Source organism: Pongo abelii, chromosome 18 (assembly GCF_028885655.2).
Source record: "Pongo abelii isolate AG06213 chromosome 18, NHGRI_mPonAbe1-v2.0_pri, whole genome shotgun sequence".
Taxonomy (NCBI): domain Eukaryota; kingdom Metazoa; phylum Chordata; class Mammalia; order Primates; family Hominidae; genus Pongo; species Pongo abelii.
This window is the reverse complement of record NC_072003.2, coordinates 81943639-82015727: the sequence shown is the minus strand read 5'-3', so window position 1 is coordinate 82015727 and position 72089 is coordinate 81943639. Positions and strand designations below refer to the sequence as shown.

Sequence of the window (72089 nt, the reverse complement as noted above, 5' to 3'; positions counted from 1 at the left end):
GCTTCCATGCCTTGGAGACAGGGGGGCTTTCTTCTGAAGCTGCGGTTGGTGCTGTGTATCTCCCCATCACCAAGGAATAAATCCCTACCTCCTTGCTGTGGTCTGACCTCGTCTCCTACCTCTCTGCCTCTCACACTCTGCTTCACACCAGCCTCTGCGCTGAGCCCATATCACTCCTGGCTTGTTCTTGTCGCCATCAGCCCTCCGTCTGCACCTCCCCATGTTTGCTTTAGGTCTTGGCTCACGGGCCACGTCCTCAGAGAAATGTTCCAGGAACATCCTTCTTTAAAATATCCCTCTCTGACTCCCTAACCAACAGTCACATCTCTCATTCCTCCATATCACTTTCTTTATATCACGTATCGTAATATGATGCTTGGTCTTGCCTGTGTCTGTTTGTTTATTGTCTGTGTCCTAACTGGGATTGGAATTCTATGAAGAGACTTTCCCTGCTCATCAGTGCATTCCCAGTGTCCAGAAGAGAGCCCGCAATGGTGTAAATACTCAACGAATATTAGTCAATGAGTGGTTGCAGGCCCAATTATACTTGAACAGAGGGTAGATTCAACACTGCAACTGTTCCACATGCCACACAATGGGATGTGTGCTTTCTGAGTACAAGGAAAAGCACTGAGAATTGGCAGCTTGAACGCTGGAGGCGCCCAGCCCCAGGATTACATCCTGGTTCTGCTGTTTAGAAGCTTTGTGTCCCTGGACTACTCTTTTACCAACCTAAGCCCCAGTTTCATCAACAGTAAATTAGAGAAGGATATAGTAGCTCTCTCACTTGATTGTTGCCAGAATTCAATGAGACAGTGCTTGAACAGCACATTATCCCATAGCTGGCATATACATGATCATAGCTACTCAATAACAATAATAGATACTGGTGTTTCCGTTTGTATGATGAGTAGGGAAGGAGAAGGAACACATGTATTAGTTGAGAACCTGTTGCATCGCTGGTATCCCCCTAGGTATTCTTCCTCACAACAATATTTAAATAATTTTTTAATTGTATATCTTTAAGTTACATAACTTGATGATTTGATGTATGCATTTATTGTGAAATAATCATCATGATTACAACAATTAACACACCCATCAGCTCTCATGGTTACATTGTGTGTGTATGTGTGTGCTGAGAACAATACATTTGAGCTCTCTGCTCTTAGCAGATTTCAAGTGTGAAACACTATTGTTAGCTACAGTCACCATGCTGTACATTAGATCTCCAAAACTTATTTATCTGGCATAGCTGAAACTCTGTGCTCCTTGAGCAACATTTCCCTGTATCCCTCTCCCTCTATCATCCCCTGGCAACCACCCTTCTACTCTCTGCTTCTATGAGTTTGACTATTGTACATTCCACATAGAAGGAAGATCATACAGTATTTGCCTTTCTCTGTCTCGCTTATTTCACTGAGCACTTCTGGATATTTATCCAAAGAAATTAAATTCAGTATCTCAAAGACTTATCTGTGTTATTATGTTCATTGCACCATTTTTCAGAATAGCCAAAGAATGGAAACAATCTAAGTGCTTCATTAATGAATGAAATGATAAAGAAGATGTATATACATCCATGTATGTACAGTATGTATGTATGTATGCATAAGTGTGTATATGTATATATGCACATGTGTATATATGTATATGTGTGTGTATATACATATGTGTGTGTGTGTGTGTGTATATATATATATATATATATATATATATATATGGGATGGAATACTATTCAGCCTGAAGAACAAAGGAAGTGTTGCCATTTGGAACAACAGGGATGGAGCTCACAGCACCCTTCTGAAATGGGGATGGCGATGCCTGGTTTCTAGACGAGGAGACAGGTACCTCATTGGCTTGCTCAGCATCACGCAGTCCATAAGTGGCAGATTCAGACCTCAGCGTCGGGGTCTCTGTTTTCTCATCAAACCAGGTTGCTTCTCCTGAAAATGAAAACAGATCACAGAAAACAAACAGGACAAGAACACAAGCAGCCCTTGGGCATGAAAAACTTAGTTTGAGACTCAGAGTTTAAATTTTCCCAATTCTTTTTCCACGACAGCTCCAACGAAGAAGGATAACCCTCACCCTTGGGTCAAGTTGCCAGACATAGTACAAGATGCGCAGTTAAATTTGAATTTCAGATAAACAACAAACAATTTCCTGGTATTAAATATGTCACAACTATTAAATACTTATAATAACTTTCTTTTTTGCTAAATCAGACAACCTTAAAGCTTTGGATTTCTTATAGCCCACCAATGTGTGCGTGGTTATAAGCTGGCCAGTGCTCCCCACCCGCATGGAGATTTGTAGTAGACATTTTGGAGTGTCTGCCCAGTTCATGAACCTCCCATCTAATAATGACCCTTCCAACCCAGAGGGGAAGGCCCTGCCACCAGTCTTTCCTAGCGTGCCTGCCTTGGAAGGATCCTGAACTGCTCTTGGCCAATCCAATTCTCTCTCTTGAGAATCTGAACCAAGAAATATGAAGAGTGGAAGATGGCAGCTAAGCCAAAAGTCCATAGCAAAATCCAATAAATTTCTTTTTTTTCTTTCCTTTTTCTTTCTTTCTTTCATCCCTTTCTTTCTTCCTTCTTTTGTTTTTTGGGGGGTTGTATTTGTTTTGCTTTTTCTTGCAGGTTTCTTTCAAGTGGGATTTTGGTTCTTGCAACCATATCAGTCTTGTTTAGGCCATACCCTTCATGTATGTATTTGATGTGCCCATGAGAACCATGAGAATCATAAGTGTCCCATATTTTTGAGTGCCTGGATGAAGACATTATTGCCTTTTCACAATTCTCTAATGTTATTTATTTTTTCAATTGGTTGCATTTTATTTTCAATCAGAAAAAGGAAAACACTATTAAGAGGCCCAGGTTACTGGAAAAGTAAGCTGACTTAATGTCTTGAAAATAATAGTACTTCTAACTGTCATCAGCTTAGATGGGCACCTTTCTTTTCTTTTTTTTTTTTTTTTTTTTTTGAGATGGAGTATCTCTTTATCACCCAGGCTGAAGTGCAATATCTCGGATCACTGCAACCTCTGCGCCCTACCCCTGAGTTCAAGCGATTCTCCCATCTCAGCCTCCCAAGTAGCTGGGATTACAGGCATGCGCCATCATGCCTGGCTAATTTTTTTTGTTTTGTTTGTTTTTTGTAGAGACGGGGTTTCACCATGTTGGCCAGGCTGGTCTTGAACTCCTGACCTCAAGTGATCTGCCTGCCTCAGCCTCCCAAAGTGCTGGGATTACAGGAGTGAGCCACCGTGCCCGGCCTAGCTGGACACCTTTCATCCAGTCATCCTGTATCGTTTGGATGACTCAGGCACATGTACTAGGACAGGGAAAAAAAAACAAACCAGAAAAACCTGCCTTCTCCCAGGAAAACTGGAAATCCCACACTAGACTGCCTGCGTACAGAGGGTATGGAGCCTTCACGGCGAGAACCAGAATCCGTTGCAGCCTGATATCTGTGGCCTCATCTTGACTCAGTCAATAGATTTTTTATATATCCCAGGAGTAGGCAAGCACTACTCGTTACTGCCCGAGTTTCTGAGAATAGGACCAGAGAATCCCAGACTGGAGCAGAGAGTTGCTTATCCCAGTCATAGAGGCTTAACAGTCCCTCTAAAAATATCTGAGCAGCCGTGTTTGCAGCAACTGTCAAGCGTCCTCACTTGGCTCTGAGCCCTGGCCCTGGCCACCCCAGCTCTGCCCTGTTTCTGATCCTTATGGTCTGGCTTTCATTTCTGGCCTCCTGCTGATGATAATCCACAGTCAGTTGAACTTCATCTCATGTATCCCAAAACTCAACAATCTCAATTAATGAGAGAGTCAGAGTATTTTACTCTGCTGAAACTACACCATGACTGCTTTATACATCTTCAGTACTTTACTTTCTTGGACAAAGACTACAACCCATTTGGGGATCCTGTACATTTTACTGAACAAATATTGCAACTTCTTTCAAAGATATGTTTTCTGTATGCTTTTCTAAAAGCCTGAATGAAGTTTGCTAATTTATGGCAAGGACCACCTTCCTCTCCCCCACTGCACATCACATCTTTCTCTTCTGAATGTCACAAGACCCCTTCATCCCCTGACAACCACAGGCCATGTTCACTGGGACTTTCTGTTGTATTCACGGATTCTTAAGCCTGTGACGTGATGTGTTAAGGGGTACAGTAGCTCCAGACCCCTGAGTGGTCAACACTTCCCTCCTTCCTGAGAAGCAGTTCTCATAAACTACAATGTTTTCTTAGAAAAATAAAATAAAAAGGATTTTTTTTTCCTGCAAAAACTTTTACTCCATGGATTAAAAGCAAAAACTGACTTCTCTAACTTGACCCTCAGCTTTCCCCGGCATACCCACTATGTTAGTTATCTATCACTACCCCAAAACTTGGTAGCTTAAAACAACAATAAACATTTACTATCATTTAGAGTTTCAATGCGTCAGGAATTCAGGAGTAGCTTAGCTGGACATTCCTGACTGGGGGGTGTCTATCAGCGGCAAGGACTTGGCCAGGATGGCAGCCACTTGAACGTTTGTCTTTGGAGGATCTTTCAGAGTAGCTGCCCACATGGCTGGCAAATTGGTGCTGGCTTTCTACAGGAGACCCCAGTTCTCCTTCACCTGGGCCTCTCCAGAAAGCTGCTTGAGGTTCCCCAGGTCATGGTCACCAGATGCCCTCAAAGTAGGAGACCCAAGAGGCCAAGGTGGAAGCTGTCATGCCTTTTATGAAAGCCTGAGAGATTAACAAACTGTAATCATGGCCGTACTTGATAGGCTCTCTGAGTTGCTTCATGAGCAGACTACACAAGCGCATGAACAGTAGGAGGCCAGGGTCACTGGGGGCCGTCAGGGAGGCTCGTCCTCCCACACTAGCCCTCTGGCCCTTCACTCCCCTCTCTGCTTCTGGTCACCACTTCACCAATCCCTGCTTAAGTTCCTGGAAACCCATATAGGATTGTCCACCTGGCTGGAGCCTCATCATGCCTGTTTAAGCCGCTGAAATTTTACATTATTAAAAAATATTAATTACAGAAAATTTCTTCCCTTATCTTAAATATAAAATGGAAAAATAGTGAGAGCCAAATTGGTACCAGCTCATAAGAGAAAAGATGCATGAATTGACTGCAAGCTCCGCCAGCCCAACGTAAAACACAGCTGGCGAAAAGAAATGGCCAGTGCAACTCGAGACGATATCAACAGTTATAAAGTGTGTTTTTCAAAGAAGGTGATCATCTTAGTGATGACTGAAATAGTTCAGGAGACTGGAACCTTGAGCTTAAATCTTTTATCATATCAAGAGGGACTTGGACAACCCTAAGTTCAGAGGTAAGGAAGAAGGGGTGAAATCCAAACTTAAAACATATGAAGGTCTGGGCGCAGTGGCTCACACCTGTAATCCCAGCACTTTGGGAGGCCGAGGTGAGTGGATCACTTAAGCCCAGGAGTTCGAGACCAGCCTGGCCAACATGGCAAAACCTCATCTCTACTAAAAATACAAAAAAATTAGCTGGGTGTGGTGGCATGCTCCTGTAATCCCAGCTACTCAGGAGGCTGAGGCAGGATAATCTCTTGAACCCGGGAGGTGGAGGTGGAAGTGAGCCAAGATCATGCCACTGCACTCCAGCCTGGGCAACAACAGAGCAAGACACTGTCTCTAAAATAAAATAAAATAAAATAAAATAAAACAAAACATATGAAGGATGCCAATTATTTTACAGTTATCATGTCCAGTGCACTGACCCTTTTTTTAAATCATTGCATCCTCCCTTCCCTTCTTACCCAGCTTTTATCACAGCTGAAATTCCCTTTCCCATAGTCTCTTCCCTGGCCTATGGAAGCTTCCTAGTTTCCCCCTCTTTTTTTTCTCAGTACCCCACAGTGGACCAGCAGACTAATGGGTCACAGCAATGACAATGCTGCACACAGGCACAGCACTTTACAGTTTACCAAGTGCTTGCACATCTATTATCTCATCATCATTGGTGTAAGGCAGCTTAGCTTTGTCCTCTGGAGCCCCACAGGACAGAATCACAACCAATGACAGGCACCCTCAGGAAGACAGCGGGAACTATGTATTTCTTTCTTTATCCAAGGAAGGATATCTTAACACATGGACTCATGCAACCTTGTGAAGCAGGAAGAACAAGCTTCTCTACCCAGAAGGAAACTGAGGCCCAGAAAGCTTCAGTCACATGACCACTGCCTCACAGTATGTTGGTGGCAAAGGCCAAACCAGGAACCCAGGTCCTGGGACTGGAGTCTGCTGCTCTTCCCCCCAAAGAAACTCCTTCATGGGGAGGCGGAGGAGACAGGAGGACCAGGGAGAAAGTGCTTTGCCTGTCGCAGTGCAGAAGCTCAGGTGGTGGCACCCCTCGCCTGCTCCCTAGAGCTGAGGGAGATAATGGTTTGCTCTTATCAGTCCTCATTCATCTCTCCGTCCCCCTGTGACATTCATTATTGAAAACACAGGCACCAGGGAAGGGCAGGAGCTGGAATCGGAAGAATGCAGGGGCGCCCTTTATAGCCGCTAGCGGCTTTCTTTTCCATTTATAATAAACTCTGTTAAAAGCCTGTGCCGGGGAGTGTAAAAAAGTGGAGTGGAAGGAACAAAGGCAAACATGTATTTTATTTGTGTAAGAAAGGCTCATGGGAGAAGCTGGCTTTAGCATAACAACGCGCCTCTTGTCCGATATGTTACAGGAGCGAGAAAATTCAAAAGAGCTTATGGAAAGACATGGGATAAGTTGGAGCCTTGGTAGATTTAGGGAGCAGAATATGACAGACTCAACCCAGGTGAGGGGACTAAAAGGGTAGAAAGGGTTTCAGAACTGGGCAGACAGAAGTAGAGCCGCCTCACCCCCAGAGGCCCGGTCCAGGGGGAAGAGGGCTAAGGAGAGGTTGCCAGAGGAAGCAACCACCTGAATATGGCCCTGAATTCATAATCCCCCAGTAAGGTGTGAAGTGGTTTTGTCCTTCCCGTTCCCATGACACAGAGTGGTAACTTCTCACATCTCAACACACAATCGCAGAGTACTCACCAGGTCCAGCAGTAAAAAGGACTCTTCTATCAACACAGAGAAAGCAGCAGTAGGAAGATGGAGGAGTCCTCAGTCCCCAGGGCACCCATAGAAGAGGACCTCTGATGCTAAGGTGCCTACTTCTGCTCATTCCACTCCCTCTCTTCATGTCTGCAAAGAAGACCCAGGTCTCAACAGAGTTTCAGTTAGGATGAGTAAGTCAGCGCTTCCCCAAGTGTAATGAACAGCCTGGAAATCGGGGTGAAATGCAGGTTTTACTTTAGCAGGTCCAGAGTGGGGCCTGAGATTCTGAATTCCTAACAAGCTCCTAGGTGAGGCTGATGTTTCTGGTCCATGGACCATACTTTGAGTAGTAAGGCAATCAACTTCTGTTCTCCCTGCTGTAAAACAGATTTGATTAATAATGACTAATGTTTAATAATGGTTAGTGATTAATATGGTTATAATACTGTTACCAGAAATGGGTCCCAATCTAGACCCCAAGAGAGGGTTCTTGAATCTCTTGCAAGAAATAATTCGAGGTGAATCCATAAAGTAAAGTGAAAGCAAGTTTATTAGGAAAGTTAAGGAATAAAAGAATGGCTACTCCATAGGCAGAGAAGCCCTGAGGGCTGCTGGTTGTCCATTTTTATGGTTCTTTCTTGATGGTATGCTAAACAAAGGGTGGATTATTTATGCCACCCCATTTTAGACCATATACAGTAACTTCCCGATATTGCCGTGGCATTCGTAAACTGTAATGGCGCTGGTGGGAGTGTAGCAGTGAGGACAACCAGAGGTCACACTCGTTGCCATCTTGGTTTTGGTGGGTTTTAGCCACTTTCTTTACTGCATCCTGTTTATCAGCAATGTCTCTATAACCTGTATCTTGTACCAACCTCCTATCTTATCCTGTGACTAAGAATGCCATAACTTACTGGGAATGCAGCCCAGCAGGTCTCAGCCTTATTTTACCTAGTCCCTATTCCAGATGGAGTTGCTCTGATTCAAACACATCTAACAATACCATCCTCACTCTCTCATCACCAGAAGTAACTAAAATACTGGTTCCAAAACTGAGGGGAACCTGTAAAGCACCCTACATAGATAGTTAATATTCCTGGGGTCCTCAGTGCACTGCCCAAACACACTTGAAATCCAGAGAAACGTGCTGTAGAGACACAATGGCACGGGGAAATGGTGGGCCACTGGGACACCCAGATGATGTTTCTGTCCATACACTGGAGGGGCAGATTAGGGAAAGAAATTCAGTTCTACAATCCTGCGTCCAAATTCCTTTCTCCTTTTGCTTTTTGCTATAACTGTAATAGAACCAAAATTAATCATCTATAGGGATTCACCAACTTTCTCCTTCCCCAACTCAGACAGAGCTTTCAGGTGCTAAAGATAATTGAACAGGGCTGCTATGGGTGAGACAGGGCTAGGAGGAGTGTGAGACCACAGGCCATGTGAGAGATCCAGACACCAGAAGAAAAGACCATCAAATTGATCACAGACCCTCAGAACAGATGCTACCCCTTAACACCAATTCAGAGCATGCTGGCAGCTTCTTACTGCAGAAAACTGCAATAGATATTCTGCCTGATGGCATTCTCATTCCTGGGGTGCATAGAGCAGGCCAGAGGAGCCAGAGACTTGATGCCCCCAAAAGTAGCCATCAAACATTAACTGAAACATACAGTGCAGGCAAACTCCAGTTTCCTTGCCCTGCAGGTGAGACCACCGGAGGTGCAGTACTTAGGTCTCCAGGAGCCCCTCAGTTGCCCACAGAAGTAGCTGGCTTATTAACACACCCTTGGTAACTTCCTTACCTTCCCTGTCGTATTAATTTCCTGTGGCTGCTGTAACAAATCCTCGTAAATGGGATGGCTTTAAGCAACAGAAACGTATTCCCTTGCAGTCCTGGTGGCCAGAAGTCTGAGATCAGGGTGTCAGCAGGGCTGTGCTCCCTCTGGAGGCTGGAGAGGAGAATCCTCCCAGCTCTGGCAGCTCTGGGGATTTCTTGATTTGCTTCTACACCACTGCAATCTCTGCCTCTCCCGTCACATGCCCTTTTTTCTCCTGTGTCTCATCTCCTTTTTCCTCCTTCTTAGAAGGGTAAATGTGATTGTATTTAGGGCTCACCCAGATAATCCAGATAATCTCCCCAACCTAACAGCCTAATGTTATTATATCTGCAAAGATTTCGCAATAAAATGTAACACTCACAGATTGCAGAGATTAGGACAGGGCCGTCTTTTGGTGCCATTTTTTAGCTACCACATCTGCATCACTCTCCTACTTCCCTACTGGAGCTTCCTGGGATTATTTCCCGAACAAATTCTTTGCACTCAAATCCTAGTCTCAGGGTTGGCTTCTGGGGAAACCAAATCGAGACAACCCCCCTCAGTTGCTTGAGAACATGAAGAGAGACTGGAATTGCCACCTGTACTAGACTTTGAATTAGACCACGCCATGGGATTAGACCACGTGGGCCAGAGCTTCCTCAGTGCCACACAATAAAAGAGAGACTCCTCACAGCAGAGGCAGGGTCTGCTGGCTCCCCTGCATGCTCTGGCCCTCCAACCTTCTCAGCATCCGAGTGGTCCTGAGGGTCTCCTCACTGTCTTGGTGTTCAGTCTCCTCTCTTTGACACCTCCTTCTCCAACAACCCACTCTCCAGCCTTTCCCATCTTAGAGAGGAGGTGCCACCTGCAGATGGGAAGCAAAGGCAAACCAGGATTGAGGTCCAAGGGGCCAGCTGACAGCCCACTTCACTGGGAAAAACACAGCAACCTTACTTTTTTGCCCTTCTCTTGCCCTTCTCTCACTGACAGAAATAAGGGGGAGAAGCTCAAAGGATCACTCCGGCCTCTCCCTTCTAAAGCCTTAAAGTATGGCCCCACAGGGGATATCAACAGGGTTCTCTATTATTTTCCTCCAGAGCCCTCACATTTTCTTGAAAAACATTGTGGACCAAACAAGGCTTGCTTAGGAGGTAAAGGCCTGGAAGGGCATCATAAAACCTGCTGTTCTGCAAAGCACCTTCTCTGCCTGTCACATCCCTGGGGAGTAGTTTTATTTCTAAAGGCCCCATTATACACATAAGGAAACTGAGTCATGTAGAAATTAGGAAATGAATTCATAGTCTTGCAATTAGGAAGTGAGGGAGCAAACATTCCAAGCAAGTGGTTGCGCTTCTGACCGCTGCTCCACACACTGCCCACATCTCAGGGTCAGCTCTAGGCTCAGGCTGTGGCTGCTCGAGACTGCCCAGGGCTCCAAGCTCAGCTCCACACCCACTACCAATCCCCACGTACTCACCCCAAGTCACCACGTACTCACCCCAAGTCACCTCCCAGTACCTCACTGGTTCTGAGCTGCCTCTGACTGTTTCCTGGAAAATGACATCAAGGTTGACTGATAGGGACAAGAGCTCAGCCTTTGCCAGCAGGAAAAAGAGGAGGCCTGACTGTAGCAAGGGAGTGTCTCTGACTCTCTTGGCGGGAGTCTGTCAGCAGGCACCTTATTATGCTGTGAGAGTACGCGCAGGCCCCCCTCTGGCCCATTCATCATTGTTCTGCAAAGTCCATTGCTTTGATGCAGTAGCCTTGATGGCGGTTTTTCCTGCTGCTCCTGGCTTCAGCAACCTAGAAAGCAGGGCAATGGGTAATCAGTCTCACCGTCACTAGGCCAAATGGGAGAAATGCTCCTGTGGACATGGCCTCCCAGTGTGGGTGAGCAAAAGGGCAGTCTGAGGTTTTTAAATGAAAAGGCTGGCTTGTGGAAGCCTGTCTCCAAACAGAGGCAGCGTGAAGATGAATGGTGTAGCTGCCTGGAGCCCAGACAGTGTCCTTCTGCTCAGACTTTGTCAGAATCAGGGATGGGCTAGGGATAGGCTGTGCATGGAGAGCTCAGTCACTCTGGATGGCAAGAGAGTAGGCACTGGTTTCCAGAGATGGCCATGAGAGGCTGCCTGGAGAAAGTTCTGCCACAGGTAGGACTAACCATCAACAGGAACCCAGCACAGCCGTTAGCACACAAACTCCAGAGTCCAGTAACCTGGGCTTCATTCCTGACTTCCCTATTTTTCTAGCTGTATGATCTTGGCCATATTACTTGTCTACTCTGAACCCAAATTTCCTAAACAGTGAAATAGACAAAATAAACATCACTGGATTTTTGAGGTTCACAAGGTATAATCCATGTGCATAAAGTGTGCAGGCCATAATAAGTTTTTGATAACTGTTAGCTGTCATCAGCCTTATCATGGACAGAATATAGGGCTCACTCATAATGATACTCTGGTCAGCCTTAAAGATGAGAAAGACATATTTGGGTCCTCAAATCATCACCATGTCCAAGCAAAGGCCTTGGAGGCATGGGAAGGTGAGAGAGTTTTATTATGAGACTAAAAAAAAATAAAGTGCTTTTAATCAGCATAGCACTAACTGCTCGAACAAATAAACCCCCAAATTCCAGTGGGTTAACAAAATATAAGTTATTTTTTACTCGTGTAACCCACCAGGTGTTCCCGGTTGGTAGGCAGCTTGGCACATTTTTAACCCATGGCCTCAGCCTCACCCTGCTCCTGAGGACAATGAGCTGGTAGAAAGGGAGAGAGTGTTGAGGAGAGAGCGTGGGAGGTATGCATCAGCCAGGCCTGGGAATGGAGCAAATCCCATCAGCCCTCATTCCATTGGTCAGAACTCAGTCACATGACCTCATTGAGCTGCAGGGGAGGTTGGGAAATATCTTAGGGAACATTTGGAGAAAAAGGAAGTGAGTTTGATGGACACATTTGACGAACAGAAATGAACAATTAGAGTATCACTTCTCAAGAGGCCAGGCCCACTGCTGGAGCCTTGTCATCCAGGTTGGTAGGGATTTGGTGTGGAGAGGCACTACTGAGCCTCCATATCTTAAAATTTATCACTCATGTGGCCCTTAGTTGATCCTTTCCTTTTTTGGCCTGCCTTTGGATTCTGAGCCCATGCACATGGCAGGACAAATGTGGGACATGTCCTCTCCTGAAAGAGTAGCAATTATAGACATGACATCAAAGAGAAGTGAGAGAAGCTGACCTCTGTTTTTCTTAAGGATGAAAAGAAAAAGAGGGACCCAGTGCCAAAAACCAAGCTTTAAGAAACTAGTTGATACAAGAGCCCATATTCTTCCATTTGAGTCCATGAGGTGACACATGCCCAATCTTAGTTGGTTTTCCATTGCTGTAAAAGAAGACCACAGACTGCATAATTTGTAAAGAATAGAAGTTTATTTGGCTCATGGTTCTGGGTGCTGGGAAGTTCAAGAGCATTGCACTGGCATCTGGTGAGGGTCATCTCATGGCAGAAGGGCCGAAGCAAGTATGCAAGACAAGATATGGGAGGAACTTATATCACTCCTGTGATAACCAAGCCACTCCAAGGTAAGAGCATTAATCCACTGATGAGGGCAGAACCCTCAAGAGCTAATCGCCTCTTAAAATCCCAACCTCTTAATACTGTTACAATGATAATTAAGTTTCAATAAGAATTTTGGAGGGGACATTCAAACCATCGCATGTCCACATTATTTTGGGCAAGCTGACCAAACCAGACTCACTGAGATTATACTGGCACTGGACTCCCAGTCATCTTGGTAGCTGGGAAAATGTGAGTCAATCCTTGAATGACAGATTATGTTTGCCACATTGTCACAGCTTGAAGCCAGAAGATGGTCATGGTATGGTCTCCTAAGAGCAAGGCTTGGGTTTTAATGAACAATTCACTGATTTTTGGAAAGAGAAAAGATTCAAAACTGTGTAATGTAATCCAGTCACAAGCTATCATCCAATTATCTGATGGTCATTTTAATCAACTTTCAACAGGTCACTATGTGGTCACTGACATCCAGGCATTCACTGGATGATAGGAGAGTCATTCTGGCTCTTTCATGAGAATAGCTATATTTGATGACCAAGTACATGGACATGCAACAGACAGCCTTGTGAATAACAATTTTATTGTTAATATAGTATGTTTTCTCTGAGTTTCAACTGTGAACTATTATACAGACATGGCATTGATCTCAATGTGTTTCCATTTTCACATCTAAAAAACAGAAATTTAATGTTACTCCCCATACAGATTAGCTTATTATTTAATAAATATTCACTCTTTTTCCCTAAACTTTATGGGAGCAGTGCACTTCCCTGTCACGCGATATTAGACTTGACCATGTAACTTGCTTTGGCCATTGGAATCTGGATATAAGTGACAGTACATCACTTCTGACCCTAGGTCCTAGGAAACATTGTGTAATTCTACTCACCCCTGTAAGGGATTCCAACCTCCACTATAAGAAGGCCTTTCCTCTGCCCTAGATAAATGCTGCCCCTTCACCATGGCCCCGATAATGAAAATGTGTAGAACACAACCACTGATCCAATACCAGCTACCTCACAGCTGTATAAGCAAAAAATACTTATTGTTATATTCTGCTGAGTTTGGGGATGGCTTGTTATACAGCATTATGGTGGAAAAGGCTAACTGATACATTCTCCATATGGTGAGAATATAGCAGCATGGTCATTTTGTAATAGAAGACAACTTACATAATCAAGGCAATGATCGTGAGTTTCTTAAAAGCCCTAAGGTTGGACTGTGTCTTTGAACATGAGCTCTTCTCTATTGTCAGATCAGTTCTGTGGGTCAGGTACCAAGGAACTTGTTTTCCTTCCAGCAGGCAGTTTTCCATATGGCTCTGTCTTCATTTGCCAGACAAGTGAAGTCAGAACTTAGAGCTAATTCTGTTCTTCATTTGGAAAGTTTATCATTTTATTTTATATCTCCACAGTCAGGTTGGCCACACAAATCCTGTTTTTGAGAGTGCAAATTTTCTCCTTTCCAAGGAAGGCAGAGATAACGACTCTAGCACAGATGGAGGAGATTTCTTCAGGGAAGGAAAGCAGCATTTAGGTTGGTTAATGCCTTCCCTGGTGAGCCATTGTATTCTTGTTTGGGGTTTCTGGGCCCTCAATTTGGATACAGCAAGGCTCTTCAATGGAGATTTATGGCATGGAAACAGTCAACAAGAGCACATGAATCAATCTGGGAAGCCATCTTGCCCTCCACATAGTACACTTCCTTCTGCTTCCCCCAAGTATTTACCCTTTTCTTGCAATCATTATTTATCTGATGAACCATATTAAAGCAGTTTCATGGGTATATTTAGCCAACAGTTATCATAGTACACGCGTTAATATGATTGCTGCCTTGCTCAAATATGTGGTTTTATTTATGATCTATTTTACAAAATATCATATATTTCTATTATGAATATGTGCTAGGGAATATCACCTTGGGTCCAGTCATATTCTACATTGCAGAGGGAAGTGGGTAACTCTGAAATCTCCTTAGTTGTTTATTCTTCACACCAATATTCTAGGACAACTCTTCTCTAGCCTGGGTTCCAGACAAGGAGTATTGTTAATGTTGGGAAGATCTACGTGGAATGCTGCCACTTCCCCTCTCCAGCTTGTGCTCTCCCCAGTCCACATACCTTTCCTAGGTGATTTCATCAATTTCCATGGCTCGCTTATAGTTAGACCTCCAGCCAGAACACACCCCTGAGCTCCAAATTCACAAAAAACAACAGGATACTTGACACCTCCATTTTGATCACTTATAGACATTTCAAACATACTATATCCAAATGGAATTCTTAATCCACTCTCTCCACCCACATACAAACACCACATCTCCAAATGTGATTTTCTTCCAAACTTCCCTACTTTCAGTAAATGACATTTTTATCCTTTCAGGCAATTAAGTCAAGCGTCTGGAGTCATCCATGCCCCTGTGTTTCTCTGAGCCCTGATAACTAATGTCTTACATACTGAGTCCTATGGAGTCTATTTTCAAAACACATGTAGAGTTCATTCACTTTTCTCCACCATCACCACTCTAGCCGAGCACCATTAACTCTTCTATGGGCTTTTACAAACTCTTCTACTTGGTCTTCCTCTTCTTGTTCTCCCCATAGTCACCCAGTTGTGTGTGTGTGTTTTAATGTGGGTCGGTCCCTATCACAGTTATCTTCAAAACCTTCCAGTGACTTCCTCTTGTAAAAAAAAAAATCACAGATTTAGTGGCTTAAATCAACAAAAGCTGATTATTTTACAGCTCTGGAGGTCAGAAGTTTGACATGCATCTTTTGAGCTAAAACCAAGGTATCAGGAGGTCTGGCTCCTTCTTGGGAGCTCCAGTTGGGGGATCAGTTCCTTTCCTTTCCCACCTTCTGGAGGCTGCCTGCATTCTTTGGCTCATGGCCCCATATCACTCCAACCTCTGCTTCTGTTGTCCTATCTTCTCCCTCACTCTGACTCTCCCACCTCTCCCTTATAAGGAAATTTCCCACGGCATAGGGATCACCCTATGCCTAAGGACGTTTCAAGATCCTTAACTCAATCACATCTTCAAAGTCCCTTTTGCCGCATAATATATTCACAGGTTTTGGGGATTAGGATATGGGGGCCTAATTGGGGACCATTATTTCATCTATCACATTTCCTATCTCACCTAGGACAAAATTAAGTTGTTTTCTTGGCCTATAAGACCCAACACAATCAGAGACCTTCTACCTCTCAAATTGCATGCCCTGGACTCTCTCCCTTATCCAGTCAAACTCCAACTGGTTTTCTCACCATGCCTCAAACATGTCAGTCCTGCTCTATCTGCTGTAGCTAGGAAGCTCTCCCAAAATACTCACACTTCCTCACGTAATCCAGGTCTCTGCTTAAATGCAATTTATGGAAAGGGCTTCCCTGACCAACTGTCTAATATAGAACCCCCAACCATACATGCACAAACACACACACACTCACATACATATACACACACATGTGCACACATACCCAACAAATACCCCATATATGAACATATACACACCACACACACACATACCCCATCATTGCCCTCACCCAATCTTATTTTTCTTCTTTGAAGCTCATATAGTATATATTTGTTTGATTCTTTATTTATTATTAAGTTCTTTCTTCTACGTGTAAGCTCTGTGAGAGCAGGGACTTTGCTTTTGTTCACTGCTCTTCATACAGCCCCTCAACAGTGCCTGGTGCACAGGAAACATTCAGTACATACGTAGTGAAAAAAAAATGAAAGAATAATAGAATTATATAGGTGCAGTGGGTTATATACAAGGGGTTTAGCTAACTATAATTGTTTAGAGTAAGATTTAATAGAGAAGGGAAAAGCTAGGCAAAATTTTGAGGGATAAATAGACATCCAGCAAGTGAACAAAACACTTATCAACCCTCCCAGGGTTGATACTCCCTTGGTGAAAGGAGAACATTGAATTTGTGGACCAAGAAGCCTGAAAACTCTTTTATCTCAAGGAAAGTAACCAAAGGACTTCTTCTCTTGGGCCACATCTCTTGCTCAGATGCTCATTGGTTAATAACTGTTTTTTTCAGTTCACCCAGGACTGCATGCCAGTGCCAACCAAGGCAGGCAAATGAACTCAAGTGTAATTGGGGAAAAATATCCATACTGAGTGAGGAGCCAGGGCCTTTCTGGTGGGAGATTTTGAGCAATGGTAAAATGGAGTTTAGCTAGGCTGCATCTTGGGAATGCAGAATCTGTCATTTTCCACTGAATCACGAACTGTTTAAGTCCCTATTATGTGCCACGTATCCAGAGCGCAATTTTGGCCATTCCCCTGAGGTGCCTATGGTCCAGTGACCCTCTTCATGCTAGTTCTCTGCCCAGGGTGAGGGTCACGGGAGTTAAGATCTCATTCCTCCTGGAAAGGGAGGGCAAGCTCAGCCAGCTGGACTTCAGTTCGAAGTTAGACAAGGTAACTGAATATGGTAATGGTACAGTCTACAGAATGGGGGATTGCGTCCATATTGATTACATTAAAGATCCTACTTTTCCATGCCTCCCTGATTTTTTGGTAGTGTCCTCACACTGATTCTTGTGGCGTGCTTTGGCCAACTGGATCAGAGGTTTCATAAAGTACCTGAGCAATCTGTTTCTCTCTTGGACCTGGTGCTACAGCTGTGAGACCATGCCCAGGTTTGCCTATAGGAGGAGGTAAGAAATACATGAGGAAAAGCTAATGTGTCCCAATAAAGACCATCCATCCCTTAAACAACTGCCCCAAGCAGTTCTGCTAACTGACCACAGATATATTAATGTACCCAGCCCAGATCATCTGAGCCTCAACCAGATCAATGGAACTATCTAGCTGTCAGTTACTCCTGAGAAATGGTAAACAGTTGTTGCTTAACCCATTAAATTTGGGTGTGGTTTGCCAGACAGCAATAGCCACCTGATACAGGGTAAAGACAGACAGATTGTCCTGTGAAGGGGCCAACACAGAGAAGTATGGTTTGGTTAATTATAACTGTTTAAAGTAAGACTTAATAGAGAAGGGAAAAGCTAGGCAAAATTGTGAGGGATAAATAGACATTGAGCAAGTGAACAAAACACTTATCAATCCTCCCCATGGTTGATACACCCTCCGTGAAAGAAGAACGTTGAATTTGCGAACCAACAAGGCTGAAAACCCTTTCACCTCAAGGAAAATAACCAAAGAGCTTCCGCTCTTGGCCCATGTCTCTTGCTCAGATATGCTTGTTGGTTAATCACTTTTTTTCAGTTCATCCAGGGCCGCTTGTCAGTGTCAACCAAGGCAGGCAAATGAACTCTGGTGCAACTGGGGAACATTACACCAGAGTTCATTTGCTGCTGTGTCCCACGGCTAGGTTGCTGACTGCTGGCCCACTGGACAGAGTTCCCTGGCCACAGGTTCACATCTAAGACCTTCAAAAGGCAGGATGTACTGCTTGCCTGAGGGTGGTTGGCTTAGTTGTTGTGGTAGTTCTGCCCCCAGTGTTTGGACTGGTCAGTCATATTATTTTAGGCATCTAGAAAAACAAGTCTGGGCTGATGCTCGTGGCCTGTGAGAGGCTCAGGAAAAGAGAAGAGAACAAAAAGAAGTTCTCTCTCTACCCATAAGGAAGGATGCTCCTTAGAAATCAATGGCAGGGTGTGATGCTTAAGTCACCCTCCCCTGCAGGCTCAGCTGCTACCCAGAAATGACCTTGAAGAAGCAACATCTACAGCAAAACAAGCACAATTTCAGCGATTCCCTCTACAGTTTTACCGATGTTTGATGGACACAGATAGATATTCCTCAGACAGCAGAGATTTCTCTCTCAGATTCGCCCTCTCCTTGGAAGAAAATCAGCTGGACAGAATTTTTTTTCCCAAATGTAAAACATTGCTTCCCAACAAAAGAAATGAGATGTTTTCTACAGCTGCTCCACATCCATTATGCGTTTGCAGAAGCATTGTTTGTGAGGTTTTTATGATGCAAAAAAATAATTAAGATGAGAGGCATTTCTTGTCTCTGAATCTTTTTTGTTTAAACATGTTTTGCAAATGGCCAATATCTCCTGTTACTTAGGTTAGCTTCCAGAAAATGTTAGCACTTGATTATAAAATCAGCAGCTAATGTGCTTAATGACTTTCCATTATACCCAACAATAGCTGCAGTGTGTTTTAAAAATTCATTTGCATTCATACTTCTTCGACCTATCCATCAGAACATTGAGACAACCATGCTCTAACCGTTTACTAATAATTGCCCTGGTTAACCTGGGGGCCTTCTGTGTGGTGTATCCAGAGAGGGAAGAAAGTGCTTTCTGGAGGGAAGAGCAGGACTTGGCTCACAACCCAGCTTTGTCTTTCAAGAGCCCAGAGCCTATGTGTTTAATATTTAATAGGATGCTGGGCTCCCCACGAGCTAGTGAATCTCATGTCTCAATGGGGAAGGTCATAGGGAAAAGGGCCAGGATTGGTGCTGAGGGGAGCGCAGTAAAGAGGAATGGAAGATCTGGATGTTGAGGGGTGCCTGGGGGCAGAAAACAGAGGAATGAATTGTGTTTCCCCAAAATTCACATGCTGATGTCCTCACCACCAGTACTTCAAAGTGTGGCTGCGTTTGGAAATAGGGGCAGGAGAGAGGTAATTAACAAAAAATTAAGTCATACCGGCAAGTCAAAATTTAGTATGACTGCTGTCTCTCCTTATAAGAAAAGGAAATTTGGACACAGACATCTACAGAGGGAAGACCACACAAAGACATGAGGAGCAGTGGCCAGCTATCTGCAGGCTAAAGACAGAGGCCTCAGAAGAAATCAACCCTACCAACACTTTGATCTTGGACTCCTGGCCTCCAGAACCGAGAGAAAATAAATTTCTATTGTTTAAGCCACCCAGTACTTTGTTATGGTAGCCCTAGCAAACAAACACAGGCAGACTCTAATAACATCCACATCACAGTCCAGACGCTGAGTGGTTTCTGATGGTTTTCAATATAGGTATTCACCAGTGTGGTTCCTTTATAAGCTTCGCTACCCATTTCCATAAAATAGGCTACATGCAATGGGGATTCAAGCTCTCCTTTGAACCACTAGCCCCATCCCATCCCTCACACCACAGTCCGTCCTGTCCTTTGTGCCTCTGGCTCCTCCCAGGACTGGCCACTTAAGTCCTCTCCTGCCTTGTCTTCCAGACCTGTTACTCTGTACTCAGCTACTTTGCTGCTGCACCTTTCCTCTCTTGCCATAATTCCATAATCACTTTTTAGGCTTTCCTTCCTCACACCATACATCCTGTTTGTTCCAAACTTGGCCTTTCCCATTCTGGGGCAGGCCGATCAGCAACGCCACAGACACTTAAGCACAAGCCAAGTAAGTTTTGTTCTAGCACAGTGCTTCTCAAACTTTAATGTGCATGAGACACCTGGGGATCGTGTTAATCTTGTTAAAATGTCAATTATGATTCAAGGAGGCCTGACTGCAGCCTGGGATTCTGCATTTCCAACAAGGTTGTAGGTGTCTCTGAGGCTGCAGGTATAAGGATCACCTTGGAATAGCTCTAGCTTATGGCTTCCCAACCTTAGCACTGTTGGCCTTTGGGGCCAGATAATTCTCTGTGGTAGGGGCTGTCCTGAGTATTGCAGGATGTTTAGCAGCATTCCTGCCCTCAACCCACTGGATGCCAGTAGCACCTCCAGTTGTGACAACCAAAAATGTCTCCAAGTATTGCCAAATATCTCCAAGGGGGAGGTAAGGGGGAAATGGCTTCTCAAACCTCTACACATAATTTCTAGTGTTACTTCCTGAAGTCTTCTGATCATAGTATCTATTGAAAAGGAAAACAAACAAAGAAAGCGTCCATGATGTACCGGGGTAACTGAGGAGGTAGCTTGCTGCAGAAAATGACCACTCCAGGGACTTCAGTGCCCCAGACCCATGATGGCTACGAGGAGCAACTACTTGATTTGTGGGCCCCAGTGCAAAATGAAACTGTGGGGCTTCTTATTCAGAAATTATTAAGAAATTCAGGATAGCAACGGCAGAGCATTAAACCAAACGCTGTGTGACTATATAGGTCACACATATATAGGGGGCACATTCATAAAACTGGTCCTGCTGGCCATCCTGAAGGCCAATGGAGGGATTCATACTCATCACCTCCACTGGGTGGGATGATCTCCCACTAAGCAATCTCTCTCCCAGTAGTGTTAAGATCACCAGTAGCCTGGTGCAAGTTTATGAGCTGAACATTAGAAGAACAGCTGTTTTAAACCTATTCTGTTTTGTTCAATTTGTGGTTCAATATATTTCCCACCAAGAAGGTGGAGTACTTGACTCCTTTGTAAAAGCCCCAATTGGTAGGAAAGGGCCAAAGAAGGCTATAAAGATGCTGAAGATGCTCACTCTTAGCAAAGCTGTTTGGTACAATGACAGAGAGGCCAGTGTGGGTGAACTGAGAATTGAATTCATTGACATATTGTGGTAAAAGTTTCCCAACTCAATTTCTCCTGAATAGGAGGAGACTTTCCATGTATTCTCATTGTTTAGCTTCCACTTATATGTGAGAACATGCAGTATCTGGTTTCTGCACATGTACCCACGAGCCTTAAATTAAAGAAAAAAAAAAGAGAAGGAGACTGTCGTGGAGAACTCAGGCTACCAGCATAAGTAGAAAGCCTTCATTATCTCTTCTCACTTTGCTTTAACCAAGATGTATGGAAATCAGAGCCAGGATTTAGACTAAGGGGCAGCCAATCAAGGACACAGAAAAGCCAGGTGCAAATATTTTCTCCCATTCTACAGGTTGTCTGTTTAGTCTGTTGATAGATTCTTTTGCTGTGCAGAAGCTCTTGGTTTAATTAGAGCCCATTGGTTGATTTTTGCATTTGTTGCAACAGCTTTTGGCATCTTTGTAATGAAATCTTTGCTAGTTCCTATGTCCAAAATGGTATTGCCAGATTGTCTTCCAGGGATTTTATAGTTTTGGGTTTTACATTTAAGTCTTTAATACATTTTGAGTTGGTTTTCATATACAGTGTAAGGAAGAAGTCTAGTTTCAATCTTTTGCATATGGCTAGCCAGTTATCCCAGCACCATTTATTGAATAGGGAGTTCTTTCCCCATTACTTGTTTTTGTCAACTTTGCCAAAGATTAGATGGTTGTAAGTGTGCAGACTTGTTTCTGGGCTCTCTATTCTGTTCTGCTGGTCTGTGTGTCTGTTTCTGTACCAGTATCATGCTGTTTTGAAAACTATGCCTCTGACAAAGGTCTAATATCCAGCATCTATAAGAAACTTAAACTAATTTATAAGAAAAAAAGGGCCGGGCTTGGTGGCTCACACCTGTAATCCCAGCATTTTGGGAGGCTGAGGCGGGTGGATCACAGGGTCAGGAGATCGAGGCCATCCTGACTAACACGGCAAAACCCCGTCTCTACTAAAAATACAAAAAATTAGCCGGGTGTGGTGGCGAGTGCCTGTAGTCCCAGCTACGCAAGAGGCTGAGGCAGAAGAATGCCGTGAACCCGGGAGGCAGAGCTTGCAGTGAGCTGAGATTGCACCGCTGCACTCCAGCCGGGGTGACAGAGCGAGACTGTCTCAACAAGAGAGAAAGAAAGAAAGAGAGAGAGAGAGAGGAAAGAAAGAAAGAAAGAAAGAAAGAAAGAAAGAAAGAAAGAAAGAAAGAAAGAAAGAAAGAAAGAAAGAAAGAAAGAAAGAAAGAAAGAAAGAAAGAAAGAAAGAAAGAAGAGAGAAAGAAAGAACCCCATTAAAAAGCAGACAAAGGACATAGATAGGTACTTTTCAAAAGAAGACATGCACGTGGCCGACAAGTATATGAAAAAAAGCTCAGTACCGCTGATCATTAGAGAAATGTAAATCCAATCCACAATGAGATACCATCTCACACTAGCTAGAATGGCTATTACTAAAAAGTGAAAAAATAACATGAGGCCAGGCATAGTGGCTCACACCTATAATCCCAGCACTTTGGGAGGCCAAGGCAGGTGGATCACTTGAGGTCAGGAGTTCAAGACCAGCCTGGCCAACATGGTGAAACCCTGTTTCTACTAAAAATGCAAAAATTAGCCAGGTGTGGTGGCATGTGCATGTAATCCCAGCTACTTGGGAGGCTGAGCCAGGAGAATCGCTTGAACCTGGGAGGCGGAGGTTGCAGTGAGCCGAGATCGCACCACTGCACTCCATCCTGGGTGACACAGCGAGACTCAGTCTCAAATAAATAAGTAAATAACAAATGCTAGAGAGGACATGGAGAAAAGGGAACACTTATTTACTGTTGGTGGGAGTGTAAATTTGTTCAGCCATTGTGGAAAACGGTGTGGCAGTTCCTCAAAGAGCTGAAAGCAGAACTACCATCTGACCTAGCAATCTCATTACTGGGTATATACCCAAAGGAATATAAATCATTCTGTCATAAAGACACATGTACACGTATGTTCACTGTAGCACCATTCACAATAGCAAAGACATGAAATCAACCTAAATGCCCATCAATGGCAGACTAGATAAAGAAAAGTGGTACATACACCATGGAATACACACAATGGAATATACACCATGGAACACTATGCAGCCGTAAAAAGAACGAGATCATGTCCTTTGCAGGATGGATCTGGAGACCATTATCCTTAGCAAACTAACACAGGAACAAAAATCCAAACACTGCATGTTCTCACTTACAAGTGGGAGCCAAATGATGAAAACACATGGACACAAAGAGGGGAACAACACACCAACACACACTAGGGCCTACCTGAGGTGGAAGGTGGAAGGAGAAAGAGAAACAGAAAATACAATGAATGAGTAGTAGGCTTAGTATCTGGGTGCAATCTGTGCAAGCAACCCTCCGTGACACAAGTTTCCTTATGTAACAAACCTGCACGTGCACCCCTGAACCTAAAAAAGACAGAAAGAAAAATCAGATGCCCTAGAAGAGCTGCTAAGCAGAAGAGAGCTGGGTAATCATCACTCACAAGGCGCCTGCTGCCTCCTGGCACAAGCCAGAGCAAACCATCAGCGGCGGGATTCGTAAATAAGCTCCAGTGAAGCCCCAGTGAAGCCTGGATGAAAGAAAATTACAAGTGGGTTATGAACAGGGGGAAAAATAACTACAGCTCTAAATAGGGATAGGAAACAGCTGAATTTAGAGCAAAGGTAAACAGCTTAATCTCGATAGTCTCGTCTTTCTAATTTGGACTAGAATGCCATTTTCTTCTTTCTTTCTTTTTTGTTTTTTGAGATGGAGTCTCACTCTGCTGCCCAGGCTGGAGTGCAGTGGTGCGGTCTCAGCTCACTGCAAGCTCCACCTCCTGGGTTCAAGCCATTGTCCTGCCTTAGCCTCCCAAGTAGCTAGGACTACAGGTGCCCACCACCACGCCCGGCTAATTTTTTGTATTTTTAGTAGAAATGGGATTTCACCGTGTTAGCCAGGATTGTCTCGATCTCCTGACCTTGTGATCCGCCCGCCTCAGCCTCCCAAAGTGCTGGGATTACAGGCATGAGCCACCATGCCCGGCCCCTTCTTTCATTCTTACAGTAAACGTGTAAGTTTCCTAGGGCTGCTATAGCAGTAACCCAAAACTGGGTAGCTTAAAACAATAGAGATTTATTCTCTTACAGTTTTGGAGCCCTGAAGTCTGAAATCAAGATGTCAGCAGGGCCCTGTTCCCTCTGGAGGCTCTAAGAGGGAATCCATTCTTGCCTCTTCCAGCTTCTGCTGGCTCTAAGCGTTCCTTAGCTCATGGCAGTGTCACTCCAAGCTCAGCCTCCATCCGCACATGCCATTGTATTCTGTATCTTCTGTCTTTTATAAGGACATTTGTCACTGGATTTAGGATCTACCTGAGTAATCTAGGGTAATCTCATTTTGAGATCTTTAATTGCATCTGCTAAAGCCTTGTTGTAAATAAGATACCATTCTCATGGTTCGGATACTGATATGCATCTATCTTTTGGGAGCCCACAATTTAACTCATTACAGTACACAAAAATTAATAGCCTGATTTTTTGGAAAAATCCTTAATTTTAAGGAAAATATCTAGAAAGCCACATTATGTGCTATGTTAAGGAAGATCCAATTCCCCTGCTTGCATGTTTCCATGAAGGGATTTCTATCCCATTCCCTAGAAGAAAGCAGGACTGGGTGCTTCTGGCCCTCCGCGTACCCCCTTACTCACTCATTCTGATGGGAGGGTCACAGGCTAATCTGTTTGTGAAGAGTAGGGAAGGTTCAACATCCCGTGGGCCACTGACCAAGAATGGGTGAGCATTCAGAGTAACAACATTCCTCCCCCAGATGATGGCTCCCTGGGTAGCTGGAGACCCTCTGCTGGCTGGGAACTTGCTTGGACTAAATCCTGAAAACCTAGTTGCTGAAGATAGGTTCAAGGTCTAGATTTAAGGGTTTCTTGTAAAAACACTCACTTTGACCTCAGGCCTAAGCTGTGTTCTCCAGCATGGCTAATAGGAGACCCTAAATATGAAAGGATTGGACACTGGCCTTGCTCATTAATATAATACATCTGATGTTTCACTTGACAGTCCCCTGGTTCTTCAAGTCTATGTTCAACTGGATAAGAGTTTAGAGGGGAGAAGAGGGAGGAGTAGAACCCCTAAATCTCCAAAATGCCACTTTTCTTTTCTTTTCTTTTGAGATGGAGTCTCACTGTGTGGCCCAGGCTGGTGCCATGGCACAATCACAGCTCATTGCAACCTCTGCCTCCCGGGTTCAAGTGATTCTTGGGCCTCAGCCTCCCAAGTAGCTGGGATTACAGGCATGTGCCACCATGCCCAGTTTTTTTTTTTTTTTTTTTTTTTGGTATTTTTAGTAGAGATGGTGTTTTGCCATATTGGCCAGGCTGGTCTCAAGCTCCTGACCTCAAGTGATCTGCCTGCCTTGGCCTCCCAGAGTGCTGGGATCACAGACATGAGCTACGGTGCCCGGCCCAAAATGTCATTTTCATATTTTCTCCGATTTATGCATCCTTAAGTATTGCTCTGATAGCCAAGGCAGGGCCACTACTGCTTACGGGCTCTTAGCCATAAAAACTGAAGTTGTGTTATCTAGAAAAGACAGTCAACATTTATAGGTGTGGCCTTGCAAACTAAGACGGAGAAAGCGATAACACATACTATCGTAAAATCCAAAAGGTGAATTGCATAATAAAAGTTCTGGACTTGACAGCAAAATGTCAACATAAAATCTTAAATATTTACTCAGCCATATGTTGACTGTAAAATATCAAGCATTCCCTAGAATGAAAGAATAAAGAATTACCCTCACAATACTGAAAAACAAGAAACCACCTAAATGTCTGTCAATAACAGATGGTTAAATGAATCTGGCACCTCCATCCTCTGGGCTAGCATATAGCCACCGAGAAAAATAAGCCATGTTATGTAAAAAGAGAAGTTGCAGAACAATATGTAGCATAAGACCCTATTTTTGATAGGAAAAAGAAAACATATATTTCTATATGTTCCTATAAATGAAATGGTAGGCAAAAAGCTACAGATATTCACACTGAGCTGACAGCAGTGAGTACTTCTAGGAAGAGCAGACATCTTGGTGAGAGCAGGGCACAAGTGAAAAGAGAGTTTCATATTTGGGGAATTATTTAGATGTTTGATGATTAGAATGTAGTCTCTTACTTCTTGAACAACTTAAGTAACCATATCAATTAATTATTTTATTTCTTAAAAAGGGCAAGAGGCAGCAATAGATCTTTCCAGAGGCTGTATGAGTCAGGGTTCTCTAGAGGGACAGAACTAACAGGATAAATGTATATATAAAGGGGAGTTTATTAAGGTGTATTGGCTCACACAATCTCAAGGTGAGGTCCTACGATACGCCGTCTGCAAACTGAGGAACAAGGAAGCCAGTCTGAATTCCAAAGCTGAAGAACTTGCAGTCCAACGTTTGAGGTTAGCAAGCATCCAGCACAGGAGAAAGATGTAGGTCAGAAGACTAAGCCAATCTAGTCTTTCCACGTTCTTTTGTCTGCTTTTATTCTGGCCTCACGGGCGGCTGATTAGATGGTGCCCAACCAGATTGAGAGTGGGTCTGCCTTTCCCAGTCCACTGACTCAAATGTTAATCTCCTTTGGCAATACCCTCACAGACACACCCAGGAACAAGACTTTGCATCCTTCAATCTAATCAAGTTGACACTCAATATTAACCAACACAGAAGCTGTGTACAGGGATAGTTAGGTTTTATCTAAATAACAGGCACTTTATATTTAATAATGGATTTATTATTAAATTAATACATTAAATTATTATATTATATATTAAATTATTGTATATATTATATATAATAAATTAAATTATTATTATATAAGTTAAATTATTAAATTATTATTAAATTAACCCAAACTATATATCTATAACTGTGTGTGTGTGTATATATACACACACGTGCACCTATATGCATAAGCAAATACATACATGCATATATATATGGAATTTTATATATATAGTAAGGATTTATTGACAACCATCTAATTTCAATTTACAGATTACATGGAGCAACTCATGATTCTTTTTCAGAACCTTTTATTTTTCTTTCTTTTTCTTTTCTGCTTCCAAATAAGCCCAAGTTGCATTTAACAAAAGAGCAATTTCCTGCTCCCCCTCCACCCTGGCTCTCCAAGGCACGCCCCTGGATGCCGGTTGAAGTGAATCAGCTCTGTACCCTGGGAGGTCCCAGCAGCCACACCTCCTTCATGTGATTGGTGGAGGTGGAGAAAGCTCTAGTCATGACTGTGGAATTGAAAGAGAAGGCCACATGACGTGGTAGAATCAGCAAGGATTTGGGAGTCAGATCAATGTAATTTAGGATTCTGGCTCTGCCAACTTGTAATTAAATGACCTGGCAGAATAATTCAATCTCACCTATACAATGAGGGATAAAATAAATACTTCAGAGGGTTAGCATGAAGATTCAAGGACATATAGCAAACATCCAGGTAGAGCCGGGCCTGGCAAGAAGTCAGACTGCAAACGTTGTCCCTTGCTATCCACCACCTTTGGAGGACGGGAAAGTCTGTCTTGGTCTTTCATGAGTGAAAGGCTCTGTGCTTTGGGTTAACAAAAGGTGGCATAGAGTAGTAGGGATGGTTTACTTACTAACTTCGTGCCCTTGTGTGTCTTGACCAGGGTCGGATATAAATTCTATTATTGGAAGTTTCCAAGACCCTGGTAGACACACACCACCTTCCTCACATCTTTCAAGGCTTTTGTGTGATGGAAAGTACCCCACAACCCACATGAGCTTCATTCTTTATTTAGTCTAATTAATGTATGCTTTCCTTCCTCTTATTTTTGGGGCAAGGCCAATTGCATGAAATCGATTTCTAGAATTCCTTAAAGAAAAATACCTTCCATTCCAATTGGCATTTAACTAGTTTAAAATTATGATCCTTATTAGTAAGGCGTTATTGTCGTTCTTCTTGTTTTCTTTCCCACTCCTCACTGATATCTTCAGCCGCTGGTCATACCTTCCTTAGTATCCGCAGTTTCTGGATGCTAGGGACACTGCTCAAAATTTCCTTGGGTGAATCAGAAGCTAAAATTAGGGCAGCCACTCTTCCCTTACAAAACCCAGGCTCTGTCTCACCCTCTCATCTCTGTAGTTTGCTCATTTGCTGCCAGTCCGTGCCAGCACCTCCCTTTGCCATCTGAAGCTTCCTACGCACCCAACAGACCACGATGAAGAGTCGTGAAGTGGAAGTAAATATTCACGTGTCAGGCGGACTTTGCTATGCTCATACCAGAAAAAATTAGAGGCAGAAAGGGCAGGTGAGTATTGGCTAGGCTTGCTGTGAGCATTAAATCACATAATGTACGTAAAGTGCCCAAGATAGCACCTGGCACATAGTGCTGGTGATGGCGATAACTTATCTCCTCTTTCTCCTCTTCCCTGCTTCTCCTCTTCTTCCTTCTCTTCCTCCCCTTATTTTTCTCCCTACTTCTTCTTCTCCATCTCCTCCACTTTCTCCTCCTTGTTATTATTATTTGTACATTAATAGCAGCTATACTTACTTATGGAGCTCTTATTAAGCTAAGTGTTCACCTACAACATTGCATTTAATCCTCAAAATCACTTGGCAAGGCATACATTATTGAGCATCTCCAATTATGGCAAAGGCAATAATCAGTAGTTAAGACATTGAACTGCTGAGTCCAAACACCCAAATTTGAATCATCACTTAGCACTTATTCATTGTTGGCCTCTGAGCAAACAGTTTCTTCTCCAGAAACTTTATCTGTAAAATGGTAAAATAAGTACAGTAGTTCCCAACTTGGGCTGCTAAGAGGCTCACAGGGCAGGGCCTAGTGTCTGGCAAATAGTAGGGTTCTCCTTGTCGTGACCTTTTCTCCTTATCCCCTTCTACTGCTCTTAATTCTATAGACCAGCACTGCCTAATGGAATAATAAACATCTTGCAATTATGTGTGAGTTGCACATGGAACTTAAATTTTCTAATGGTACATGAAAAGAAAGTAAAAACAAACAGAGGAGATCAACTTTAAAAATGAATTTTATCTAACCCAATATATCCAAAATATTATTATTTCAACATGTCAAGACGTAATCCATGCAGGAAATTATTAATGAAATATGTTACATTCATTTTTTTCATCCTAAGTGTTTGTAATCAAGTGGTGACTTTACATTTGCAGCACATCTCAGGACACACCAGCCACACTGGCCTCATTTCAGCAGCTCCGTCGCCACATGTGGATAGTGGCTGGTTTAAAATTATGATCCTTATTAGTAAAGCTCTATTGTCATTCTTTTTTTTTCTTTCCCACTCCTCACTGATATGTTCAACTAGTCATACTTTCCTTAGTATTCACGGCTTCTGAATCCTGAAGACACTGCACAAAATTTCCCCAGGTGAAACTGTCAGAAGCTGGACAGTGCTGGACAGGACAGTAAGAGACAAAGAGGATGGAGACAGGTCGTTATGTAATTAAGTGAACCCTCCCAGCCTACATGACTCACACGTGGTTCTATCAGGAGTCAGATCATGTCAGTCTCATTCCAAAGCCTGCCACAGTTTCTTGATAGTCACACAATCCATTAGACAGTGGCTCAAGGGCCTAGTTTTATTCCTTCCAGATCTCCAAGTGGAATGATAATTATATTCAAAGCGGGGTGGGAGAGCCACCCCTTTGAATCTGGCAGGCTGCACCCCATCTCTCCAGTCAGCTGCTGTCACGCTGATGTGCACAGGCCTTTCTGTATGGAAGCCACCTATCTCTCTCGCCCTCTAAAGAAACAGAAGGTTAGAGATGCAGCTGAGCCCCACCTCCCTCACCCTTCTCTGCCAGAGCTCACCTCTTCCCAGAGGCTGGTATGTCCTTTCCACTTAAGACCAGACTCATGTCAACCTTGGCAAGTCTGAGATATCCTCAGCACACCTCAGGGTGTGCAATGACTAATCAGTGCTGGTCTCCGGGGACAGCACGCCACTTGCTTACTCACCACAGTGAAGGACACATAAGCCTCGGGATTTCTCTTCAAATCACTTTGAATTGCTTGGCTCAAGTTCATGCATCTCTATCCCACCAAACATGCTCCCTGATCCTTGAGCACTCTGAAAAGCGTATTGTTCTGGGATGATCTTCAGAACAGGAGCCCTGAGGGATCTGTCTTCACCCTCCTATCCCATTCACTCAGAGGAGGTCGCTGGGAGCCTTGGATTGTTCTGAAAGGTGACAGTTTCCTACGGTCTATACCAACATTTCTCAAGATCTGGTTAGAGATCAAATTTTTGACCATCCTCAGCAAATGGACAACATTTCTAGTTCTGACATAGAGCTAAATTTATTCAGCATGCAGGCTGATCTTTTTTTTGGTGTTCCAGTAAGACACTCTCGCTATTATCATTGCGACCAATGTCAGTTAGGTAGGTGCCCGGATGGTACAGCCTCTGTCCCTTAAGTTAAAAAAATCTAATTATCTTCTTTCACATCAGAACTGAGGATCCCAGTATCCCACAAGCATGTATCTCAAACACCTGAGCTAACCACTCATGTTAAAAAGAAATGAAAAATCCACAACACTGTATGTAATTTTAGATTCTTCTATGAAATAGTGGTGAGAGTAGATGGTGGTGTGGTGTTTGTCTTTGAATGTCCTTAATTGGCATAAGTTGACAATTCTATTTAAGTTCTCCAGAGTTATATATGTTTAAGTGCCCACACACAATATTGTATTTAATCCTTAAAACTGATCTGCAATGTAGACATATATAGAGCTATAAAATCTCCCTGTCTGGGAAATACTGATCAGATACTTGCAAAATGACATGAGATCTGGAAATTCTTGAAGACTAACAAGTAATGTACAGGTGAACAACTTTTTGAGGGGCAGCAGTAGAGAAGAGTGACTCAGCTCTGCTCTCAGGACTAATTGCTTATTTCCTTTTCTGAAGTGGGTGAACCAGCTCCTTTCTACCAGGACAGCATCACAAATAGCAGCTAACGTTGTTTCTGCCAGGCATCGTGTAAAGGACCTGTGTGCATTACCTGTGCACAGTGCCTGTGTGCATTACCAACTTATATTATTATTATTATTGTTGAGACAGAGTCTCACTCTGTTAACCAGGTTGGAGTGCAGTGGCATGATCTTGGTTCAAACTGCACCCTCCACCTCCCGGGTTCAAGCGATTCTCCCATCTCAGCCTCCCGAGTAGCTGGGATGACTGGGACTACAGGCATGCACCACTATACCTGGCTAATGTTTGTATTTTTTTTAGCAGAGATGGGGTTTCACTAGTTCTAGGCTGGTCTCGAAATCCTGACTTCAAGTGATCCACTTGACTCAGCCTCCCAAAGTGCTGGAATTACAGGCATGAGCCACAGTGCCTGGCCACAACTTGAATTCTTGTAATAACTCTGTTGGATAGACAGAGTATTCCTGCTATGGCAATAAGAATATCAAGAGGAACCAAGGGAAGGCAACTGATTCAAAGCTGGGATTCAAATCCAGTTTGTCTGATTCCAGAGCTCATGTTCATACCTACTGTGTTATAATATATTGTGTAGCTATGTGGAAGTAAACGGAACATTATGGGAGCGAAAAGTATGTACAGTATCATGGATTTGGCATTTCTTTTGAACTTGGATGGTTAGCTCAGGTGTTTGGTATATATGACTTTGGGATGCCAAGATCTCCAGTTCCGATGTGGTAAAAATTAATTAGATTTTTGACTAAGGAGACTCAGATTATACCATCCTAGGCACCCGCCTAACTGACAGTGATCACAATGGAAGCAAAGAGAGTGTGACTGGCTCAGGGCAAATCCATCCCAACCACTTGCCAGGATGCACAAAGCACACACTCCATTGCAGAAGACAAAGAATTATCTCACCATCTCCCTGAGTCTAGCCTGAACTCTGCAGGCATGGTGTACAAGGATTTTCTGGGTACTTATCATTTCATCACCAACTTCTCCATGTTGCAGTCTTGCTAGAGGAGTTATTATAATCACACTAAAAGTATGAGGTCTAAATGAGGTGGTTTGAAGTGGAGCCTCAATCTGTCAGAAGTCTTTACTCCTGCTTTCACTACTGTTTCTCCACACCCCTCTCTTCAAACTGGAATAGTAACCTCCACAAAAATAGTGAGCAGATTTAGAGTACCATGCTATGGAAGTTATGACTGCACTTGGCTGCAAAAAGGGGACTCAAGTGAACTCAACTAATCAACATGGCGAGCCACATGGCACATTGCTCCAATTTAGTTAATCACTCAGCCAGCTCCAGGCAGGATTTGAGTCCTTCATTGTAACATAAGAAAATAGACTTGGCTCCCATTATCTTGGAAGCAATCTCAGCCTGCTGCTGATCAAAAGCAGAACAACCACACATTCTCATCTGCACAACCTTTATGAGTATCTATCTATGGTTTGGTTCAGATCCAGGCACAAACTTGAATTAAAGGTTGAGATCGATGACTCAGAGCTTAGCTAGAAATGCAGGCGAGAAAATGGAGCTGTGAACTGGGAGGAGAATATGTCTGAAGGTGACAGGCAGAGATGGAAGCACCAAAAGCTCAGACCCACATCCCAGCTCATCTGCCCCAGGAGATCCCATTAAGCTGCAGTGCTCTGGGCAGCAGAGGGCACTATTAATACACTGTGAAGTAATTGGCACACTTAAGGAAGAAAGACGGGTTTAGAATAAGCTTGCATGTGGCGTTTGGGTGGGGAAGGTCATAGGATTATCCTTTTCACCTTCAGTCTCTCTTGTTCTCAAATTCAAATATTAACAAGAATCTAAAAAAAGGCTACAGGGTGAAACTGACTCTCGTGTGGAACTTCCAGTTTTTAGGATCTAAAGAACACACACACACAAATCCATGTTAAATAGATCACTGTAGTCCAACTTCATGGTGCTAAATGCCTTGCATGCATTATCTTATTTATCTACAACTCTGTGTGAGTAGGGACTGTTATTATCTCCATTTTATATCCGAGAAAACTGATACCCAAAGAAGTCAAGTGACTTGCCCCAAGTTACCAACTCATAAGTGGCAGAACTGGAATCTAAGCCAACTTCAGATGCCAAAGCCCATGCTTGCAACCTCTGTGCTAATACCTCCTCACAGATATCTTTTCCATAACGTGAGAAGAAAACATCAACTCCTTAACCACTAGCAGGAATGGAAGGTGAAGTGAATTCAGTGTTGTTACATCTGTGCTTCAGAAGTTAGGAAAGGCAAGGATACTTAAACCCTGCTGTAATCTGTCTTCCTCCACTAGCCAGCTCCTCAACTTGTTTTGACAAAAGTTGTGGGTTAAGAAGTAGATGGCTATGTCAGAGGTTAAACAGCCTCCAGATTATGAAAATCTGACTGTGGCCCAAGAGTTTTAACCTTAACACCAACCTAAAGGTGTGGAACCAATCAGGGTTTGGAGGCTGCTAGTCACAGAAGCCAAGTCATGCCATGGTTAGAAAATCAAGGGGGTTTAGTTGGAGGAAACTGGTAACTCACTGAGCTAAGAGGGACTTGAGAGAAGTACAGAAACCAGGACCACACCATCACCATAATGGCCAATCCCTTTGGACACAGCCTTTGTCCTGTGACTGGCCTAGCTTGGACCCTGTGCCCACTCCTGTAGTGGGTGGTGGGTGGGAGGAAAGGGTGGACAGTGTGTGCATTCTGCTGTCTACAAGAGCTTCATAAAATGGTAGAAATTTCCTGAAATAAACATAGGGGCTTGTTTTCCAGAAAAGAAAAAGAAGAAGGCTAAATGTTAGACAAGCGAAATCAATTAAGGTCCAAGGCAGATACCTTCAAGTGGCCCAATTTCTCTGGAAGCCATAAAGTTAGGAGTTGTTCATCACTTGATCCATCTCTATCTTAAAAATCTAGCACAGAACATGGCAAATAGTAAATGCTCAATAAATGATGAAAATACACATTAATCAACCAACAAACCAACAAACTCAATGACAAGCAAGTGGCACCAATGAAAGAAACAGACTTCCTAGGTGGTCGACTTTCTAGAGATATCACCAATATGAACTTACAATCCTCCCACCTCTAAAATAGTCTATTTTGGAACTCCTACTACACCTAATTTCTGGACCTTCCTGAGGCACTGCTCTGGCTAATATCGCTAATCACGTTCCCAAGTAGTATTTAGATGAAGATACAGAGGCCACTCATCTTGGTACTCTCAGTGTTCAAAGTGCATTGCAATTCTCTAGTTCAGTTCCTTTCCTAGGGATGACAAATACATGGTGTGTGTGCCCCTAACCTCCCCACTCTCCATATCCAGGACAGACCTTGTTAATGGATCATGACATTCATCCTATTGAGCCCAAACAGCCAGGAACAATCCATCAGGCTGGGCACACAAGGTAAAACCCACTTATTATGCCTGACTCAAGACATTTGGAATCACTACTTCAGCACACAGCCAAATGATGACCCAGCTCATGCCTGACCACCTTCATAGATGGGAAATACGATCTCATGGAGACAGCATATTCCATCTTAAGAACTCTGTTAGAGTTTTTTCCTTTAGGGACACTTCTGGGTGAACATAGAGACAACACACCTGGACCTGCTGTGACTGCCTGTTCCCAAATTTTTATGAAATGATCCTGAAGATACAAACAACAGACTGCAGCTGGCCCTTGCAGAAAAAAAAAATGACAAAAATCCTGGGGAAATTTTTACTAACTGCACTGATGAAAGGGATGGATGGAAAGGCACAATTTTTGAAATACACACATGTACTACCCTTTCATTCACAACAGCATAAATGCCCTCCAATACACACAAAAGTAAGCAATACACCAGCCCCTTACTCCATTAAATTTTACTTCATGCCCTTATTCCTACACTTCTCAGGAAAGAAATGGAAGCCAACCTCCAGGAACACCCTTCTGAGATACCCAGAACTAGGGTCAGGGTGGTCCCTTTCTCCTTCCCCATCAATTGCTCTTCCTTATCTCCATTCATTTTAAGAAAATAACATTGGCATGTGCTGTGATGATAATTAGGTTTGATTTTAAGATACTTCGCTACCTGAGGAAAGGTCCTTTTGGTAGCAATGTGGTGTCTCATGCCCACATTGTACAATGAAAAACTGCAGAAAGGGTCTGAGAAACCAAGTTGAAGGAAGAAGCTTCCTCCTCACTGCAGTAGGGCTGTAGTAGAGCTACCTGCCTGCTGAGCATGAAAAGTGAGTTTGCATATGGACACATACGAGTATGGACACATCACTAAGATCTCATTGGAGACGAAGAAGTCAACACCTGTAGGGTGTTCTTCCCAGTCCCTTGAGAAGACATCCCTTACCCTCTAAGAAAAGGCCAGTACAATCACACCAATACAATACCCGGAGCAAAGGGGTCACTAACAAAATAACGTGTTGAGCAAATGAATGAGAGAATGACCAGATGAATGAATGACAAAATGAACACATTTAAAATGATAACGGGCATAGGGACAAAGAAAAACACATCTTTCAAAATTGTATTCTTTAAGAAATGAGCAGAGCATGGGTTTTGCAGAGCCAGGTCAGGGAGCTGCAGTGAAGGACAGTTGGAAAGGATGAGAAAGATACAACGCTGAGTTCACTACTGAAGTTCAATGGGAATCCAGATATTCAATAGCATAATTAAGGTCCTCCTTGGAGGCAGGGAAGAGCAGAGAGGAAAATGAAAATTCAATCAGTATGTGTCTGTGAGAATGGAGGAGCTCCTAGAGGGATGAAGAAGCTGGGCCTGTTCCTGGGGGTGCCCTACCTCCCATCACTCAGACGTCTATGTGCAAATGTCACTTCCTTGGAGATGCCTTCCCTGACTATCTGAAATAGAGCCTCTCTTTTGCTCCCTGTTTACTTAATACACTGTGCTTTGCTTCACATTTATTTGTACATATTTGTTGTCTGTCTCCCTGACTGGAAGTTCCACAGGGGCTAGGTCCTTATCTGCCCATGGGTGAATTAGCACCTAGAATGCTGGGCATGTAGGAGGCACTTAATGAGTATTTGTTACATGGATGCATGAATAAAGAAGGAAAGAAAAATTTGTTATAACCAAATAGGGTTTACTCTTTCAGAGCAAGGGTGGATTAACAATAGGAAATCAACGATACAATGCATCATGTCAGTAGATAAACTTGTAATCATCTTGTAGTCTTGTAACCTTGTCAAAGGGCAAATAGGACCATACTAATTTCTTATACAAATCCCATCAATGCTTCCCATTGCTTCTGGAATAAAGATCCAAATCACAGCATAGCCTACATGGCCCCCTGTCATCTGGCCCTTGCCTCCCCTGAAGCTTATGTTCCAAGATGTGTTCTCCTTCAACAGGAGCCTTCCCCTCTACACTCAGTGTGTCTCATTCTCTCTCACCTCATGTTTACAAGTGTGGTCCTTGTGACTTGGAAACTCCTCCTCTTCTGCCAACTCACCTCTATTCTACCTGGGTCTCAGCTGAATCTTCAGTTTGCAAGGAAAGTTTCCCTGGTCTCCCTGAATAGAAAAAAAGTTCTCCTAGTAAAGGTTCTTTGAACACCATGGACCTCTCTGTCCTGGCACATGTCACATTTTTAATTTTATATTTATTTGGGTGGTTATTTGATCAATATATCTCTCCTTCTGTAGTCTGTGGGCTCTGAGAGAGTAATGGCCAATCTTTTGATGTTTGGTACTGTAGACTATCTTGGGCCATAGGAGATGTTAAATATTTTCTGAAAGAAGAAAAACTGCTCCAGCTTTCTTGGCTTCTCCTAAAATAACAAGACTTAAAGCCTCACCCATGTATGGTTGCTAAGGCAAAGAGGTGAGGACATTCATATTTCATGATACAGCCCTATTACAGGATTGAACAACAGTGACATTACTATCTTCCAATATGGTGCCATTAGACTACATTGTCTACAATTTTATTCTTATGTACTTACATTCCTGGACTCCAGGGTAAAATATTATGCTTATACCTACCAAACTTTCTCTTCTTAAACTAAGCACAATATTTTATCCTTTTTATGATCCTTGTGAATCTGGTTTTGTCGAATTACATGTTTCCTATCATTCTTAGGTTTATGTCACCCACAATTAGTTTCTTCTAAATTATTGATGAGTATTGTAGAATTACAGTGATGATTATGAGGATATCTATCATTTCCTGAGTTCTTACTTAAAAGCACTAGATCCATGCAGTTTATTCACACATTGACTCCTGTCACCTTTGTAACAACACTGTGAGGTGGACATTCCATCTCAGTCTCTAGAGATGGTAAATCTGTGGATCTGCTCATCAGTTAACTTCTCCAAGATCTCATAGCTCATAAGTGGAAGGAAAAGGATTTAAACTCAGATGTTTATGCCCCCTTAGCCTCTTTACATTCCTCTAGTGATTTTCAAATTTTTCTCTCCCATGAAGTCCATTGTTTCAGCTAAATCTTACACAAAAGCATGCAAATCAGCTAAAATCAGAATGGATCTCTTCCTAACACAGCTTCAAAATCACTAAAGCACATCAGGCTGATTTTCATCAAAGAAAGCCTTAAGCCAGAAGCCTGGATAAACTCCTTAAAAGCCTCTGTTAGAGTCACTTGCTGTAGAACATTCTAGAATGTTCTGAAATATTTTAGAATGCTCTAGAAAACTCTGTACTTATGGAAATGTCCCATATTGCACTATCCAATATGACAGTCACTAGGCACATGGGCTGTTGAACAATAGAAATGTGGCTAGTGTAATTGAGAAACTGAAAATTTAATTTACATGTACATTTAAGATGAAATAGCCAGACATGGCTACTATTATAATGGACAATGCATTTTTACAAATTATGAGTTGACTTTATTATACCAGCCTCTATCTCATACTTCCTTATTATCTTCAAAACACAATTGATCAGGAACAAAAACGTAATCTCAAGCTTCTAGAAATCTGGCACAGAGTATTCACCAAAGAACTGAATACTCCTTTGCAGTCAGGTGGGGGCTATGCGACTAGATATGGCCAAGGAACTGTGAGTGAAAGTGACATGTGGCTCTCTCAGGCTGAGATAATGAAGACTTAGTGTGCCTTAACACCCTTCTCTTCCCTTGGAGACCATGTGTTCCAGACAACATAACTAGAAAGATGTGAGAAGGCACTTCACATGGGAGATAAGCCTTGTTTTACTTAATCCACTGAGATGTCAGAGTTAATTGTTACAGCAGCAGCCTGTTGTATAGGCTGACTAACACATGGTAACAAAGAGAACACTTTGGATTCTTGACAAAATAAGATCAAGAAAGCAGCAGCAGAAGCAGAATTCAGAGGTGTGAGAAACCAAAGGCAACAGAGCAAGGTGAGCCAAAAATAAATTCCACTAACAGTAGCACTTATTTTTTTGCCTTACCCTGGTGGAGAACAGAGGCATTTTTACAATAAGCATCCTCCAGGTTCATGGTGGCAGGTGGTTAGGAATGGTAATCTCTGTTCTGTTATCATACAGCTTGCTTGTAAAGAAAAGTTGTCCACACTAAGCACCATTTTGCTTCTTTCCTTGGGAAACAGCCTTAATCCAATTATGTTACATAAGTGGAGATTATAAAACCTGCATTAGCAATGATTCTTCTGGCAGCCTGGTGTCCTGGGATCTGTCACCTGGAAATTGTTTAATGGGACATATGTGGACCTTTGGTATTGGGGGCAATGTGGGAAATAGACATTTATGGCTACAGCTTGTCAGACAGGACTTTTTTTTTGCTAGAGGCAATTTCTGATGGTGATGATGATTCTGCTAAGCTCCATCAGTTCTCTCTCTTCCCCAGCCTGAAAATTCAGTGCCCAGTTTGTCACCATTAGTTAAGATCCACTGAATTTTTTGCTAAAAATGTGCATTCATTCAACACATATTTACAGAATATCTTTTCTCCCAGATTTGCATGGCATTCAGAGATTTCTCTGTGGGAACTTCTTGGGTCAGAACATAATCCGCATATCCACTGTTATCTCCCAGACCCTCAATAGTGCAGGAAATCATGAATTGTAATTCTCAATGTCATGGCCTTGTGAGAGTTGTAGAGCCTTCAGGACAGCATACTACCATGTAGTGTTGGGAGCCAGCTCTGGGCCATGTAGCCCAGCTGTGAATTCTGGCTGTGCGACCTGCCAGTGCTGTGACTGTGGGTAAGTGAGTTATTTTCTCTGTGGCTCAGGGTAGTGAATACTGAAGGTGCTGCCTAAACCTCCTTGAATAATCCCCTTAATCAGTTGGGTGTGTCCGTGGTGCACCTACTTCAGCATGCTTTCACCTCATGCTCTTCTGAAGATCACCCATGGACTTCTGGAGCCACTTTGCTCAAACAAACAGAGAGTCTGGGAGTTTATGACCCCAGCGGCATCTGTGATCAATGACTCGTGCAGGAATATCAATGTCCAACAGCCTCAGCTATGGACAGGATAAAGTCTGCTGTGCAATTTACCTCCAGAGCTCCTGCACAGGTTCAAGCTGAGGCTGCGTCTTCACTCAAAATCTCACCCTGTTGTCCTGCCCTACTCTGTTTCTTTCACTCCCATACCAATTTCCTCGGGAAACACTTTCTCTTTTTTTTTTTAATATAATAATAAAGTTTTCATTTTAGAGTAGTTTTATGTACAGAAAAATTTGCAAAGATACTACAAGATTTCACATATACTCCACATCCAGTTTTCTCTATTATTAACATATTTCATTAATAGGATACATTTGTCACAATAATGGAATCAATATTGATAGATAATTATTAAGTTAAGGCCATACTTTATTCTCATATCCTTAATTTTCACCTAATGTTCATTTTTTGCTCCAGGATTCCATCTAGGATCCCACATGACATTTAGTTATCAAGCCTCCCTAGGCTCCTCTTCACTATGACATTTTCCCAGGCTTTCTTCGTTGGAGATAACCAGTTTTGAGGTATACTGGTCCATTATCCAGTAGGATGCTCCTCAGTTGAGATTTGTCTAACATGTTTCTCATAATTAAACTAAAGGTGTGGAATTGAGAAAAGAAGACCACGGAAATAAAGTGTTATTTTCATTACAATATATAAAGACTATACACTCTCTAAAGTTACTCTCCTCCCCCTCTCCATACTGTACTCTTCGTAAGGAAGTCACTACTTGTAGCCCACACCTAAGGACTAGGGAATTATAATCCACTTCCTTGCAAGTGAAGTATCTATGTACATTATTTGGAATTCTTCTGCATGGGAGATTTGTCTCCTGTTTATTAATTTGTTCAATCATTTGTTTATATCAACATAAACTCATACATATTTACTTTATACTTCAGGCTATACTACAATGTACACCAGTTTTTGCACAAATTGTTCTAGGTTGGGCCATTGAGAACTCTTTCAGGTGGATCCTGTGCCCCTCAAAATACCACCATCATTGTGCAGTTTTTACATTTTTATTTCCATCACTTTCTTATTTTCTGGCACAAGAAGCTGTGAAGCTCATTTGTGTAATGCTATCCAAGTCCTAGAATCAGCAATTTCTTCAAGGAGCCCTAGTTACTTTTATTTGAAAATTGTATTAGAAGCCAAGATCTGGGTGTTAGATGGCTACTGGGGTGTCATTACCCCTCAACTGACAGATCAATATTGACAGGTTATATTGGATTTTCAAACCCCACCTGAGAAGCATTCTACCAGATAATGGAGCAGTATACCTCAAAACTGATCATCCAAAATGTATTTTTAAAATATATATATCAGTATGTATGTATGTATGTATGTATACGCATACACATATATGTACATACATGCATACATGTGTACATACTTGCATACATGTGTTCATACATATGTGTACATGTATGTATATACACTAATCTCTGTATAAACATATATACACATAGCTATATATTAAGCCAAGCATATTCACCTTAATGTCTCTGACTCTAATTCACTATCTAATACATCATTCTAGCCATCTTTCCTTGCTTGTCCATAACCTCCAGCACCAATAGTGAGAAATGATGGCTTCTACTATCTGTCACTGATTTACATTTCCACTATCTAGGAATAGAGATTTCAGAGTTGTTAACCCATACTCCTATGGGAAACAATTTTATCAACTAGAGGACAGTGCTTATATACTTAATCTTACAGACTCCACTCATTTCAAAGTTACTTAGATCAGCAACTTTTTCTCGCAGCCCCTTCAGTAAAGTTGGTTTATACATTTGTAATACACTTAGATTCTTTTGTTACATTCTATATTTCATCTTGGGATCTTACAACTTCCTAAATATTTCCATTTGCATGCACCAAAGATCATTCTTTATACTATAAACTTATGAATTTTAATGAATGCATAGTGTCATATATCCACCATTAATGTACCATATAGAATAGATTCACTACTGTAAAAAACCTTTCAAACTTGACTTACACAGCCCTTTCTCCTTCCCTCAAACCCCTGGCAACTGTTGATTTCTTTTTCAGTATTATATTGGTTATTCTAGGTCTTTTGCCTATCCTAATAAACTGTAGAATTCTTTGTCAATGTCTACAAAATATGTTGCTTGAATTTGATTGAGATTGCATTGAATATACAGGTTGTGTTGGGAAGAACTGACATTTTAAAAATAGTCTTCCAATCTATGAATGCATAATATATCTCAATCTATTTAGATCTTCTTTGATTTCTTTTATCAGTGTTTTACAGTTTTCCACATATAGAGCTTGTACTTATTTTACTTAGATTTAAACACTTCATTTAAAAAATTTTAATGCTATTGTAAATGAATCTTATATCTCACAACTTTGCTATAGTCAGATTAGTCCCATGACTGATTTTTCTTTTTCATGGATTCTTTGGGATTTTCTGACAATCAGATCATCTGTGAATAAAGAGCTTTATTTTTCCCTTTCAACATGCATATCTTTTATTTCATTTTCTTGTCTTATTGCAGTAGCTATAACTTTCAGTACAATGCTGAATAAGAGTGGTAAACAACGGCATTCTTGCCTTATTCTGTTGAAGGACAATGTCCAATTTCTTACCATTAAGTATGATATCAGCTGTAAATAATTTGTATATATGCTTTATTAGTTGAACAAGTTCTCCTCTATTCCTAGTTTGCTTAATTTTTTATTATAAATGGGTGTTGAATTTTGTCAGCTGCTTTTTGTGCATCAGTTGATATTATATAATTTTGCTTCTTTATCCGATTGATATAATGGATTACAATGATTGATTTTTGAAAGTTGAACCAGCCTTGCATACTTACAATAAATTCTACTTGGTTGTGGTATTTTTTTTATAGATTTTTAGATTTTATTTCCTAATATTCTGTTGAGAGTTTTTGTTCATGAGAGATACTGGGTCTGTAGTTTTCTTGTAATGTCTTTATCTTGTTTTGGTATTAAGGTAGTGCTATTCTCATAGAATGTGTTAGAGAGGATTTCGTTTACACCTGCTTGAATTTTCTGTAAGAAGTTCTAAAGTATTGGTAACATTTTTTTTTAAATAAACTACATAAATCTAGTCTCAGTATCTGTCTCTGAGACACACAACCCAAGATGTTGCCTCATCTGTAAAATGATAATTATAATGACTTCTTCGTCATAGGATTGTTATGAGATCATACAAGTTAATGTAGCAGACGCTCTGAGCACCCCACCCAGGCCCCTTTACTAGTCAAATAAAGTTTCTATGAACTCTGGCTGCTAACAGCTCACAGCTGCTCTCCATTTCCATCATATGCCCTAGGAGGACAAGAACTGTTTCATCCAAAGGAAACGCCATTCACCAGAGGCAGCCCACAGTTCATGAATGGCAATCCCCTTGCTTCAAGTAGCAGAGACAACTTCCTGGGGCAAATTAAGGCAGGAATACCCCCATGGATCAGGCCAAGACTAGACTTTACCTGCGATTACATCTTTACTCAGCATTTCCCTTCCCTATCCTCATTCCCCTTTTCCCTCAGTTATTTCTTAAGGGCATTCTCTCAATAAATTGCATGTACTTGAATCCCTGATCAAACTTGACCTCTGGGAAACCAAAACTAGGGCAGTTAGCAAACAGAAGCGGTCCTGGGAAAAATAAACGAGAGTCTACTGTTGAGTCATTGCCAGCTGATGGACAACAAGGATTCACATGATTAGAACGATGTGGAATACTGATCACCCTGATGGGTGAGGAAAATGCAATTGCAGACTTTCACATGTGGTGAGTTGAAACAGGCTACCACCAGGTGCAGTAGCTCACGCCTATAATCCCAGCACTTCGGGAGGCCGAGGCGGGCAGATCACCTAAGGTCAGGAGTTCAAGACCAGTCTGGCAAACATGGTGAAACCCTATCTCCACTAAAAATACAAAAATTAGCCAGGCATGGTGATGAGCACCTGTAATGCTAGCTCCTGGGGAGGCTGAAGCACGAGAATCACTTGAGCCCTGGAGGTGGAGGTTGCAGTGAGCCGAGATCACGCCACTGCTCTCCAGCCTGGGCAAAAGAATGAGACTCCATCTCAAAAACAAAATGAAAACAAAATCAAGCAAACAAACAAAAAAAGAAACAGGCAATCAGTGGTAGGGAATGCACTATGTCATGCAATATCACTGGTGTTTGAGAGGTGAGGGGTGGGGGGAGTTAGTATGCACAAGAACAGTAGAATTGAGTGGTTGTTGCTAAAGACAACATTTATTGATGCTTTGACGAGAGAAAATGACAGAGAGAAAATGCATCTTCAAATCTCAGGAAAAAATAGCCTAGAACGTAACAAAAGGAATTCTTCAGATTCTCATCCGGATTATCCTATGATGCTCTAGGAAGCCATGCCACCTAAGCAGGTTTCCCCAAATGACCCCGTGGCCTTTATATGTGTGACATCAAAATTTCTAGCTGCTAAAGCAAACATATTAAAAAAGAAAATCAGTCAAGTCAATCATTCAGCCTTATGGACCTAAACAAAAAGGATATTGAAGAATCTTTGACTTTACAGCATGTGGGTTTTGTCAAAGAGATAGTTCCACTGTCATGGGGCTTACAGCTTTTCCCAATTCAATTAATTGGAACCTCACAGAAAAGCAAATGCTGTAAAATAAAAGACTCAAACATCTGGGACTCCATGCACAATCCAGTGGAAATCACTAATATGATGCAGTCGCAGCTTGTGGATGGGAATTTTAAGAGCATTTATTTCTAAGAACTCCTGCTCAGAGAGAGTGTGGCTTCTATTTATAGCTAGTGCACAAGTCAGGTTTAGGTGGTGGTTCTTCTTAGTATGCAATTTAGTGAGGCATCCCCAGTGTATTCCTTTGATAGAAATACATTTATCAAGCACCTCTTTTGGGCCAGACACTGTGCTGGGGTACAGTGGTGAACAAAGTAGACACTGATAAGTGTCTCCTCACAGAGCTTAAAGTCTAGCTTCATTCAAACAACTCATGGTCCAGCAAGACAGCATCACAGAGAAAAGTTGCTCCCGACCAGACATGTGACATTAAGTAAAAGGACACAGTCAGTCCAAGGTACCCTCACCCTCTTTGCTCCCTCTAGGGTTCTCCATTAGCCACCCAACTAGAAGGAGGGGGCCCAGGAGCCCCGGTGAGGCAGTCTGTAGCCTCCAAGGCACTGAGTAGCAAGAAGGGAGCAGAGTGAATCTCCAGGGCAATTAAAGATAACGGCACACAGCCATGACCCAGTGATGATGAATAACTATTATCTCAGCAAACTACTCCCCTCTAGCCATACAGGCTTCAGGATACTCTTACGGTGTCACTTGTATATAATTTTTCTCTCACTTAATTCTAAATCAAATAATCTGCTTTAATCGATAGAACTAATTTTTATCTTCCTATATACATAGCTTCTTGGAGGGTAATGCTCATTCCCCTTCTCCTTTTATGTGATCTAGTTCTTTGGAGAAAATTAGTCCCTTTGAGAACTCTCAAATTCCTCAAAGATCCTATTTAGCCTTTTGGTATAAAAATACTGTTAGAGATAAAATCTGTAAAATCCCAATTTTACTGCCAATTTGTGTTTGGAGACACTTTCATGTGAGAGCTCATGAGACTGTTGAAGAAAAGACAATCTAACAATGGTAAATATACGCCTAAAGAGTAATGGTGCATGATCAGAATTGTTATTATTAAGTGCTCACTTGGTACCTTCCAAAAGAGGAACTTTATCGCATAGGACAACCTTGACAGCAACATGTTCTAACAGTGAGGAGATGTTGTAGTAATACAATGTCAATGATATTAACAACAATAACATTGGAGTGTATTTTTCAAGTGCTTATACAAAGTGCCTGACACCATACTCAGCCCTTTATACATATTATTTTACTTAATATTCTATTGATAGCATTAATATTCATTTTATACACATCGCATTCAATACTCAAATTGCTTTTATTATTATAGGGTTTGTGTTTTGTGCATTTTATTGGACTCAGTTGATATTATTTCAACATTTTTATTCACATAATTTTATGCGTTTTTATGCCTTTTACCTAATACTAAAATTGTTATTATTCTAGGATTTTTATACATATTATTTTATACTTTTTATTACACGTACTACTCAAATTGCTATGATCATTCCAGCTTTACAGCCTAGGGAGTATGAGCGATCACTCAGAATCACGAAGCTGATGAGCAGTGGAGCTGAGCTGAAACAGTCTGTCTCTCTCTCTCCAACACAAATAAATTGCCTCCCTCTAACTGGAATAGCTGACGTGCAGAAATCCTCACTACATGCCAAGGCCAAGTACTGTGATAACTGTCCTTGTATGCACTTTCTGCATTTGATCTTCACTACAGCCCTATGAGGTGGGTTCTATTTTCAATCTCTATTTTGGGGATCTCAAAAATGGCACCCAGACAAGTTATGGTAATTAAGAGAGACGTCTACTATCCAGACATCTGCTAGGAATCTAATTCAGCTAAAAATAGAGGGTCTGGAGAGTTGCTACGTTGGAGACTGTTTCAACCTCTTGGCGCTGATGAACCAGTAAGGCGACCTGTGACTGAGGACTTAGCCTGGGTTTGAAAAGAAAAGTGTTAGTAGTGACAGAGGGGCAGTAGGCCATAAAAAGGTAACTCTACTTTCCTGAGATTTTTAATAATAAGGGAAGAAAAAACACCAGCACTGGAAAGCAAAAACAACAACAACAAAAACTACTTTCCTAAGAAATCAGATTCCTTTAAAAACGTGGTATCTGAGTCCCATGGTTGTAAGTGACAAAAAGTGACTCTGGCTTCTTGAGCAAACAACAACAAAGAAGATAAAAGTATAGCTGTTTACTTTACACAGAGAAAGTATGGGCATGATGTTTGGTAGGCTAAATAGTTACATGACATAGAAGGGCCAGAAGATTCTGAAGGAGGATTGCAGAGATGAAATCACAAACTACTCCAGTGAAAAAGAAAAGAATTGAAGCCAGAAAAGCAGCACCATGGCCCTCAGAAGCCATCAGGTCTGAAAAAGTCCAGTAACAAAGGCAGAGCATGTGATCAGAGACAAAGATGGGACATCCATGTTGACCTATAGGAATGGCTTGAGGCAAGGCAAGCCCAGAATGAATGTAGGCAATAGCCAAGGGAAAAAAAAAAACAAAAAACCAGGAATTCACAGCACATTTCCTGGACAGGACTGAGCAGGGAACTAACATTTGTTGACCTTGGTTATTGTGAGTTTAGGTTCTGCAGTCTGACAGAGCTGACTTGGAATCCTCGTTGTGCCACAACCAAAGCTAGTAACACTGGAAAGCTCTTCTCTCAGATGTCCATGGGGCTGACTTCCTTATTTCTTTCAAGTCTTCACTGATATCATCACCTTCTCAATGAGGCCACCCTGACCACTTCTTCCCTCCCCCGACCTATCTCCAGCACTTTCAGTCTCCCTTTCCCTGCTCTACTTTCATTTTTCCATAGCAGTAATTATCTTCTAATATATTAAATACATTTGTTATTATTGTATGTGTTGTTTATTGTTTGCCTCGACTTTCCACATATATGAGGGTAGGGACATTTGTTGGTTTTGTTCAAAGATGTATCCCAAGTGCTGGAATAGTACTTGGGATACAGTACCTGGCTTATAGTAGTGCCTAAAAAATACTCGCTCAGATTTCCCCATCTTTGAATTGATTGTTTTCCTGCTACTGAGTTGCATTTCTTATATATTTTGCATATTAACATTTTATTAGATGCATGATTTGCAAATAATTTCTCCCATTCCATAGGCTGTCTCTTCACTCTGTTGACTTTTTCTTGGTTGTGCAGAAGTTTCTAGTTTGATGTAATCCCATTTGTCTATTTTTGCTTTTGCTGCCTGTGTTTTATGGGGGTTAGATCTAAAAGAATTATTGCCCAAACTAACATCCTGGAACTTTTTATCCATGTTTTCTTCTAGTAGTTTTACTAGAGATGGGGTTTTTTAGTAGAGATGGTGTTTCACCATCTTGGCCAAGCTGCTCTTGAACTCCCGACCTCGTGATCCACCCACCTCGGCCTCCCAAAGTGCTGAGATTACAGGCATGAGCCATCACGCCCAGCCCAGATTAACTTTTTAATGTACTTTGAGATGACTTTTTATATGGTGTAAGGCAAGGGTCCAATTTTATTCTTTTTGATATCCAGTTTTTCTTTTTCTTTTCTTTTTTTCTGTGTTTTTTTTTTTTTTTTTTTTTTTTTTTGAGACCCAGGCTAGAGTGCAATGGCTTAATCTCGGCTCACCGCAACATTCACCTCCTGGGTTCAAGTGATTCTCCTGCCTCAGCCTCCCAAGTACCTGGGATTACAAACATGAACCACCACGCCTAGCTAATTTTGTATTTTCAGTAGAGATGGGGTTTCTCCATGTCGGTCAGGCTGGTCTCAAACTCCCAACCTCAGGTGATCCTCCCACCTTGGTCTCCCAATGTGCTGGGGTTACAGGCATGAGCCACTGCACCCAGCCGGATATCCACTTTTTCTAACAACTTTTATTGAAGAGACTGTCTTTTCCCTAGTATGTGTTCTTGGTATCTTTGTCAAAAAATCTATTGACCATTAATGTCTGGATTTATTTCTGGACTTTCTATTCTGTTCCATTGGTCTATGTGTATGTTTTCATGCCAGTACCATGCCATTTTCATTACTATAGCTTTGTAGTATATTTTAAGGTCAGGTAATGTGATGCTTCAAAACTTCTTTGGCTCTTCAGGATCTTTTGTGATTCCATATAAATTTTAGAATTTTTTTTTCTACTTCTGTGAAAAGGGTCATTGGAATGTTAATAGAGATTGCACTGAATCAGGAGATCAGTTTAGGTAGTATGGACATTTTAACAATATAAATTAGTTCAATCCGTGAACACAAGATATCTTTCCATTTATTTGTGTCTAGTCCAATTTCTTGCATCAGTGTTTTATAGTTTTCAGTGTAGAGATCTTTTACCTCTTTGTTAAATTTATCTCTAAGTATTTTATTTTTTGTAGCTATTGTGAGAGTGTTTTCTTGCTTTCTTTTTTAGACAGCTCATTGTTAATGTATAGAAATAGTACTGATTTTTTTGTTGATATTGTATCATGCCACTTTGCTGAATTTTTATATTACCTCCAACAGTTTTATTTGTGGAGTCTTTAGGAGTCTTCTATATATAAGATAATGTCATCTCCAAACACAAATAATTTAAGTTCTTTCTTTCTGATTTAGCTGCTTTTTATTTCTTTTTCTTGCCTAATTACTCTGGCTAGGACTTCCACTACTATGTTGGATAGACATTTCTCAAAAGAAGACATAAAATGACCAACACATGTATGAAAAAAAAGCTCAATATCACTAATTATCATGGAAATGCAAAGTAAAATCACAATGAGATATCACCTCACACCTATTAGATTGGTTACTACCAAAAAGATGAAAGGTAAGTGTTGGCAAGAATATGGAAAAAAGTGAAACTCTGTTGGTGGGAATATAAATAAAGCCATTTATAGAACACAGTATGGGGTTTCCTAAAAAAAATAAAAATAGAACTACCATATGATCCAGCAGTCCACTACTGGGTATACATTGAAAGCAAATGAAACCAGAATGTCGAAGATCTATCTGCACTCCCATGTTCATTGCAGCATTGTTCTCAACAGCCAAGCTATAAAACCAATCTACATGTCCATCAATGGATAAGTGGATAAAGACAATGTGGTATATATACACAATAGAATACTATTCAGCCTTAAAAAAGAAGGAAACCCTGCCATTTGTAACAACATGGATGGACCTGCAACATTATGCTAAGTGAATTAAGCCAAGTACAAAAAGACAGAGGCTACATGATCTCACTTGTATGTGGAATCTAAAAAAGCTGAACTAAAAGAAGCAGAGAATAGAAGAGTGGTTACCAGGGGCTGGGGGTGAGGGGGGAATGGACTGCAGAGACGGTAAAAAGATACAAAATTTCAGCTAGGCAAGAGGAACACATTCAAGAATTCAAGAGATCTATCATATAACAATGCACTGTATATTTAAAAATCAGCAAATAGATTTTAAGCATTCTCATCAAAATAAATAAGTATGTGAGGTAATTCATATGTTAATTCACTTGATTTAGCTATTCAACAATGTATACATATTTCAAAACATTATGTTGTACACCATGAATATATACAATTTTTGTTTGTGAGTTAAAAAATAAATAATAAATAAAATAAATACTTGCTTAAGGGACAAATGAAGTTCCTTAATATATCTGTATGTTGCCTATAAACTGGGGGAAATTTTTACTATGTTTTATGAGAATTAAGTGAGATAATGAATGTTAAAATTTCTTGGCACAGTGTCTGCAAAAAACATTCACTAAATGTTGGTAATTATAGTTATTTTTACAGCGACTAATTATCTCATCTGATCCTCATATTAACTCTGAAAACTAATATCTTATAGATGACAAAACTGTGATCCAGGAAGATAAAGCCAACCATTCATTAGCTTAACCTAGCACCAAAGGGTCTCCATTTGTGGGAATGGGATAGAGAAGAATGCTAGAGAAGTGAAAAAGAGGTTCACGCCTCATTTTTTCCAAGCCTTTTCCAGTAGAGAATGGTTAGCCCTAGGCTCACTATCACAGGGATAGAATTCCCAAAACAATGATCACATATATTCAGTGAACATTTTGTTTCCTAATGTATTGATCACTAGAAATCCGTTGGGTTCACTAGCAGGCATTTGTACTATAAAATTGCATTTGCCTCCTTGATAATGTTACTTCAATGACAGAGGTAAGAGCACAATGTATCTTAATTCAACAGGGCACATAACAAGGCTCAGTGGAGGCCTTATGCACAAGATGGTGGCATGTAGTTCACTTGTTAGATTTATCATCTAAATCAAGGATTGATATGGTTTGGGTCTGTGGCCCCACCCCAAATCTCATGTTGAATTTTAATTCTCAGTGTTGAAGGAGAGGCCTGGTGGGAGGTAATTGGATCATGGGGGTGGACGTCCCCCTTGCTGTTCTTGTGATAGTGAATTCTCGAGAGATTTGGTTGTTTGAAAGGGTTGTAGCACCTCCCTCTTCACTCTCTCTCCTGCTTTGCCATGGGAAGACAGGCCTGCTTCCCCTTTGCCTTCTGTCACGATTGTACATTTCCTGAGGCCTCCTCAGCCATGCTTCCTGTATAGCCTGTAGAACTGTGAGTCAATTAAACTTCTTTTCTTGGTAAATTACCCAGTCTCAGGTAGTTCCTTATAGCAGTGTGAGAACAGACTAATACAAGGATCAGCAAAATTTTTCTGTAAAGGACCAGATAGTAAATATTTTAAACTTTACAGGCCATATGGTCTCTGTCACAACTATGACTCGATTCTGTCATTATAGAATTTCACACAATGAGGTGTGAAAGCAGCCACAGACAGTATGTACCACATAAATGTGGCTGTGTTCCAATAAAACTTTATTTACAAAAACAAGCTGCAGGCCTGATTTGACTCATGGGCCATGGTTTTCCAATTCCTGGCCTACATGGTTGATTGCACCCCTAAGTAAGCCATGGACTGAACCGGCAAAAGTCTCCATTACAGTGATATGAGGGAAGATTGGCTACGTTTATGAGTGATACAAAGCCAGAAGAAATATCCAATATGATGGATGACAAAGTCAAGTTTCAAAGTCATGCTGAGGAGCCAAAACTATTAGTCTAAATTAACTTATATTGTTATTTGATTAACAAAACATTATCACAACCAAGCTAAGCTACATTCTACCAAAAAATTAAAGAGTAAGTTGGATTTAGCAATAATTGCTCAAAAACAATCTGGTGTTGGCAATATGCTTCATGAATTATTCATTCACTAATTCATTCATTCATTCACTTACTCATTTAGTTTTCAACACTAAGTCTTAATTGTTTAGTATGATCTCTGCATAGTGCTGGAGTGGTTTTGATGATAAATAAAACAGCCTTAGTCCTTAAGGACACATAATATGGTCTATTGGACAGGACTGGTGCCTTTTATTTCATTCATTTATTCTTTTTTTTTTCCAGCAAATCAACATTACAGCCAATAATGTGGCAGGTCCAGAATGTGGTGTGGAAATGACAAAGGCAAATGAGACTTGATCTTTACTTTTCAGGAACTCAGGAAATAGTCTTGGAAACACACACACCTATGTAAACCAATAAATTACAGTGCAGCATGCTGTAAGCTGTTTCAGAAATACTAATCAAATGTTGTGAGAACAGAGAGGATGAAACAGCTAATTCACTAGGAGTCCATGAAACCCTAATATTTGGGCTGTTTTTGGGAAGTGGATTAGGAGTTTGACTATCAGACGTTAATGTATTATCCAGTGTGTGAGAAATGTTTGTGCCTGGTGACAAACAACTATGAATTCCTGTGCTTTGCTTAGCGTTCCAGTTAATAAAATTATCTGTTAGATCATAGGCAATTTTTTAAAGACAATATTTTCTTGATAATTTAAATGTTGCTTACAAATTTTACTATCAACCCTTAAATATTAATTATGCCACAGATACAAATATAATCTCTTAGCTTGGGTTTCTCCAGATGCATTCTCTGATAGGAGTTTGAGAATACACAATATATTTGGAAGTTGTAGGCCATTGGCAAAGGAATGGGCAATCAATTTGAGGAAAGAGAGTCAGCCCCTACGGGATGTGTTATCAAGCCAGTAGGTGACTAACAATCCTGTGAGGAACAGATGGAAAGCCATGCCTCAGAATTATCCTGGCCAAGAGGCAAGGGAGGTGGGGTTTCTATACCCCTACACGTGTGAGTCATTGGGTAGGGCTGTTGTCCCAGGTTGGTAATGAGGGCAGTCAATTCCAGGGCACTTCCAGCCCACCCTGTGCACATATGTGGGTGTGTCCTGGAAGCCTGTGGGTGGCCCATGGACAAAGATGCAGTTCACCCTCAGGGAGTCAACTGGAATGCACAAAAATAGGGATGTGAAGGCACAAGGTTAGAACATCAGCACCAGCAGGAGCTGCTATGCACACTACATCTGAGTCTTTCAAAAATTTTAGGCCCTTCAAGAGCAGACAAAACACAAATAATGCTTCCAAATGTACTAAAACACACTAAAACCAATTCTAAAATAGCATTTCATTGATTGTTTCATTATATGTATACTTGAACTTTCAGTTATCTAGAGTTATTGCAATGCAGGTTGTATTACTTCCTGGAGTTTTCATTATAATATTTTGACAGTTTCCTTGATTGCATGTATCATAAGCATACCCAAAGTATAAGAACAACTTCTCAGACCAGCTGAGGTTAAAAATCCCCTAAGGTAATGCAAGCCTGGCCATTAGGCTGAGTAAACTCCATTCAATACACCCTTATGATACAACTTCCTAGGTACAACTTTTCACATAGGTTTTCTTCTCGGCAACTTTGGGATCTCACCACAAACTGTGTACTTTGAACGTCTTGTTGGGCTGGTATTATAACTCTTTGCCTCTTATGCTGTCATTTTAATTTATTGCTCTGGTAGGCTAGCATTATTAAAAATCCACAAATTTATATTCAAATTTTATTATAATCTGTACAGCTTTCCAGAGGTTTCATCTCCTAGTAGATGAGCAATTGGGTCTGTGTACTTAGCGTGAGTCTCAAGGACTTTTGGCTAATTAATCATTTTGGAACATCTCCTTCTACTTGGTCATTTACACAGGACCATCAGTGCTGACCTGTCCTGCCTGAACTTTCAACATAATCTGCTTTGTTATTTTTGGAGTTATTTGACTTATGCACATTTGTCTAGCTTATTCTTTCTTAATTACTCTGATAGAAGCAAGTACATATGTCTATGTCATATTCAAGTACTTGATTGAAGAAAATAAAAATATTCATTTGCGTGAGAAGTGCCCTAGTTTTGTAATAAAAGGACAGACCCTGGAGCCAACAGCCTAGGTTCAAATTTAGGGTCCCCCCCTCACCAGCTGTATGGACTTGGAAAAGTCACTTAATCTCTATGAACTTCTATAACCTCATTTGTAAAATTGGATTATTAGAGCCTATTGGGGATTTTTTTGTTTTGTCTTATATGAGTTATTTGATGTAGGGCACTTAGCATGGCACCTGGTGATATGGGTTGGCTTTGTGTCTCCACCCAAATCTCATGTAGATTTGCAGAAGAGGGGCCTGGTGGCAGGTCATTGGTTCATGGAGGCAGATTGCCCCCTTACTATTCTTGTGATAGTAAGTTCTCATGACATCTGGTTGTTTAAACGTGTGTAGCACCTTCACCTTCACTCTCTCTCTCCTGTTCAACCATGTGAAGACATGCCTGCTTCCCCATTTGCCTTCCACCATAATTGAAAGTTTCCTGAGGCCTCCCCAACCATGCACCTCTACAGCCTGCAGTACTGTGAGCAAATTAAACCTCTTTTCTTTATACATTACTATATTAGTCTGTTCTCGGTTTGCTAATAAAGACATACTTGAGATGAGGTAATTTATAAAGGAAAGAGGTTTAATCAACTCACAGTTCCACAGGACTAGGGAGGCCTCAGGAAACTTACAAGCATGGCAGAAGGGGAAGCAAACACATCCTTTTCCACAAGACGACAGGAGAGAGAAGGAGAATCAAATGAAGGGGGAAGCCCTTTATAAAACCACCAGATCTCATGAGAACTTACTCACTATGCCAAGAATAGCATAGGAGAAAATGCCCCCACGATTGAATTACATGCCCACTGGGTCTCTCCCATGACACGTAGGGATTATGGGAATTACAATTCAAGATAAGATTTGGGTGGGAACACAGCCAAACCATATCATTCTGCCCTTGGCTCCTCCTAAATCTGATGCCCTCACATTTCAAAACACAATCATGCCTTTCCAACAGTCCTTCAAATTCTTAACTCATTCCATCATTAACTCAGAAGTCCAAGTCCAAAGTCTCATCTGGGATAAGGCAAGTCTCTTCTGCTTATGAGCCTGTAAAATCAAAAGCAAGTTAATTACTTACTAGATACAATGGAGGTGCAGACATTGGGTACATACACCCAAATGGGAGAAATTGGCCAAAACAAAGGGGCTACAGACCCCAGGCAAGTCTAAAATCCAATACGGGAGTCCTTAAACCCTAAAGTTCCAAAATGATCTACTTTGACTCCATGTCTCATATACAGGTCACGCTGATGCAAGAGATGGGCTCCCATGGCCTTGGGCAGTTCTACCCCTGAGGCTTTGCAGGGTATAGCCCCACTCCTGGCTGCTGTCACAGCTGGCGCTGAGTGTCTGCAGCTTTTCCAAGTGCACAGTGCAAGCTGTTGGTGGATCTACCATTCTGGGGCCTGGAGGACAGTGGCCCTTTTCTCACAGCTCCACTAGGCAGTGCCCCAGTGGGGACTCTGTGTGGAGGCCCCAACCCTACATCTCCTTTCCACACTGCCCTAGCAGAGGTTCTCCATGAGGGCTCTGCCTCTGCAGGAGACTTCTGCCTGTACATCCAGGCATTGCCATACATCTTCTGAAATCTAGGTGGAGGTTCCCAAACTTCAGTTCTTGACTTCTGTCCACTCACAGGCCTAACACCACGTGTAAACCACCAAGGCTTGGGGCTTGCACCTTCTGAAGCAATGGCCTGACACGTACCTTGCCCCTTTCAGACACAGCTGGAGCTAACACAGCTGGGACTCAGGGCACCATGTCCCAAGGCTACATAGAGCAGGGGGTCCCTGGGCCTGGCCCACAAAACCATTTTTCCCTCCTAGGCCTGTGGGTCTGTGATGTGAGGGGCTGCTGTGAGAGTCTGTGACATACCCTGGGGACATTTTCCCCATCGTCTTGGCTATTAATATTGGCTCCTTGTTACTTGTGCAAATTTCTGCAGCAAGCTTGAATTTCTCCCCAGAAAATGGGGTTTTCTTTTCTATTGCATCTTCAGTCTGCAAACTTTCCAAATTTTTATGATCTGCTTCCTCTTGAATGGTTTGCTGCTTAGAAATTTCTTCCACCAGGTATCCTAAATCATCTCTCTCAAGTTCAAAGTTCCACAGATCTCTAGGGCAGGGGCAGAATGCTGCCAGTCTCCTTGCATAACAAGAGTGACCTTTACTCCAGTTCCCAGCAAGTTCCTCATCTTTATCTGAGACCACCTCAGCCTGGACTTCGTTGTCCGTATCACTATCAGCATTTTGGTCAAAGCCACTCAACAAGTCTCTAGGAAGTTCCAAACTTTCCCACATATTCCTCCTGTCTTCTGAGCCCTCCAAGACTCTAGGAAGTTCCCAAATTTCCCACATTTTCCTGTCATCTTCTGAACCCTCCAAATGGTTCCAACCTCTGCCTGTTACCCAGTTCCAAAGCCACTTCCACATTTTTGGGCATGTTTATAGCAGTGCCCCACTCTCTGCAATACCAATTTACCATATTAGTCTATTCTCACATTGCTAATAAAGACATGCCCAAGACTAAGTAATTTATTTAAAAAAAAAAAAAAGAGGTTTAATTGACTCACAGTTCCACAGGGCTGGGAAGACCCCAGGAAACTTACACTCATGGCAGAAGGGGAAGCAAATGCATCCTTCAAAAGGTGGAAGGAGAGAGAAGAATGAGAATTGAGCAAAGGGATACGCCCATTATAAAACCATCAGATCTCATGAGAACTCACTCACTATCATGAGAATAGCATGGGAGAAACTGCCACCATGATTCAGTTACACTCCCACTGGGTCCCTCCCATGACACAAGGGGATTATGGAAACTGCAACTCAAGATTAGATTTCAGTGGGGGCACAGCAAACCAAATCAATTGCCAGTCTCAGGTAGTTACTTATAGCAATCTGAGAATGGACTAATACAGAAAATTGGTACTGGGAGGTGGAGCATTGCCATAAAGATACCTGAAAATGTGGAAATAGCTTTAGAACAGGGTAATGGGCAGAGGCTGAAACGGTTTGGAGGGCTCAGAAGAAAACAGGAAAAAGAGAGAATGTTCAGAACTTCCTGGAGACTTTTAAATTGTTGTAACCAAAATGCTGATAGTGATGTGGACAATGAAGTCCAGGCTGAGGTTGTCTCAGATGGAGATGAGAAATTTATTGGGAACCGGAGTAAAGGTCACTTCTGTTATGCATTAGCAAAGAATTGGAGGCATTCTGCTCCTGCCCTAGAGACGTATGGAACTTTGAACTTGAAAGAGATGATTTAGGGTATCTGGCAGAAGAAATTTCTAAGTAGCAAAAACGTTCAATATATGGCCTGGCTACTTCTAACAGTGTGTACTCATATACTTGAGCAAAGAGATGACCTGAAACTGGAAATTATATTTAAAAGGGAAGCAGAGCATAAAAGCTTAGAAAATTTGCATCCTGGCCATGTAGCAGAAAAGAAAAACCCATTTTTGGGGGAGGAATTCAAGCTAGCTGCAAAAATTTGCATAACTAAAGAGGAGCCAAATGTTAATAGCCAAGACAACAGGGAAAATGCCTCAAAGACATTTCAGACACCTTCATGGCAGCCTCTCTCATCATAGGCCTGGAGGCCTAGGAAGAGAGAATGGCTTCCTGGGCCAAACTCAGGGATCTGCTGTCCTCCACAACCTCAGGACACTGCTCCCTGTGTTGCAGCCACTCCAGCTCCAGCTGTAGCTAAAAGGGTCCCAAATACATCTCAGGCCACTGCTCCAGAGGATACAAGCCATAAGGTTTGGTGGCTTCCGTGTGGTATTAAGCCTGTGGGTGCACAGGGGGCAATATTTGAGGCTTAGGAGCCTCTACCTAGATTTCAGAGGATGTAGGGAAACACCTGGATGTCCAGGCAGAAGACATGGAAATCCTCTACTAGAGCAATCTGGAGAGGAAATGTGGGGTTGGAGGCCCCACACAGAGTTCCCACTGGGGCACTGCCTAGTGGAGCTGTGAGAAGAGGGCCACCATCCTCCAGACCCTAGAATGGTAGATCCACTGACAGCTTGCACTATGTGCTTGGAAAAGCGACATGCACTCAACACCAGCTATGAAGACAGCTGCAGAAGCTGTACCCTGCAAAGCCACAGGAGCAGGGCTGCCCAAGGCCTTGGGAGCCTACCCCTTGTGCCAGTGTGACCTGGATGTGAGACATGGAGTCAAAGGAGGAGATTATTTTGGAGTTTTAAGATTTAATGACCGCCCTGCTGGGTGTCTGACTTGCATGGGGCCCGTAGCCCCTTTGTTTCATTTGATTTCTCTTTTTTGGAAAGGGAATATTTACCCAATGCCTATACCCCCATTGTATCTTGGAATTAACTAACTTGTTTTTTATTTTACAGGTTCATAGGTGGAAGGGACTCACTTTGTCTCAGATGAAACTTTGGACTTGGACTTTTGAGTTAATGCTGAAATGAGTTAAGACTGGGGACTATTGAGAAGGGATAATTGTATTTTGCAATGTGAGAAGGACATGAGACTTGGGAGGGGCCGGGGGTAGAAAGATATGGTTTGGATTTGTGTCTCTGCTCAAATCTCATGTTGAATTGTATTCTCCAATATTAGAGGAGGGGTGTGGTGGGAGGAGATTACATCATGGGAGCAGATTTTCCCCTTGCTATTTTCATGACAGTGAGTGAGTTCTGATGATATCTGGTTATTTAAAAGTGTATAGCACCTCCCCATTCACTCTCTCCTGCTCTACCATGTGAAGACATGCCTGCTTCCCCTTTTGCCTTCTGCCATGACTGAAAGTTTCCTGAGCCCTCCCCAACTATGCTACCTATACATCCTGCAGAACTGTCAGCCAATTAAACATTTTTTCTTTATAAATTACCCAGTTTCAGGAAGTTCTTTATAGCAATGTGAGAATGGCCTAATATATTTGGCATGTAGTAAGTCCTAGATAAGCATTTGCCATTATTGTTTTTTCCATGAAGATAATGTCCCAACTCTCCCCTATTTATTAAAATCAACTGCAGCATAAAACATATCCTATGATCTTTGTCTTTTTGGTATAAAAACTACCTTACATGCTTTATAATAATTTTTCTCTACTCAGTAGCATTATTAACACAATCTTTCATGGATATAATCTTTCCCAATTAATTATAATTATTACTATTATTTTCCTATTATTGATGCTCAAATTGCTACCCCTTAGCTGGTGGGAGTTCCCTTAAGCTGGATTCTTTGTTCATACAGCACATTCCTGGTGATTTTGAAGCAACCTTTCTTTCTGGCAACAAGATGGCATTCCAAACCCATTCTGTCTTTTTTCCATTCCTAAATACATGGAATAAACAAACATCCTTGTGTTTTTTAGTGTAGTGTTAAATGAAATGTAGGTACTGGGGTTGGTAAAGGTGCTGGATAATGTGTGCCAGTTGCTGCTACTGATGAGCCATTTTTAGCAATGATAGAGCTATGTTATTTTAAAATCATGAGTTCATATTTATCTTTCTTAATACAACAAACTAGTTTGTGATATCCCACTTTTCAGCCAGGGTGGGGTTTTTTGATTACTACAGTTTTATCTTAATAGTACAAAGAAGGGTCAAAATGAGAGGACACGGAAGGCAAAGAGAACATAATATATAAAGGCAGAATAGCGAAGTGACAGTCTTCCATGCAGTCACTCAGGGATCCAAACATATATATATATATATATATATATATATATATCTTTTTTTTTTTTTTTGAGAGACAGTCTCGCTCTATTGCCCAGGATGGAGTGCAGGGGTGTGACCTTGGCTCACTGCAGCCTCTGCCTCCTGGGTTCAAGTGATTTTCCTGCCTCAGGCTCCTGAGTAGCTGGCAAACTTCTTCTATTTAGTGGCCCTACCATCCCCTGGGGCTGGGTGCTCTTCTCTAGATTTCCTGCATTTGACTTGCAGCTGAAGGAAGAGAGAGGGTGGAAGATCATGCATGGAAGGTTTTAATAGGGTAACTGTGGTCGTAGTGTTCATCATGTACACCCATTCTATTAGACTACCCTGAACATGAGCCCACCTAAATGAAAATTAAGCTGGAAAATGTAATCTAGCTAGGCGTCCAGGAAGAAAAGGAGCATGAGTAGTCTCTATTGTATAGAGCTGTGCCTGGTTTTGTTCCCTATATTTTTAGAGCCTTTTCGGCCCCACACCAGAAAGATTTAGGGCCTCAGTAAATACTTATTGAACTATTGAATAGTAAATGACACAAGGCTGAAAAAGTAGCCTGGGATCAGATTGCCTGGGGTCTTGAATATCACACTGCCTAAGGTGACCTTTCTTATATAGGTAGTGAGAGTCTTCCTATCAATAGTGTGCTGAGGCTTCCAGCAAAAACAAATGCAATTCAATACAGATAAGAGAGGACAGACATGAATTGAGGAAGTAGTTGTCTTACCACCTACAATATTTCACTCATTTCTGGATATCATCTGGTTGAAAGAACTTTAATGAATTAGGAAGCATTTGAAGGTCAACTGAAATAATAGAAGCTGCAAACTATGGCCTCTGAATGTAACTGGAAAAAATAATACGCTGTTCAAGCAAGAAAAGGGGAGACCCAGTAGGAGGGTGTGGAGGTGGCTGGGGCATGGAGACGAGAAGTCTCAAACCACCTGAAAATCTCTGGGAAGTCCCATAGCAATCCTAGAAAGACTTGTGAGGTAGAAGCCTTAAAAGTAATGTGGCTAGAATTATAGAGCATTTGCTGTTTTGTGACTGGCTTATTTCACTTAGCATCACACCCTCAAGTTTCATTCATGTAGTATATGACAGGATTTCCTTCCTTTTTATGGTTGAATAATATTCCATTGTATGTATATGCCACATTTTGTTTATTCACCTGTTCATAGGTATTTGAGTGGCTTCTACCTCTTGAAATATACTTAACTATAATACCACTTTAAAGGGTTGAGAGAGAAAAGGCAGGAAGGAAGGGAGGGAAGAAAGGAAGGACAGATAGACAGAAGGAAGGAAGGAAACTGAGAGTAAAAGGTAAAAAGGTGATGTTCTAGACAGCAACTAACAACCTACCCAAGTGGTGAAACTCTGAGATGCAGTGGCCCCCTAGACCCACAATGAATAGAGATCTGATCCACGCAAGCTTCATCCTTCTTGCTCCTCCCTTAGGGGCAATAATGGTTTTGAAAGGCTGCTTCCAAGATGCCCAAAGTCCTATGTGTCTGATGGCCTCCTTCTGCTGAGAGGTCTGCAACATGGGCTTTTGTGCACTCTGGATTCAGAATGTGAGTAAGTGCCCTAAAATGCTGACATGCCAACTCCCACAGAATTTCCAAGAGCTCCATTTCCAAATCCCCATTCTTTTCCTCTGGGATATTTCCAATCTGTGAATATGGAATGCAGCTTGTGATTATAAGTTCTGGTGTTGAGATCAAACAGACCTAGGTTTGCAAACTGGCTTCTGCCTTCACAATCTGTGTGTGTTTGAGGAAGTTAATTGATTTGCTTGAGCCTCAGTTTCCTTGGCAATGAAATGAGAATAATGTAAGTTCTCTCTTGGTTCTTTTCTCCAGATCTACTCTCTACACATTGACATCCTGCTGTCTCTCAGGGAGAGTAACCTACATGAACCATACCAGTGGTTCCCATCCAGGACAGTTCTCACTCACCTCCCCAGGGACACTTGGAAATATCTAGAGACATTTTTGCATATCACAAAATGCAAAACAAAAAAAAATGTACCCTGCAAAGCCACAAGAGCAGAGCAGACCAAGGCTTTGGGAGCCTACCCCTTGCATCAATGTGGCCTAGATGTGAGACATGGAGTCAAAGCTTTTCAGTATCTGATGGGTAGGGGCTAGGGATGCTGTTAAACGTACTGCAATGCATAGGATAGTTCTCTACAATAAAGAATTATTCAATCTTAAACGCCAACAGTTCAGAAGTTGATAAACCCTGGACTACCCCAGCAGGTTTTCTTGCCCTGTGGATTCTGGTTGACTTCAGCCAGTGGGTAAGCCTAGCAGGAATCAGCAGAGGAAGGAGAGGAAGGTTAAGCTATTGATTCCCACTGCTCCCACCCCAAGGGGTTACCTTAAGCTGGCTGTGTACCCCCATCAAAGGCCCGTGCTCTACCCGGGGCAGGCTCTTCTCCTTCTGGGTTCTGGCAACTGCTACCGCTCCTCATCTTTTTGGCTTAGGGGTGGTAACATCTCTGTTGCTACCTTTGTAAAGAAGGTAAAAAGTGAAAACGTGATGTTCTGGACAGCAACTAACAGTCCACTCCAATGCTGAAACCCTGAGATGCAGTGACCACCTGGACCCACAGTGAATAGAGATCTGATCCACCCAGGCTCCATCCTTCTTGCCCTCCCTTAGCAGCAATAATGGTTTTGAAAGGCTGCTTCTAAGATGCCCAAAGTCCTGATGGCCTCCTTCTGGGAGGTCTGCCACATGGGCTACTGTGCACCCTGGATTCAGAATGTGACTAAGTGCCCTAAAATGCTGACATGCCAACTCCCACAGAATTTCCAAGAGCTCCATTTCCAAATCCCCATTCTTTTCCTTTGTAAAGAAGGTAGCAACAGAGCTGTTACCACCCCTAAGCCAACCATTTTTTTTTTTGTAAAACATAGTACCCTTTCAAAGTAACTCTCCTCTAGTTATCATAATTTTACTGTATCATCTGTTTCCATGTAGGATTCTGAGTGGTATCAGTACCAACCTCATAGGCTGTTATAAGCTTTCAGTGAGATAATAGATAGAAATGTTTGGCACAGAGAAAGACCTGTTGTAAATGCCCGGTAAATCATAGTCTTCTCACAGGTCCACTTTGGGCATTGCTGTTACTCTGGGCCCTCTTGACAGATGATCCTCCCTTCACGTGAGCCACCTGAAAATTTCTTTTTTAATTTGCAGCATACTTAAATCTTAGGAGTAGATCAATTTTTTTTCACAGCTGTGCTCCAGTGTCCAGAGAGAGCCTTTCTGCCATAGAGCTCAAATATGGCATTAAAATATGTTGTGAGTTGGAAAGCCTGTGCAGAAATTCCAGGCCTATATCTGCTCTCAGACTGCAAGACATTATTTGTGTCCCTGTCACATAAATTTGGGAGCCCTGTCCATGCTGGCCTTTTTCTCTCTACGTTTCCTGACTCAATAGTAAAAATGGATGAGCCCAATTTTTATTCCCAGTGCCAGGAGGAAAATGGTAGGGTTACAGCCTACTGCAGATATAGTTGGACAAGATTCAAACCAGGCAAGGGAAATTGCCATGCTTCTGCCCAAGAGATCATGGGGCCTTGGGCATCTTCACCATGGGTGAAATGCAAGACCAGAGTCCAGGCATAGAGCCTGTTTGAGGAAATGGAGGAGCCTATGGGGCAACTCATTCCTTCATCCCAATAATATACATTGATATTTTAGAGTACTTCTGATGCTTTGGCATTTAAGCTTCTTCCACACTCTTACCTCCAGGATAGAGAACAATAATAATTATAGATACTATTCACATTCACATTCACAGTCTCGTTTAGAACTTGCAAAACTCTATGAGGTAGGTGTTCCTATTGGGCCATTTTAAAGATGAGAAAACTGAGAACTGGGGAGGGTAAATCATGTACTCTAGTTTAGCAGTGAATTAGGGTTCACATGCAGACAGTTGGACTCTAGAGTCAGACAGACCAGTATGAGCATAAAAAAGTTATTTTGCCTTGCTGACTTTCTGTCTTCTATGACACAGAGATCATGGTACCCAACTGACTGTCCTGTCTATAGCCAATACTAAGGACTGGCAGTTAGCACTATTATTAATGAGTAAGGAGCTGCCAGTCTGTCATCCCTGAGTTCCAATCCTGCTCTGCTTCTTAACAGCTATGCCCCTAGGGCAAATCATTTAACCTACCTGGGCTCATTTTTCTTATGTGCAAAATGTCCACCTTACAGGGTTACCAAGAGGACTCAAAAATCAATGCAAAGCTCTCCAAAGTGGAGCACACACACTCCAAGGTGGGGCTCATGATGATCCACTGCGGTACAGAAATAATTAGAATTTCTACTTATAATTGATTTGTCTCCAAAGAAACTTAAGCTTTCCTAATATTTATGTATATACAGACACTTGCCACCCACTTTTTTTTTTTTTTTTGAGACAGAGTCTCACTCTGTCACCCAGGCTTGAGTGCAGTGGTGCAATCATGGCTCACTGCAGCCTCTATCTCCCTGGCTCAAGTGATCCTCCTACCCCAGTCCCCTAAGTAGCTGGGACCGCAGGCATGTATCACCACACCTAGTTAAATTTTGTATTTTTAATAGAGACAGGGTTTTGTCATGTTGCCCAGGCTGGTCTCAAACTCCTGAGCTCAAGGGATCTGCCCACCTCAGCCTCCCAAAGCACTGGGATTCCAGGCATGAGCCACCACGCCCAGGCTTATATTTGATCTGTATGTCAACTCTTTTCTTTATTTTGCAATGCAAAGTAGCTGCTGACACCCCCTCATTCATTCACTTGCTTTTAGTGAATTGCCTTGTGTGGCAATTTTTATGTGCCTGGGTAAATTTACGGGTTATAATACCAAGTTTTATGACTTAAAAAACATTCCTGCTAAGAATCTATTTATTAAAATACTAATAGGTAAATATAAGTGAGCAGCCGGAAAATGATGGAACTCACCCTTCTTCCACTTCTGTTTGGGTTCTTCATGCACCACCTTAAAAGGCAAAATAAATGATGGTATGAACCATGCTGACAAAGCACTGCCCACCACCCATTCAAAGGAAATTATCATAAAATGGTTTGGAATATGGATTTATACCCATTCTTATTAATCACAATTTTTTCCCTATGTCTAACTTGTACCTGGAGATACCATCTAACGATAGTACATGGCCACCACAATTAGCAACACATCAAATATTATTTATTGTAACTTAATTTCCTCCTTTAAAAATTGCTTAAAAATTGCATATGTTTCATAAGATACTCAAAACACACCCTTTGATATTGTGTAAGTGGCTAATCAAATGTAATGATATCAGTGGCATATGCTTCAAATCACTTTTGTAGATGGGGTGTACAATTTTAAAAGTGTAGGGACACCTAAGATTATGTATATAATATACTAATTAACTCAAAATCTGCCATGCAGTAGCTTCTCAATAAACAGCAACTGTTATTAACAATTTCCTATTTATTAGGCACTTACTGCATACAATTTTTTTACAAATCTTAAAACACTTTTGTTATGAAAAATTTCAAACACCCAAAATATAGAATCATTTAATGACCCTCATGTACCCCAAACCCAGCTTCAGCAATCAACATCATTTTGCCAGTCTTGTTTTATCCCTTCCCCCACTTATTTTTCCAAACTATTTTAAAGTAAATCTTAGATCCTTTCCCCTGTAAAGAGCTCTGCATAGATCGCTAACCGATAAAGACTTTGGTTTAACCACCTTCCCATTTTCACACTAAAATTATCTTAATGTTACATTATGCATTGTAACACACACACACTAATTATCTTAATATCATCACTGTGCAATTATTATTATTATATTTTGGAAATGCAAATATGATCAGATTCCTCCAGGGGTACCCCATCGTCTCTCCTTCACAACCATACCCACTCTCTACACAGAGGCAAAATCTAATACCACCTGCTCCTTCCACCCCCACCCCCAAACCCCTGCTTTTTCCTCCACGCTCTGGGCATATTCCTTCTGGAGTCCCTGAAATACCTTCTTCAGTCCCTCCCTGCTCAGCACTCCGTCTGGCTGGATCCTTTCCCTGTTCTCCCCAGAGCCAGCTCCTTCTCAACCTTCAGGCCTCAGCTCTAGGTCACCTTGGCAGAGGGGCCTTTCCTGACTGTCCACGCAGGACCCTAGCTGCCATTTTTGCTCCTCCACTGTGATGAGTGCTCATATGTCTCTGAGCACTCATCACAAAGCTAAGGTTTTCAGCTTGCTTCTTGCCTGTCCCCATCATTGACCGGGAAGAGCTGGGTCTGTTCTATTCACTAGCCTTGTCCTGGGGTTGAGCTCAAGGCCTGGGAGATAGTGGCAGCCCACATATATTGTTGAACAGAAAGGAACAATGAAACCATGATCTTACCCCCTGCTTCCTGCTCATTCCCATCTTATCTTCCAGCATCTGTTCTTGCTTCTCCTCCAACCTGTACCGTCTTCCACCTCCCTCTCAACGGCCCACCTGTCCTTTACTACATCTTCTCCATCCCACAAGATTCAGATAAGGTGAGACCTCCTTTGGGAAGCCTGAGCTGCCTCTGTCCTCACTTCCCTCACCAAGTTCATTGTATCATTTGTGTACCTCTCACCCTCACAACATGCTGTGCTCCTGTCCTACTCATCTTTGTAGTCCTGCACAATGCCTGGAGCACAAGCTTGGGATCTCCATCAAGTTTTTAGGACCAAACAAAGGAATTATTCAGGGTTGGAAAGCAGAGTTAAGCCTAAAGGACAAGGGAATGCAAAGTAAATAATACAGCAGGGATCAAGGACAGGGCCCAAGGACATAATGGAATGTCACACCAGGAAGGTTTGGATCAGTTATTGAGATCTAAATGCTGAACAAGTGAGAAGTTTCCAGGCTTCCATTTAAGGATGTGCCAGATGCGATCTCGGGGAGATGAAACCCTTTAAACAAACCTAGAATAATCAGAATATAAGCTCCACTAGGAAGAAGCTTTTCTAGGGGAGGAATTTTTATCTGTACCATTCACTGCTGTATCTACCATGCTTGGTACATATAGTAGGTGCTCAATTAAGATTTCTTGAATGAATAAATACATGGATAAATAAACTCAGGGCTGGATGAAGACAAGGCAGAGATACAAACTGGAGACAAACAGAGGCGGGATAATAGCTATTTCCTCAGCAGCCATGGAAAGCACCTAAGAAACAAGACACAAACCTGCCAACCCTATGATGGTCAATACCAAACCTACTTCATTTAAACTTATATTTCCAGTACCCAACAGTCTCTGGCTCCTAACAGTGCTCAAAAATTTGTTGTGGAATACATGGCTGCTTTTGCAAGATGAGTGCCAGCATTATTTACCTTCAAATGAATTAGAGTTTTCAATGCTTTTCATGTCTTTAGTGAAAATTCTATATTAGTTCAATTTCTAAGTTTTTGTTAGCTCTGTTTTTAAGTATTGGATCAATTCCAACTTATCAATCAAGGTCAGAGTTGTCATTAGAGCATCTGCTTTGCTAACATGAGTGTGTTTATATTTTATTGAGCTTTCTATTTTTACAAGCCTGACATACTAGTACATGCCAGGCCATCTCCAGATCAAGAAACTATAAATGGAACAGCAGCATTTTATGAGCTATTAATAGATTGTCAATGAGAAAAGAGGAGAGGCTTTGAAGATACATAGATTTGGCAAATTTTACATTAAACAAAGAATTATTCAGTACAGGATTGCTCAGAGCCTTTGTTGTATTAATGTGAAATTATGATTCCACGAAGAGAGGGTGTCAGAAGATGTAGTTCTCCAAGTTGTTTATTGGCAGAACCCTATGTTAGGTGTTTTTCATAGGACACCATTTAGCAATTCTGAGGTTATTGTTCCCAGAGCATGGCTTAGAAAACACTGTTTTCCAGAATACCAAACCATGAAGCTTTTTGCATTTTCCAAACCACTTAGTTTGCTTAAATAACTGTTCTACCATAATTAAGGGAGGTGTGCACTTATTCACACTTCTCACCCACTCCTCTTAAGAACAGAAACACAAGAATCCAGAGAGATTGGGCTTTGATATGAGCTTGACTTAGTACAAATTACAGATTTACCACTTAACAAATTGTATAACATCCTACAAATTAATTACTTCTTAGATTTAGTTTTCTCATCCATAAAAATAAGAACAATGACAGCACAGTAGACAGACGCCATAGTCATCATGGTCAGTGATATCTTTGACAGGGCATGGCAACGCCTGGCACAGAGGAGGTAATAATTCATTCATGGAGTATCAGGCACAGTGGAGACTCTGGATGCAGCTATAAACAAAACAGACTGAAGTCCCCTGCCCTTGGGAGATTCTAGCCCAGCCGTGATAGATAGAAAGGTAGACAGAGGTGGACAGGACTCCCCAGATAGTCCCCAAAGTATAGCCAGGGTGGACACCAGAACTCTAGGGCAACATGGGTAGTCTCTGGCCAAGTTCCTGGTGAAAGGAAAGCTATGAATTGTCCTGTTGCCAAGACCCACCTGAATGCTGCCTGTGTACTGTCGCTATAGCCTAATTAGTGGCAGAGGATGCCTTGATCCCTCCTGCTCCCCAGTATGATGGGGGCTCAGAACAGCAGAACACCTGTGCAGCCTCACACTAGAGTGTCTTTGGACACACACGCCAGCCAGCCCCATAGTGAGGACCAAAGACACAAGGAGATCATTTCCAGTCAAATTCATCAATTGTAATGAAATCTCCACGTTTGCTGCTAGAGACTGATCCCACAGATACTTGCAGATGATAAAGCCAGACCAGGAGGCTAGAGCCCTGTTTATTATAAAGAGGCTCCTGCAACTTTTTGAAACGGCAACCCACACCTCAATGAGCAGATGCTCTATGCTGTTTTGTACTTGTCTCCCAATGATGGAGCCAAATGATCCACCGAGCTGCCTGCATGTTCTCCATCACCTGCCTGCCTGGAAGATGGAGAAGTTAGTTTCTAACTGCACTTAATTTTTCTCCTACTGCTTGCCTCCCTCCCATGGCAGCTTTCTTACAGGCACTGGGCATTTAACTGTACATGCCACTATTCATCGTGCCCAGAGCTTAAGCAGGGGCTGCTGGCCCTAGCTTCTTCACACTGTAGGCTGAGCGTGCTCTGATTCCTGTCCCATCCGCTTCATGAATCATAGTTCATGTTCTCATGATTATCTCATGTTTTGGGCTCAAGAGGGAGATCCTAGCAAGCTCAAGAAGAAGGTGAAGTTTTTAGTTTGCAACAAATGAGGAACACAACTGTGCATACTTCCTTTGTATATCAATTAGCAGCATATGGTGAGAGCCAAACACACTAATAAAGTTATAAAGAAATATAGGGGTTAGAGAGACAGATGCTTCCTCATAGGTGCCGGCAAGAGCGCATGCTGTTAACGTTGCAATTTCCCAAACAGATTGTCTGAACACCTGCGGATGTTCAAGGGCCCTCCTACTCTCAAGTACTCTCCTTGGTGTCTCTTTCAACAAGATCATCATAATTCAGGGAGGGGTATGGTGTTTAGGGTGGAGAGGCTATGTGACAAGTTTCTTCTCACACCTGGGGTTGGCTGGAGTGCTGTGTTGAGAAGGATTCTGAGGCTGCACTTGGGCTCAGCGGGAACAAAGACAGTGTTTAGTTATTGTGTTTGTCACAACGGGGCACGGAGCAAGAAAAAGCATGTGCACACATTGGACCTGTCTGTGAATGGAAAGAGCCCTCACTGAGAAACCAAACATCTTGCGGTCCTGAGGAAGTCATTCCCTTTCCTCAGCCTTGGTTTCCTGATCTGTAAAATCAAGATGGTGATAATATTTCCATTATGGTGTCATGGTAAAGATCAAACCAATGAAGTGTGTAAAAAGGCTTTGAGAACTAGAAGACATTATGCAAACAGGAGGTAATATACTTGTAAAAATATCTATGTATGTACCTGAGTGTATGTGTGTGCTTGCTTTTCTAATGCTCTAGAGAGAGGTTCTGAACCTTGGCACTTTGACATTTTGTATTGGATCATTCTTTGTTAGGAGGGGCTGGCTTCTGCCTTGGCCTCCACCCACTCAATGCTGGTAGCATTGTACCCCTCAACAGTTATGACCATCAAACATGTCTCCCAGACATTGATTACCAAATGTCTGCTCAGGGAAAAATTGCTCCCAGTTGAGAGCCACTGGCCTAGCACAGTAGTTTCTCCTCTGGCTGCACATTAGACTGACCTGGGGGGCTTTTATAACTATGTCAATGGCAGGCTTCAAGCTCCAACCAGGAAGCTGCTATTCAATTAGCCAGGGATGAGTGGGGCATCAACAGTTATCCCAAGGTGATTCCAATACACATTGCAGAATTGAGAGCCTTTCACAAAAGAAGGAAGGAATCCTTTCTGAGAGAACATAGGTTCTCCTCTCTGAAAAGCTACAACCCCGTGGGTTCCCCAGCTGTGTCTAAGACATGAAGCCACATGGTCCTCTAGGGAAAGGCCAGGGGTCCTTCCTGTGGGGAGAAATCAAGGAGAAGGTTCCCCACGCCCCAAACCAATGTGCAATGTCCTTCCTCCATTTAACCACAAGAATTTTATTTTTCTAATGAGTCTATGAACAATGTATTCTTTCACAGATGACTGAGAGAATGTGATGAAGAAGATAATGAAACAGGATGGATATCCATGCACATCCATCTTGAAGCAACTTTTCAAAGACAATGGAAGCCCTAACATCCCTTTGATGAAACGAAGCTACACAGAAACATAGCAAGTAACATATGACTGGGTACAAATGGTAAAATTAAAGGCAAACATTGTTGATGAGCTCACCAGAGCTTGAAGTATGGAAACACAATATTAGCCTTGGTGGAAAATAACTTCATTGAAATATGTCCTTCCTGCCACACAGCTTTGCTAAGATTCTGAAAGCATTCTGTCTCTTTCAGCCTCTGGCTGTCACCAGGCATTTTCAATAGAATGAACAGAGAAGAGAGTTTGGGAATGAAAGTAAAAGATAATTGAAGTCTTGCCTTGATCTATTGTTACAATCAAATAAGCAGAGACAAATACATGGTCCCTGCTTAGACCCTCATGGAAGCCCTTCAGCTCCTGGGGCCAGTGAAACAGTCAGTCCGTCAGCATATACTTACAGGACACCCACCATAAATAAGTCACCGCGCTACGCTCTCCAGGGGATACAAAGATGGATAAGATGCAGATCCTGACTTCTAGCTGTTTGTAGTCTAGTTAGGGACCTATAAAGACATAATCAATAATACTGCATGGCCTGAGCTTAAGTCCAAATGAATGATATCAAAGAGAGACACCAAGCTGGTGGGTTTCACAGGAAACCAAGTAAACATTGGACATAGAGACCCAGCAATGCAATCAGTCCCCCGGCATTGTTTCTTATGAATTGATGTGCACGGGGCTGTTAGTCTCCTGAATGAAGGAGGAAAGCACCCAGCCGAGAGTCATGTGACAGAGAAAAGCTGGAATGATGCCTGTCTCCTCCTTGGACACAGCAATCAGCTGTGTCCCTGTGTAAGAGATGGGGGCGTAGAGGAGGCACAGGCAGAAGCAAAGGGGGTGAGACAGAGGGTCAGAGGAAAGGGTCACCTCCTCTCTCTGAGTGGTGAACAATGGCGAGACCAGCAGGGACTTGTGGAGGGTGCAGAGAAGGTGAAGCTCTTGCCCTTTGCCATGGAGCAGAAGCAGCCTTCGAGGCAGACCTTGATTTTTCAGCAGAGAGAAACGGGATCTCAATATGTGGCAAGAATATGACCACGGTGCTGCCAGGAAAGCAGCATGAGACTGTACATGTGTGACCTCTGTGTGTCACCCTTTGGGGATTGCTGGACATATTTGGCTTATCTTTTAGGGATCTGTCAGCAGATATCTTCATTCTGAGCTTGGGAGCTGGGGGAATGCTCTATGATACTAGTGGATGAGCAAAAGGAAGGTAACTAAGCAGAAAACACATAGGAGGAAAGCCTGCTTTGAATATGTTTGCCTGTAAAACTATGTGTGAGGCAAGCAGTACTGTAAATAATCAGCATTACACAGGCTGAGACCAACATGTCACTAGGACCAAGCCCCTGAAATCTCTCTTGGCCAAGGAGGTTGTGCTTGAATCATGACCCCTAGCCCTGGGGGTGTCAAGGAGCCTGATCTGGTGCTTCGCGTCACTAGTGAGGCTTTGCTTGGGCCACATGAGACTCCATGGGGGACTTTTGGATTGTTGCTATGGGGCTACCCCCTAGTCCAAGCCCCTTTGTCTGGGGCTACCACTTAGTCCAGGCCCCTTTCTCCACTACCTCTTAACTGGTCTCCTTGCCCCAAGAGCATATGCTTCACACAGCAGCAGAGTAAGCCTTTTGAAACTCCAATTAGACCGCAGCACTGCCCTGCTCAAAAAACTTCCAGTGGCTTCCCTTCTTACTTATGGTGAAATTCACATTTCTTTCCACGCCCATTTGCTCCACAGTGTCTACCCTGCTTCCTTCCCAAACTTTTCCAAACTCTGTCTTGCTCATTTCACTCCAGTGCCAATGGCTCTGGACCTCTCACCCATTTTCTACCTAAGAGTCTTTGCACTTGCTGCCAACATATTATTCCCCATATATTTCATAATTGTTCCATCTCCCCATTCAGGTCTCTACTCAAATATTATGTCTCCAGAGAGCCCCTCCCTGACCATGTTCCCTAAAGAAGCCCCATCGCTTTCTAGCTCCTTATCCTAATTAATATTTCTTCATAGCACTTACCTCCCAAAATCACATTATAAATTTATTTGTTTATTGTTTCTCTCTCATATTAGAATATAAACTCCAAGAGGACAAACTATGCCTAGAACCTAGAACAGTGCCTGCCACATACTAAGTGCACAATAAATACATATTCAATGAAAGATTGAACAACAACCTCTTCCAAAACTACCAGACAAATTGCTGAGAAGTCTCATCCCTCTTTTGAAGGAAGCCACTAACATGCATTGAGCTTCGTGGTTACAAAAGCTCCCCAGGACTTTTGGCCCTAACTGAACAGTCCCGTTTGTTCCCCAACCATCCCAGCATGCATCAGCTCTG

The 72089-nt window shown here is 42.1% G+C and overlaps 1 long non-coding RNA gene across 1 annotated transcript; it reads left to right on the top strand.

Annotated features, from left to right (window-relative positions):
- The first annotated feature begins 37619 nt into the window (after positions 1–37619).
- Positions 37620–61216, top strand: LOC134760410 (uncharacterized). The gene is made up of 3 exons (XR_010137798.1): positions 37620–37925; positions 38043–38284; positions 60862–61216. It is a non-coding gene; the product is annotated as an uncharacterized LOC134760410 (long non-coding RNA).
- The last annotated feature ends 10873 nt before the right edge of the window (positions 61217–72089 follow it).